At 32.5% G+C, this 72089-nt stretch overlaps 7 protein-coding genes across 7 annotated transcripts; 3 read left to right on the forward strand and 4 right to left on the reverse strand.

The window, feature by feature from the left end:
• On the forward strand, nt 4371–7535 carry LOC105166716 (S-type anion channel SLAH2). Its single transcript, XM_011086170.2, has 6 exons — nt 4371–4556; nt 4804–4996; nt 5122–5622; nt 5697–6467; nt 6698–6729; nt 6810–7535. Exons 2-6 carry the CDS (start codon nt 4820–4822, stop codon nt 7207–7209), a joined length of 1881 nt encoding a protein of 626 aa, XP_011084472.1. The 5' UTR covers nt 4371–4556; nt 4804–4819; the 3' UTR covers nt 7210–7535.
• Nucleotides 10363–11539, reverse strand: LOC105166717 (acidic endochitinase SE2-like). Its single transcript, XM_011086173.2, has one exon. It carries the CDS (start codon nt 11484–11486, stop codon nt 10557–10559), a length of 930 nt encoding a protein of 309 aa, XP_011084475.1. The 5' UTR covers nt 11487–11539; the 3' UTR covers nt 10363–10556.
• LOC105166719 (acidic endochitinase SE2) lies at nt 30327–31561 on the reverse strand. Its single transcript, XM_011086174.2, has one exon. It carries the CDS (start codon nt 31509–31511, stop codon nt 30633–30635), a length of 879 nt encoding a protein of 292 aa, XP_011084476.1. The 5' UTR covers nt 31512–31561; the 3' UTR covers nt 30327–30632.
• On the forward strand, nt 35103–38194 carry LOC105166720 (probable inactive receptor kinase At4g23740). Its single transcript, XM_011086175.2, is given in 4 exon segments — nt 35103–35545; nt 35896–36208; nt 36210–37182; nt 37368–38194. Coding segments are annotated over 3 exon segments (1896 nt in total). The 5' UTR covers nt 35103–35545; nt 35896–35953; the 3' UTR covers nt 38036–38194.
• Nucleotides 38352–40684, forward strand: LOC105166915 (probably inactive receptor-like protein kinase At5g41680). Its single transcript, XM_011086435.2, has 2 exons — nt 38352–39708; nt 39798–40684. The coding sequence occupies exons 1-2, from the start codon at nt 39189–39191 to the stop codon at nt 40631–40633; spliced, it is 1356 nt and encodes a 451-aa protein (XP_011084737.1). The 5' UTR covers nt 38352–39188; the 3' UTR covers nt 40634–40684.
• On the reverse strand, nt 40999–43720 carry LOC105166721 (myosin heavy chain IB). The gene is made up of 4 exons (XM_011086176.2): nt 43299–43720; nt 42125–42443; nt 41465–41523; nt 40999–41335 (listed from the first exon to the last, which is right to left on the reverse strand). Exons 1-4 carry the CDS (start codon nt 43573–43575, stop codon nt 41304–41306), a joined length of 687 nt encoding a protein of 228 aa, XP_011084478.1. The 5' UTR covers nt 43576–43720; the 3' UTR covers nt 40999–41303.
• On the reverse strand, nt 56731–58521 carry LOC105166722 (ethylene-responsive transcription factor CRF4-like). The gene has a single exon (XM_011086179.2). The coding sequence runs from the start codon at nt 57988–57990 to the stop codon at nt 56872–56874; it is 1119 nt and encodes a 372-aa protein (XP_011084481.1). The 5' UTR covers nt 57991–58521; the 3' UTR covers nt 56731–56871.

A 72089-nucleotide genomic window follows, 5' to 3' on the forward strand; every position in this document is an offset into this window, starting at 1 on the left:
GCATTATCCGAATTTAAATAAGTTCAATTTTCACTGAATCAAGTGTTATAAGGTGGTTATTGGGAACTTAGAGCAACGAGTCTGACATTTTGAATAAGATTTGAATTTATGACATGTTGGATCAAATATTATAAGTTGGCTATCGTCAACCATAATGTGACAAACTTTACGTTCCTAATAAAGTTGAAACTCATTGTAAGTCGGATCAAACATTATAAGCTAGTTATCGCAACTTAGAGCGCCTAATCTGACGTTTTGAATAAGGTTCAAATTCATGACATGTTGGATCAAATGTCATAAATTGACTATCGTCAATTCTATAATGATAAATTTTACGTTTTCAATAAAATTGTAACTCATCACATCCAAATTGAAAATCAGCAACTTAATCACTAGGCCATTGTGCTATTAATTGTATGGTTTTGATAAAGACTTGTCAATGCTTGTAGGTTCATGTGCTACCCCCCTAACCTTTTTGTTCATAGAAATTGAGTGGGTGTTTAGCTTTAGGGAATAAGTTAGAGTTGTTGGTCTACTTTCCCCTAAAGTTGGTCTAACTCATGCTTATGAATAGCTATTTGTATGTGGAAATTCCTATTTATGGAAGGAATATTCATTTCCCACCACCTAATAGTGATTTCTCATTGTTTTTTTCCCACCAAAATGCCCCTCTTATAACACAGGTAAGTTAATTAACAAATTTGAGGTCATGAAGTTGAGTTTCGTCAAATGTGTGAGTATTTGACTCATTTACTATGAGTTGTTGCAATTTATTTTATTATTCATTATTGTATAATGTATTGATTGACCTGATGATCGCTCAATTTTTTGAAATGTTCATATAATTATATAATTACCGCTTCAATAAAAAATAGAAAATAACAGTCCGACCAAATCACTGCACAATATTGCTTTCAATTTCCTAAGGTCTCATTTACTTTGTGATATGAGCTGTTTTGGGTGATAGAATTAAAAAATAAATAAAAAAAAAAAGTCAGGTATTAACTATGCTTGTTTCCTGGAATTTTAGGCCCATCAGATGTGGCCCATATGTTTGGGCTTATGGATTGTAAGTTCTCTTGTGGGTTATAAATTCAAGATTCCAAATGGCATTTTATCACTTGTGCTTTTGAAAAAAGATTATCAACATAAAATATTATAAATGAAAAGTATCATCTAAGCAGACAGGGAAAAGGTTATCACTACAACTATTTTTTTTTTTTTAATTTTAAATTGCAAAGCTAAGTAATGTTGAAAACTTATTTGTCAAGAATTGCAATTTCTTTTTCAAGTGTTTTTGTATTGTAATATTTTGAAATTTTAATATTCATTTATAGGAAATAATAAAACAAAGTACATTCTTTCATGAAAACCTCAAATAAAAAACTCAAGATAGATTCTGTAAATGCACTTGTGACAGCATATTTTTCAAGCTATATCTCATATTACAATTTTGAATTGCATTTGCTATTTTTTACCTATATACGTCATATATATAATAGGAAAAAATGTAATTTTTTAGTCCTCTAATTTATGAGGTGGTATTTTAGTCCTGTACGAATTAGTTTCTACAATTTAGTCCTGTAATTTTAAAATTTTGACAATTTTTATCATTGCTCGATCAATTTGACTGAAAAATTACATGTAATTTGCACATGTCTCAATTAAATTTGCAAGTAAATTGCAATTTTCGGTCAAGTAAAGGATTAAAGTTGCAAAAATTATAAAGTTACATATCGATTCGTATAGGATTAAATATGTTACCCTTTAAGTTACACGACTAAAATTATAATTTTTCTATTATAAATACTGTTGACTACAGAGTATACGCTACATATATAAAATTTTTATTCTAATATATAGATAATTTAAACTTTATGTACATTATAATGTATATAGAAAAACTACAATATAAGTTATGACATGAGCTTATCATACAAGATCTTGTATGTTTTATGGTATATTATAAAAAAAATAACTTTGGCTTAGATTTCTACTCTTCTGGCAAACAATTAAAGTTCATTAATATTCAAGGCTGAAAAAGGTAAAGAATTAAATTTCATTAATATTCAAGGCTGAAAAAGGTAAAGATGGCAATATATTGCCGACAAGGCCTAACTCAATTCGCGAAGTTAAAATCCCACATAACTCTAAGAGTGTGTGTTCGAACCCTACAATTGTGTGAGAGAATATAATTTTACTTTAATAATAAGTGTTGATTAAATATAATTATTTAATATTAATAAATAATTTAAAAGCAATTTATTTCCTTATCATATGTGAAATGAACAAATAAATTCCTTTGAAAAAAATTTAGCAAATTACCTCGTATTTCACAAAATAAAGCAAATTATCCCTCTATCAATTACCCCTCTGTCATATTGTTGGCTTTCACTAAAAATAAAACAACATTGTCAACTTTTTTAGTTTACTAGTAAAATATCCCAATTTCATTTAATCCACAGCCAAATTAAAAAGATAAAATCTTGATCATGTCGTCTCATGCAAAGTTCATGTTCTTATATATTAGGTCTAAAACTAGTAAGCACCACAATGTAGTAACAATCCCACTGATGTTTTCTTCTTTCTTCCACTTTTACTCTCTCCCGCATGCTTGTACATGGAAACAATGCTGTAATGCACTTGAATTTGCGCAAACCCATCAAGGAAAATAGAGAAAAAAAATTCTTGCTTGAGTAAAGATGCAGCTTCTTGGATACTACTAATTATCAAGAAAACAGCTGAATCCCCATGGGGTGTTGGTGGGCTTGCTTTATCTTCACATTTGGTGCAGATCTTGTTATTGTGTTGCCTCAAAGAACAAGACCCTCCTTGGTTTTAGGCTTAATCTAGTGACTAAAGTTTTGATTTTTCACGGATTTTCTGGATTTCTTGATGGCCCGGAAAGGGAAAAGTGAGAAGTAAGTAAGGCGGCGATTTTAGTGAATATTTTCATTTCAAGAAAATTTTAGTTTCATCGTGGACCATCTCACCGTCGCTGGTAGGTGGTAGAATTTAATGAATATTAAGTTCTGTTTATATGTATACAACTTAGATATGTGCTTTGAAATGCCAGTTTTGATGTATTTGCATTAGTTGACTCTTTCCAAGCTCTGCTGTTTGTGGGACTTTCTTGGTTGTCTCTCTACGGATACATTTTCACACACAAACACGCACATGTGTGTGTATATATGTAAATGTGTCTGTATGTGTGTTTCTGATAGATAGCATGTTTGACTGAATGATGTGGTTGTTTGATGATGATACTGATATGGCTCTGTTTTAAAGGGGGGGCCCAAGAATGGACAGTGGGAAGATGCTTTGATCCCTCCATTTCTATTTCCATGAGGTAATAACTCTCAAAAACCACTTAATCTTGATAGAGTTTGAGTTTGATTTCTTCACAGGAAGATTTGCTTGGTTCGATTGTGAGGTAGCTTTCAATGTGGTTTGACAAATACTTAGATGATAATGTTGTGTTAGTCATTGTACTTGTGCTAATCTCTACCTAAATATTTTCTATTCGAAGCTAAAAAATATCAGGGTTATAACTTCGTCGACTCGATGTTTTTTATTGGCATCTTGTGAACTGTGTTAAATTGTTTGATATCATTATCTTTGATAATTAGCTAAATGCATAGTACTTAATCATTTGTTTGACCTGGAAAACTCTGGTTAAGGAAAAAAAATTGTTTGGAAAACTCTGGAGACTTACTTGTTGCCGCGAATCTGCACCGTTCGCTCTTTGACAGCCAAAAAAAGAATAGAAAACTTACGAAACATTGGGCTGCAGCCGTCTGTCTATATAAAAATATCCATGTCAAAGGTGAGTTAGTAATTTGTTTGCTGCAGAAAAATCATTTTCTTGAAACATTGCGCAGGCAGAGTAAGTCTCTTCCTTCTATATATATGCAAAAATGTGCGTCGTTTTACTTTTTCACCAAATTCTTGATTATTCTCTTAGTTTCAGTGTTGCTTTTCGTTCTTTGCTAAACGACAGTTCGCGTTGAATACTTGCGGTGATAAAGTTAGAGCCGTAGAGGTCCTTTTCTCTTTTGTTGTCATCGTTGAATCTTACTGCTTGATTAATCTTGAATTCTTGAGCAGTTGTTTTCATCCTTGATTAATTAGACGTTGTCATTATCCTGGTTATTAGTTGTCTATTACAATTGGTCAAACCTATAAAAAGAGAACTAATGTGAAGACTTAGGTGTTCCATGCTGTAGCTGCTGGGCTACCTAACATTAGTTTTTATTAAATCAGCCACACCTTTATCTTTCCTTGTTTGGCGTCGTTTTCGTGTTGAATTTGTGTCGTTGTCGTTGAGGGCAGCTGTTTTGTGCACATTTACACGACTGACGTATTGGTTCCTATAATATATATATAGGAATAAATGTGTCCCAGAATTAGACTCTGAACTGTGGTTTCTTTCATCTGGTTGGCATATCAAGAAGATCCCTTTCAGTGCATTGATCCATATTTCTTGATTGTTCTTACCATAAAGATCTGAATTGCTTCCAACAATCAGGAATTAGTGAAGAAGTCGGAGTTCTGAGGTAAGCTTCAAGATTTTGCACTTAAGAAAGACTTCGCTTATTCTTCTGTTTGTTAAGACGTACAGTTTGTTGTCAGTATATCCCGAGGTTCTTGAGATGAATGCATCGTAATTGAAGAGAATTTCCTCGGCAAACACATAGCTTATTCCAACCAAATTATTAATAGCTTTGGATCATATTTGGAAACTGTTCTATTCTCTAGTCAAATATTGTAGAATCCTATCTGATAAAATTGTAACGCTGGTAGGTACGACTGAATAGTTATGGAGAGCAGCAAAGAAAATAATTCCCCAAGGGAAGACTCCTCTGAAGAACTCCCGTCATTGATCAGAGCTATCACTGCACATGAGGTGGCTGGTTTCGATAGTCTTAAAGATCGCGATGATTCGAAGGGTCGACTTCAATCAACTGGCTTTCATCCTCTGAGTGCCTCAGTTTTCGTAAGTTGCACCTTGTTCCGCTACTCATCAATGCTGATAAAAGTTAATTCCTCTTAGCATTGTTTCACGTGTCTACTTAGTACGTGATGAAATAGCTTAGGATGTTTTTATCATGATCGTGTCAGGGAATTGAAGCTGCTGAGACGGAAGATCAAAGCGGTCTTTCTAAGTCACAAAGGATGCATTCTGTGTCCATCAGCATGCCGCCTTCTCCTATTGAAGCTCATATACAGAACACCAAGAGAGTTCTCTTCAGGGACACTGAGACAATTTTGGGCAATTCTGTTCCAAATTCTGCTGCTTCATATACAAACTTTGGTGCTCAGACGAAACAGGCCCGCTTTTATTCTCAACCGATGCCGAAAGGTTCTGTACTGAACGAGGCCATTTCTAGTGAAAAATCTGCCAATCTTCCTCCGAGGAATCCCAGGATTGAAAAGCTGAGAGATAATAGATATGATTCTTTCAAGACGTGGTCAGGAAAACTTGAGAGACAAATATCAAATTTGCGTGGTAAGCGTCAGCCTGAGCAAGGTTCCCATGCTCAGCAACCTGCACAAATGGAAAGTGTACCTGTTGACCGATACTTTGATGCTTTGGAGGGACCAGAACTGGATACACTACGGGTACATGCTTATTTCCCACTAGGTCTAGCACTAGAAACTCTGCTGTTAGCTTAACTGACAACAATTTTCTGCAGGCTTCAGAAGAAATACTTCTTCCGGATGACAAGCAATGGCCGTTCCTTCTACGCTTTCCTGTCTCATCCTTTGGTATCTGTCTTGGTGTTAGCAGCCAAGCCATCATGTGGAAAACACTGGCTTCCTCCGAATCTACAAAGTTCCTCCACGTGAGCCCGGATATAAATCTCGTCCTTTGGTTCATATCCGTTGCTTTAGTGGTGATCGTGGCTGCAGTCTATGCTCTCAAAGTTATATTCTACTTTGAAGCCGTTCGTCGTGAATATTACCACCCAATACGTGTTAACTTCTTCTTTGCTCCTTGGATCGCCCTTCTGTTCTTAGCACTCGGGATTCCACCATCGTTTTCTAATACTCTGCATGCATCCCTATGGTACATTCTCATGACCCCGATTTTTTTTCTAGAGCTTAAGATATACGGTCAGTGGATGTCAGGAGGACAACGGAGACTTTCAAAGGTGGCAAACCCGTCAAACCATCTGTCGATAGTCGGCAACTTTGTTGGTGCCTTGCTTGGTGCATCTATGGGGCTAAAAGAAGGGCCAGTTTTCTTCTTTGCTGTTGGATTGGCTCATTACACCGTCCTATTTGTAACTCTCTACCAGAGACTTCCAACGAACGAGACGCTTCCTAAGGAGCTCCACCCGGTTTTCTTCCTGTTTGTAGCTGCACCTAGTGTTGCCTCAATGGCATGGGCTCGGATTCAAGGGACATTCGACTATGGATCCCGTATTGCTTACTTCATCGCCCTGTTCCTTTATTTCTCACTGGTTGGTTCTCGAACTAATGATATAAGCTCCAAACAAGAACATGTCATAACGAGTAGTAATAATTTTTACCAACTTCATAAATTGTTTTTGCATTTTGTAATGTATTTATTATGCATCGTCCAATAATATCTTGACATACGGTGTCTAATGTGGATTGATATATTGTGGGTACTGCAACTTTGAACTATGTCCGGACAAGAATAACTCACTTTGCACTATCTTCTTTACAGGCCGTCCGTGTTAATTTCTTCCGAGGTTTCAGGTACATTTTTGCACTTACATTATCAACACTATCTATATTCGAATTTTTTTTCATAGTTTCCTCATTATTACTACCTATAGGTTCTCACTGGCATGGTGGGCTTACACTTTCCCAATGACCGGAGCTGCCATTGCCACGATCAGATACTCGAGCGTCGTAACGAACTTAGTCACCAAAATCCTGACTGTCATCCTCTGCCTCGTTTCTACACTTACCGTGACAGCACTGCTTGTAACTACTATCATCCATGCCTTTATCCTCCGAGACCTTTTCCCAAATGACATTTCGATTGCTATAAGTGATAGGAGTGACAGGAGACCTAAAACGACCCGACGATGGTATCATCGGAGATCAGGCAGCTCGGAAAGCAACGTGGAACACTACCTCAAGTTTTCAAATTCAGATGGCAAAGACATCGAGGCTTCTGTTTGTCCTCCGAGTTGCAATAACCAAGAGTTGTCCGCTTCTAGTGCAAAATAATTGAAAATTTTTATTCAGATCAGATTTTGCCACAACCATCCACTGTGATTAATTTGATTTTAACAAATCTGATCTGAATTAGAATTTTTCTATATAATTTTACCCCACTCATGTCAAAGGAGGAACTCACTATAGATTTTGAGGTCCAATGAAGTTGATGTGGTGAAGGGAGACTGAGGATTGATTGAGGCTGTAAAAATTTTTTGGAAGTTGAGTGTTGATATTATAGAGGTTTCTCATATGAATAATCTCTTTTCCAAGATGAATATGGATGTATAGTGTTAGTACAATATGAAATGTCACAACCTAATACATTTTACTCTAAATACCTTTGTTGTCTCTATCGATGCAAAACATTTGAGTCGAGTAGACAATATTGTTTTAACTATTTTTTTATTTATGTATAAATCGAATACGTAAACAATAAAAGATATGTATCATGTCATGTCAAAGTAGGTCTTATTTCAATATTAATATGAGTAAATGATCTCATTTGATGTTTTCACGTTTGGTGCGTTTTTCCACCATGAAAAGAAACCCAAAAGAATAAATTACAAATTAGTAAAAAAATAAATAAATAAATTGGGAGCAATGAGCACCATTCCCTTGTTAAAATAAAGGGATAATTGTCGTCATTTCATTAGATTTGGTGTAATTACAAATAGACTTATGTTAAAACAAATATTTCAACTTGATTGGGCTTCCACATCAATAATTAGAAATCCGTTTTGTCTGGTCCAATTAGAATTTCAGCCCAGCCTCCTTTCCTTGTTATATTCTTCTGCTTTCCTCAAGGGCTGGACGACGACCACGGTAATCTTTGTGTTCTTTGCGGTAGCCGAAAATAGCTCACCTAAAAAGAAGCAAAATTGAGGATTAATGCATTTTTGGTATTTAAATATAGTCATTAATGTGATTTGATTCTCAAACAATTTAAGGTTGCAATTTTAATTATTAATCTTTAATTTTTTTGGCACTTTTGGCCGTTTCATTAACTTTTCCCTTTAAATTCAACAGAAATCTCATTTATAGTGGAAAAAAATAGCTATTTTCCTCCCATTTTGTGGTGTTTTTCAAGTTGTAATTCAATGTATTTATTTTTTATACTTTTCATCAAACTTCAAAAGAAAATAAATTAAAAAAAATAGATTTAAGCAATTTAATTAAATTTATATTAATTATCTAAATAGTTTTATTTTATAATTATGTATATATTAATATACAAATATATAATGTAGGATGCCTAGCGTACTTCTTAACCACGTCAAACAATGATATGGCTCATTTTATTGGCCAAATAAGTAATTAACTGACACATCAGTAATTTCTGTTCAATTGACCGAAAAAGTGACACCAAAACCCTAAATTGGACCTAATTGAAGCATTTTTCAATATAATGCATAAAATGTGATAATTATCATAGTTAGTAGACTAAAATTGAACGAGAGCCAAATTAATAGACTAAATTGTTTTTTCCCGAATAATAATAATAATAGCTAAGTCAGACATTTGATATTGTATAGTTGGAAATTTTTATGTTTATGATAAATAATTAATTAAAAATTGCAAGAATATTGAATAAATTTGTAAGAATATTTCACAACCAGGAAATGGCAGATTTTATAAAATCTTAATTATAAGCAATAGCCAAAAAATTTCATTTATGATAAATGCGCATTCACAGTTTGCCCGTTTTTTGGTGAAATCTTAGGCACATATGGTTCTCTATTTCTTTTTTTTTACTAATTACAATTCTATTTCTTGAGATTTGGTGTAATTACACGTAAACTCTCTATTATTTAAAAAATTATTTTTAGTATTTCTGAGATTTGTTTTTATCTAGTAAATAAATAACTCCACTAGTCAAAATTTATTGATATTAATAAATAAAATATAAATGAAAAAAAATGATAGTTTCGCTCGATTTTCCTACTATTTACATAATTTAGATTTAAATTCTTCGTAATCCAGTTTTTATTATTTTTTTCGGGCCTGTACGTATATATATATTTCTATTTTTAATATTTTACTGAGCCGCTATTACCTACTAAAATGTGAAGTGGATCAAAATTGTTTATCATCGTAAAGATAGCATGCACCTTAAGGGAAAATTACAATTTTCATCCCCTAAGTTAGGGGTTGATAATTTTGACATATACAAATTAATTTTATAATTTAGTTATGTAATTTTAAATTTTGATATTTTTAATTATTTTTTGCTGAAAGCTACGTGCCAGCACATGACCTTTACTATTGGGGTTTTCCAGCTAGATGGGAATAAAATTGACAATTTTTTAAAAATATAGGACTAAATTATAAAAATTAATTCATGTAGAATCACAATTGATGCCCTCCCTAAGTTACAAGATAAAAATTATAACCTTTTTCCTAAATAACTAGTATTTTTTGCTGAAAAATCACTACTTTTTACTCCTTATAGAAAAAATAAAATTAATAATATCTATAATTAAAAAAAATAGAGCCTTAAAAAAATTAGAGCCATAAAAGTATAATTTTCAAGCAAACGTGCCCCTAACATGGGGTGCGTTGAGGGCAGTGCTGAACAAATAAATTAATAGAACTCGTATTTTTTGCTGAAAATTTCACTAGTTTTACTCTTCATCGAGAAAATAAATTAATAATATCTTTTAATTGAAAAATTAGAGCCTTACAAATATATATTTCAGGCTTGGTAAATTAACATGCCCCCAACAAGGGGTTTGACAAGGATAGTGTTGAACAAGTACTATAAAAATATCATTTTTACTAAAAGTTCACCTATTTTTTACTCCCTTTAGAGAAAATAAATTAATAAAGTTTTGGTACTACACGAATTCATTTTGCCAATTTAATTCTGTAACGATGAAAGTTGGCAATTTGGTCCTTTTTGGTCAGAGAAACGCATGTGCCAGCTATATAATCTTTATAATTGGAGCTTTCCTGTCAATAGAATTAAAATTACCAAATTTTTAAAGTTACATGATTAAATTACGAAAATCAATTCATGCAAGCTCCACCGGATAAAAAATTGCAATTTTCCCCGCACCTTAATGTATCTCTCTTCTTCTAATTTCTCATGCAATTGGAGGTGAGCTAATAAAAAAAGAAGGCTCATAATAACGGAAACATCAAATAACATAAGCAAGTTCATATGTGAAATGACAGGAAAATATAATAAAGATCTGCTCGCTCCGCAACGAGCTTAACCTTTTCTTTATTTTATTGGTCAATTTATTTATTTATTCATGCCATGACAGCATACATGCGCGCATCGGATTATTCCACAGTAGTCCCTCATAGGGAAAGCCAGGAGTAATTGGGCAATGCCAGAACGCCAACCGTGTCACTCAGACCATGGAGATCAACAAGTCTTCATGGTGCAGTTTGTTGCCACACACTGCTGGCTGTATAGTTGCACTGAAGGTAGTATCATAGAACCTGCTCCACAGCATGACCCCTCCATAATTTGGGGAATTCCTAATCACCGGCAGGACTTGACTCACAATCACATCAGGCGGAGCGTATCCGGCCCCAGCACCTGTTGCCGCTGGCAAGCCCAAGAAAAGTTGATTACCCTCCGGGAGGTATACACTCCAATCGTTCCATGCATCTATAAGACCGGCGATGCCGCTTCTGTAATCACACGGGGGATTGTTGTAAAACTGTACCCAGACGTAGTCGAAAAGCCCAGTTTTGATAGCGGTGTCCAGGTTGCGATCGGGGATAGGACACTGTGGAGCTGCAGATAAATACACCTTTTTCTCCGGTGTGCTGTAGCTTGCCAGGGCCCTAGCGAGGTCGTCCCAATAGAGGGTGGAACGTGGATATTCAATATCAAAGTCTATGCCGTCCAAAGCGACGGCCCCCAGGGGCCCGGTGGAGCTCTTGCCGCTTAAGAAAGTATCGTATAGATAAGCAGCAACTTGATTTGCATCTTCAGTAGAACAGAGGCCGTACGTGCCGGCAGAGCCACCGAGTGATAGCAGCATTTTGATGCCTAGATTCTGACAGGCCTGGATTTCTGTGATTAGTCCCCTACAGGTGCCTGACGGGGGATCGCAATGGCCAGCCAAGTTCATTCTAGGGGTTATGCCGCAGCCAAAGTCGATTAAGAAGGCGACGTTGATGAACTGGTAGTAGCCGGACTGACAGGCCTGGAGGAGGGTTCCTTCGTTGCCATTTTGGCCCCAGTAGGTGGAAATTCCACAGGCTTCTGAGGGCCTGAACAGGGAGAAGGCGACGAGGATGGAGAGAATGAGTAGGGTTTTTGTAGCCATTTTGTCAATTGAGACTTGATAGGCCGGATACGTGTTCGCTGTGGATTTGAAAGGGAGGTGTGCATCCCATTTTATAGCTGGGGATCATAAGAAGGGACCACAAACAGCTCATTTCCGGACACAGGGAGCCCTCTGAAACTCCATCCAATGTTTTGAGACGAAGAACCAAGGAAATTCGATCAACCATCAACAAAATACGACAAACCAAAATCAATCACGTGAATAATATATATGGATGTGATTGCAACTCTTCGGGCAGTGGCCCCAATTCTATGAACTCTCACTAGTACGATATGCGAAATTATTGATGAATTGAGGAATTGTTAACATCACGATGTTGTTGTACTAATGTAATTCAATGTGTCTATTATGATATTGTAAATAAATATATTACCTCTTATGAAAAAAAATAACAATTTACCCCTTCCGTTAATTAAAATAAAGCAATATACTCCTATCTAGGGATAAATTGTTTTATTTAAAAAAACATAGAGGGCAAATTGCTGCATTTTAAAAAATACAAGGAGGTAAATTATTATTTTCTTTTTCATAAGGGGATACTTTGCTCAAGAGAAATTCAAATTACCCCCTGAAATATTAAAAAAGGGTACAAAGCAAATCCTGAAAAAAAAAAAGTTGCAAAGAGCCTCCCCAACCTTTTAATAAAAAGGCATATTACCCCCTCCGCTGAGCATTATAGTTCACTTGCCCATTTTGTAATTGATTTAGCTATTTTGGTCGGTAACTGATCACTTTTATCCCTTATTACTAAAAAAACTGCACATATTTTCACAGAAACCACAGACACGACAAGAAAATTGTCCAATAGCAACAAAAAGAAAAAAATTTAATTAGATAATTAACAAGTAAAACACTCATTGCTAATCTACATTATTTAGTCGAACGAACTTATTTGCTATGAATTTAGCAAGAAAAATTAACTTGTTATGGATTTAGCAACAAACTGTTTGAAAATATATTAAATAATGTAAATTAGTAATGAAAATTTTACTTGCTAATTAATTCGATACTGATTTTAACATCAATTTTTTTCGTAGCTATTGATCATTTTTCTTATGGTGGAATCCACAGAAGAAACCCTCCAAAACAAGAGAAAAGTGTGCTGTAATATAAAAAAAAAGAAAGTGATAATGTTTGAGTTTGAGTTTATTTAGTTGAGGTTGTCTATTCTAAGTAGATATTATCTGTTTGTTTAGTGTTTGGAATAAGTGGTGAATCGGAAGTCCTACCATTCTATTTTTGAGTGGTCCATTTTGAAATTTTTATGAGAATTATAAAAAATTGGTCCATATTTACAATTTTTTAAGCTACAAATGATACTGCATTCGGTGGCATAATTTCAAATTTCCGGACATATCTCTACCATTATTATGGCACTGAGTGCAGTGTCCAAAGGACCATTTTATTAACGTAGTACTTGTCCTAAAACAAATTGACATGTGTTGAATTTCACATAAAAAGAAATACAGCCTAGATGGTAGGACCATTGATTTGATATTTTGATTTAAAGGACAGATAATCTGCACATGATGAATTTCTCACATAAAAATAAATCTATTATTCTCTAATTATGTCTAATTATTGAAATATTAAAAAAGTAATATATGGGACTTTATATGAAATACATGAGTAACAAAGTGTTGACATCAGTACAATTTATGTATTTCTTTTTTTTTTTTTTACTGACATCAACATTTTCCATCCAAACTTTAATAGAAGAGGATCATTTGTAAACAGAGAATTCCTAAACAGGATCTAAATATAATTTTAAATGAACTTAATATAAACAGTTGAATACATAACTGTAAATAAAAAACTCCATTGTCAACAAAAAAAGGGGGACAAAGATTAAAAAGAAAAAATCATAATAAATAAAATTAAATTAAAAAAATTTAAACATATGGTACCCAAAATACGATTTTAAAGGAAAGGGAGAAAATACTAATTTAAGTCACTTTATATGATTTCACGTACATTCTATTCTGAGAAGATGTTATCAGTTTGTTTATGGAAGACGCGGTGAAGCGGTCTCAAGTCCTATTCTTGGTTGCATTAAGACATGTGCAATTTTTGAAGTGGTCCATTTTGACAATAATTATCGGTATATATACGTGTCACAATTAAATGTGTTTGTATAATTAATTTATATTTAAAAAATTATTATTATTTTAGAAATATATATTAATTAATTGAATAAAAAAATACTAAAAAATTATAAAATAGTTGTGGAAAATTATTGTTAGAGAAGGAAAAGGAATGAGAAGGTTGAGAATAGAGAAAATAGAATTTAGAGAAAAAAATTTAGATTAATAAAATAATTAACAAAAATTCACAGACCAATGAGTCGAAAATGCCAAAAGAGTGCTCTTCAATTATATAAAGGTATAAATAAACAAGAAGCGGTCCTGTATTCATAATTTTTGAGGCCCCAGATGATGTTGATTTCGGTGCATAAGTTCTATATTTATACGCATCTTGCTATTATTGTGGCACCGAGCGCAACGTCAAAATTAAAGGACTATTCTTGTAATGTAGTGTCTGTCATGAAACAGATTGGCACGTGTTGAAATCTTCATAAAAACAGACATAGAATGTGGGGACCGTAGGACCATTCTTGTGATGTACTTTTTATACCGACAGACAGATTACACAATAAATTTTTCATATAAAAACAACGTGGTATATTGGACCGCTAAGATTGTATTCAATACGGGGCCAATACAATTAGAATAAATTGGCCTTTCTGTAAGCTTAAGGGCTCTATCGACTTGAATAAAAATTTATTCTTATGTGTAGATTCTCGATTTGATTATAAAAATATATATATCTTTTAATTTTATATTTTTTGATGGAGTTGTAGTGACGGACTTTATTTAAAATAATAATGATAATTCAAACAAAACAATAATTTATAACAATCAGGAATTTTTATAGTCGATGTGAACGTGTGTCAATATAAAAAGTAGTTATCAATATTAAAAATAGTAAATTTTGGTTCAACATGAGGACGATGATTTCAACTTCACAATTTGGACGTGAATTATATATGATAATGGTTGGAAAGGATTTAAATATATGTGAATAAGTAATGAATTAAAGACATTCTAGTCTCAGTTTTAACTACTTATTACATATAAGTCATAAATATATATATTTTTATGATTAAGGAATAATTGCATTTGAATTAATAAGGGTGAATTACAACAAGCTCCTATGGAATTTGTATAATTACGATTGGCCCTCTTATTTCGAAAATCATAAATATTTTCTTGATGTTTGATAAAATTATGTAATTTTTTTATGAAAGTCTGGATGTCAATTTTGGCCTTATTGTATTTTATTAAAAAAAAATTAAAACATATATAAAAAATTGGAAGAGATGTAGTCATAAAAAATGAGACAAATTTAAAAAAATAAGTAAAATTATATATAATTTAAAATCCATAAGAGTATTTTTGTCATCTCTCCACTAAAAAATAGACAAAAAAAAAACCTAACGAATAGTACTAACAGATTAGGCTAGTTGTTGGACGATTCTTAAAATCAAGAGGTATTGATAATTTTCCAAACACCAAGAAGATATTTATAATTATGTCAAATTTTAATAAACCTCATTGTAATTTACTCTTCGGATGACGTACAAAAATAATTTATTCCTTAAAAGAAAAACTTATTTATAAATTAGATTATATATGCTATATTAATTAGTGGTTAGGAATTAATAAAGGAACTACATATGTAAATGTGAATAATGATGTAATTAACCAAGTAAAAGCATGCTGAATTTGAGTTTCTTTATTTGAGGTTGTTGATTATGAGAATATATTATGAGTTTAGGTTTTGGGGTATGTGGTGAAGAGTTATCAATCATTACAGTATGGCCTTTTAAGACAGTACGTGTTCTAACACATATGAATACGTGGGGACTATGGGACCACTCTTATGACGTACTTCTCGTAATGCCGCTGAGGTTGTATTTGAAAATCAGTTGGCTTTTTCTGTAAGATCAAAAAGCTCTATCGATTTAGATACAAATTTATTTAGATTTATATGGAATTGTAGAGACGGACCCCTCAGTTTAATAATATAATAATAATAGTTCAAACCAAAACGACATTTTATAATAATTAGAAACCGTTACAATCGTACTCAACAAAATTAATTTACTATATCAATGGTCGACAAAAATTATATTTTTAGCCCCACAAACAATAAATTTCTTATATCTAATTATATATATATATATAACTCACGTGGTATAGATACAATGCGTAAGGACCATTATTTTACCAGGACCATTCTTAGTTTTATTTTAATTTGCTGATTTTACGAAGAGATAATGTGTTCATTGATTGGGCGTAGCATACGCGGAGAAGTGGGAACAAGTCCGAGAAAGTGTGGTGGAGGAAAATTCTAATGCATATCGAATTTGGTCGAATCTGAATCAATTACATGACAAGTGTAATACACTTGTCATCTGATTGGTGTACAATTCACGAAAAGTGACCAATCACATGGCAAATATATTTCACTCACTTTATGATTGATTTGACTCGACCAAACCTAATTTGAGTAAAAATTTTTCATATATTCTGTATTTATAACTTAGTTGCTAGAGATGTCATTTAATTTCTAAGATAAGGGCAATCCAAGGAAGCGGACCCAAATAGCGATTGGTCATATGTAGGACAATCTCATACGATCACGTGATGAATTTTTTTTCCATCTATATCAATATAAAAATAAAAGATATTTTTTATTTACATACGACCATTCGTAAGAATATTACACCAATTTTTTTATTATAGTACTAATACTCTTAAATTGAATTCCATTTCTTTCTTCTTTCTTTTAATTTTTTAAACTATGATGTGTTAGTTTGTATTTTATTTAAATATACTTTAAAATATTGAAATATCATTTAGTATATATTTAAAGAAAAAATGCCACGACAACTAATAAAATAATGAATATAATGCATAGGGACCGCTCATACAGTAACTCAAATGATGTGATTGGTCAAGTAGAATAGATTCCAAAAATCATCTCTATTTAAATAATGATGGGGATCGGACAAGAACAGAAGGAGGATATGAGCATTTCACACTCGGGTCGCCACAGTGGATCTGATACGACCCGCCAACCAGACACATACAAGATTATGATCATGACACGTGGATTTATATTTGTATGAATATTTTAAATCATAAATACTGTAAAATTGTTTTGGGTTAAGCTAAGTAATTTTTAGCTGAGAGAATACTCAACATCTTTCTCTTTGATCTCACACTTGAATTTAAATACTGAAAGATTTTAATTCAAAATATTTCAATAAGTCAAATGATTTGTCTGTTTTCTCAAATCCCAAACATTTCTGAATTTAGTGGTGTATAATTCAATTAATTGAATCGAGTCAAACTGATAATTCAATTAATCAAAAATTGCGACACGTAGAAATGGCGCATTGAATATTGAATTGAATTAGCCGGTTCAGTTCGATCCGGAACCAACTAACCAAATTTTTTAAAAAAAAATCCAGTAATATATTTGTAATATGATAATATATATTTATTTAATAGATATATATCATTAATAAAATTGTAATATTATATATATTATAATATAGTTTATATATTTATAAAATTATAATATAAAATATATATTTAAAATTATAATAATCCGATTGGTTGAATACACCGAATCACAAAACTGAAACCGGCAAAATTCATCGATGTTTTTTAGAAAATATCCGAATATCGAATCGAATTTTCATTTTGATATTCGATTAGATCATTTTTTAATTGGTTTATCAAATTTTAAACACCCCTATTTGAATTGTATTACCCTTGATATCACCATGACTCTGATTTAACTATACAAATGTATTATAGTCCAGTAATTTTAAGCAGTAATCAAAATACATTATTGTTTAATGGATTGTAACAACAAAATGAAAAAACAAATGCAATTTAGCCTTGTAACTTGCAGATATTATTTTTTTAAGGTAAATTACAACGACCTCCCTTAGAGTTTGACATAATTACAAATATCCCCTCGTTATTTGAAAATTTTCAAATATCCCCCATAATTTTAATGATCGTCTAACAATTAGCCCAATTCATTAGGTTTTTTCCATTTTTTATGGTGAACTGATCAAAATAGTGGATTAAAAATTATAATTTATTTTTTTTATCTTTTATGGAATAAGTGGATTTTTTTTTATAATTTTTAAAATTTTTCCATCCATCCTTCGATTTTTTTATAAGTTTTTATTTTTTTAAAATAAAAAAAATACAGCAAGGGAAATAGTGATAATTTCATACATCCATCCAAGGATTACATAATTTCATCAAACATCAGGGGGTATTTGTAATTTTTTAAATAATGAGGGAATATTTATAATTACGCATACGAATTTATTTTTATAACTTAGTCCTATAACTTTAAATTTTTGGTAATTTTAGCACTTTTCATTTGTTCGTACGCTTAGATTCTTCATTTGATTATAAAAAAAACATTGTGGCGCTCGTTAGACGTGCAGTATCCGAGGAACCATTCTTTTGATGTAGTATTTATTATACGATAAATTGACACGTTCTAAACTTTACATAAAACAAACGTCGTACGTAGGGACCATAAAATCATTCTTGTGATGTACTTATCATAACGACAGACAATAAGCACATATAAATTTCTCACATATATATATAATATAAAATCGACGTGGTACATATATAATGTGTATGACCATAATTTTATAAGGACCATTCATAGTTTATTTTAATTTGCTGATTTTGCGAAGAGATATAAAGTGTTCATTGATTGGGTGTATCATATGCGGTGAAGTGGGAACGAAAGTGTGGTCTATATTTATAGTCTTGTTGCTTCTTCCCTATAGCTATTGCTCATATGTGGGACAAATTCATATATATGACCATGTCATAAATTTTTTATCTATTCCAATTTAAAAAAGAATAATTTTCACTCATAGACGATAGTTTATAATATCAATTAATTTATTGTATTGGTAATACTTTTAAATTTATTTTTTTTATTTTTTTAAAAATATAATATATTGATTTATATATTTTATTCTTACTTATAATATATTTTAAAATATAAAAAATTATTTAAACTATAACTTAGGGTTATTTTTTTTTTCACTTTTGATTCTATTGATTACGGAATTCTCACTTTTATTCTTATAACTTGTAAAAAAGAATACTTTTGATTTCACGACACATTTCCATTATATATTTTAAAGAAAAATGCAACGTGGCCGTTAAACATCTATAACGAAAAATACATTATATTTTGATGGGTTGTAACGGTGAAATTGCTCTTTGAAAAATAGTTATAGTTGAAATATGATTTTATAAGGACAATTGATTTTATAATTGCGTCGTATCAAGAATTACTATACTAGTTGCCTTTTCAGTATTTAATTCTTGTAGTTAATTTTAGTGGTATTTGTTTTGTAGAAGCTGTGACTAGCAATAATGATAAAACAATTATGTATAAAGGTTTTTATTTTTTTTTTTTGAAATAAGAGTTATGAATTATTATTAATTAAAATAAATTGATTACAGTTATTCATATCGAATATCAATATCTAACAAAAACCATCACGACAATCATATTCTGATCAATAATATAAAATAAATTAAATCCAATCAATAACTACTATTATAGTAGAACCAACACACCTACTATTCAGTAAAACTAACACACCTACTATTGAGTAATCATAATCCAATTAAGAAAATTAAAATATGTCATTTTTAATTTTGTTTTGGTGATTGGAGAAGAGAATAGTTTTTGAGTAATAACAGTAAATAAATTCCAAAAATTAGAGTTTTAAAATTAGTGTAACGCGGTGAAACGCCACCCTACTCCAATCAACATACTGTTGTCGCTATATTCATTGATGTGCGACTCTTGGAGGAATTGGTCCAGCTTTCTGTGTCCTTGTCATTATGATGATTTGATATCAACACGTGGTGATTTTTGTGCGTAGGGACCAATAATTTACGTAGTAGGTTGGGTGGCAAGATACGACAAGAATAAAATTAATTTCAATTTTTTTTTTTAATTTTTGAATTCACTAACTTCTACATTTCCCCCATTATTAACAAGTGGTAAAAAATATTTTTTAAATAATTATTTATTTTTAATTAATGTTTTTCTCATTATCCTACTCTAAATATTCTCTTTCAAAATAATTAATAAATACTGCAATACATGTGCCACTTTCACGATCAAATTTAAATTTTTTGGCGAATCTATTTTTAAATCGAAAAATTAAAAAAGATAAATAACTAATTTACAATCTTAACAAAATCAAGAACTAAAATACAAAAAAAAAATATAATTACAAAACTAAAAATACATTTAATTTTGTTATAGTCGCTACGTCATTTAATTTAATAACGTGCGAATATACGAAAATTGGTCCAACTTTGACAGGTCTTATTGTGTCTTTGTCATTAGGACCAAATCATTTAATTTTATTATAGTCGCTACGTCATTTAATTGGATGATGTGCGAGTATAGGAGAATTGGTCCAGCTTTGGCGGATCTTATTGGGACCAAATGATTCCAACACGTGCTGAATCTTTTTCTATAAAATAAGTATAAAACAAAAAATAGTACATACTACATAGAGACCAATACTAAACATAGTAGATTCGGTGGCAATATACGACAAGGATAATATTAATTTAATATTTTATAATAATAAAATTTTAATTTAGTGATAGAAAGTGCTTCTCCTTCATTTTTGTTTTGTTGTATATTTATTTTTATTATAGTGAAGAATTTTTCTGATATCCCTCTAATCCTACCTCTTTATATACACAATAATGATATCGGTTTTAATAATATTTTTGGACTTAATTTATGAAAATATTAGTATTCCCATTACCTACTTTTCTTACTGATTTTTCTATTTAACCAGATAACTTAATGTAAACAAAACTCTGTTTTATAAATTAAGAATTTTTAATTTCGTAAGATATTTCTTTTTAGTTACACTTTTATGTTACAAAGAAAAAAGAAAACGAATTGATCTTTTTTAACACTATAATTATCATGGTTTAAAATTATAATAGATCAATACTATTAAACACAATTAAATAAAATAAACGATAAAACTTGAATCTTTTTACCACGTTATTCAGTATTTTGATATAATTTTTAGCTATGGATGAAAATTTTTCTCGAGTTTTTAGCTATGACTAATATTTTAAATTTACTTGCAGAAATAACGATTAATTATAGCCGTTGTTACTTTATATTTATCATAATTTTTTTTATCATAATAATTAAGCATAGCGAAAAATTACATATATATATATATATTTTATGAAATGGTGTGTGTATTAGTGTGTATCAGAGATAAAATGTTGAATCTCTTTCACTTTCTGCTAGGTGTAATGTGTGTCTGTGAAGTAGAGAGTTCAAGAGAATCATTGTGGCATATATACTAGGAATATGCTCATATTTTTTTCTTATATTATTGAAAATAATAATGCCCAAATGCTTTAATAATGCATTATATTGCAAGTGTCATCACATTTCCGGGTAAAATCAATCCCTTTATATTATACATCAATCACAACACAAATATAATTTATTTGTAATGTATTTAATTACATTTGGCGAAACTCGATTTGGGATCGATGTGTATATATAAGTTCTCCATAATTCAAATTATATCAAATTTTGTCAAGATATGGGCAATCCGATTAATTGGTCCGATTTAATTATATCATAAAAACGAATAAAAGATGAAATGGCCGACTTTTGGAATTTTTTGTAGTTTCATTTGGGACTACATTCGATGTTTTGTATATTGAATGTTTTAGATTAATTTAAACACGCAATTTTGATATCATATGTAACACACCAAGTGCAATGATATGAAAGGACCATTCTTGTAATGAATGTCTTTGTCATAGTACAAATTCACGAGCATGTGTTCTTGTAATTAATGTCTTCGTCATAGGACAAATTCACGAGCATGTAATAAATTTTTTATGCAAATGGTGTAATACTTCATGGTATTAAGTCATAGAGCGTCAACTTTGCTGATTAAATTAAATTTTATTAGCATATGGAAAGTAGAAAAAGATGGCATTTTGATAAGCTCAAGGATTACATTAATTCGCGTACAAATTTATTTATATAACATGATTCTTGAATTTAATTATGAGGTCAATTATATATACTTCACTTTAAATTTAACATAATCATAAACACCTTCTTAGTTTTTAAAGGTTATCTAACAACTAGCTCATTCCGTTAGTCTCTATTATAAATCCAATTCTTTTCTACTATGAACTGATTAAAATGCCCATGTGGATTATAAATTATAATTTATTCATTTTTTTAAAAAAAATAATTTTTTTACAGACTAAATAGAGATATTTTTTTACAATTATTTAGAACTTTTCGTTCACCTCGTCCTATTTTATTTTATTTTTATAATTTTTTATTTTTTTTAAAAATAGAAAATAATATAATTAAGACAAAGTTGACAATTTCAGGCTCCAGTTGAAAATTAAATAATTTCATTAAATATCAGAAGGGTATTAAAAAATTTTCAAACCATAATGAAATATTCATAGTTATGTCAAATTTTAGGAGAGCTCATTATGATTTACCGTTTACATTTAATGACGTTGCATTAACGAATTCATCATTTGAACAAAAGTAATAGTAGTATTATGTGGCGTATGTATAAAAATTACTTTTATATCCTTGTAAATGAATAAATATTATGATATATACATCGCTGAAAAAATATCAAGATTTATTACTTATATATATACCCTATTCAGAGATTCCCGTAAAAAAATCCGTCCGAGAAAGTGTGGTGTCCATTTATTTCTTATGCTTTAATCATCGGATGAAAGATAAGGGCAATTGGGGAAGAGCATCCACTTTCGACTCTTCTTCTCCTTTTGCTTGTAAGTACTATGTCCACGTTGGATAGGTAGAAATTGAAAGTGTAGTGTTGTATGGTATGATGTTAAAATTTTAAATAATTATAATTTTTCGATTAAAAAAGAGTTATATCAATATACTCGTTGTCTTCATTGTTTTTGATAAAAGAATCTAACCCCTTAATGTTTGAGCACCAATGCTTTTAGAATCGGATTGGACGGATCAGTTCTATAAAATAAAGGTAGAATTTTTTTTGGTACCACAAATATAGCAAGTGACGCTTTTAGTCTCCTAAATTCAAAATCACGTCTTAGTAATCCCAAAAAATATGATTTTAAAATGACCTTTTTAGCCTCAATACCACAATGCACGTGATTTTTTAGAGTTTTATAAAACTGAAAGCGACATCTATCATAGTTGTAATATCAAAATAAATTCTTCACTTATTTTATAAATTAAAAAAATATTTTGCCCAACATAAATTCTGTACCAATATTGCCCCCTTGTCTTTGGAGTGCATATACTGATGAGATTGCCTGAATATGATTCAAGGCATTCAACTTCTTATATGGATGGCAGACAACACATGGATTGCCTTAATTGTGCTTTGGGCTTTACCCAACTTCTATGATAAGTCAGTCAAGACCAATTGTCTACTGCGGGGAGTACTCCTCGATCAACATGTGATAAGTAATTTTTAAGTTTAATTACTTTTTAATTTTTTTAAATATTTTTGTAAGAGTCTCAGCTTAGCCGGCCGTCTCAACGGATGGAGCTGTTTACCGATTGATACAAAAAAAAAAAAAAAAAAAAAAAAACAGTCGCTCTTGGAGAGGCTCGTGTGTGTAGGAGATTGTGGTAAGTACGAATTTAAGTTACTTTTCAAAATATATACATTTTTAACTATTTCTTTCTTTCTTCTTTTTTTTTTTTTTTTCAAGAGCCCAATCAAAAAATATTAGAGGATCGTGCCACATAATGCCTTTGGATGCTGCCTCATTGGCCGATAGTAGACCATAGCTATAGGAGGATGAGCTATTGGTCGAGGCTGTCGAGGGGAGGAATTGTGGTCGAGCATTCAGCACGGGATTGGAGGCGTACACTTTCGAGGCCGCTGGTTCGTGGACATCCGTCGCCCTGCCTAAATCATGATAGAGCTCAAGCAAATCATCATTATTTGATGTCTCCCTCCATTCTTCCCGGACATGTCGCTAACGCCCCCAACGACAACATCCCAATTGACAGATCAACATAACAATCTGCTAGGGATGCTGCATGAATTGATTTTTTTATTTAATTTAATTCTGTAATTTTATAATTTTGATTATTTTAATCCCTTTTCAATCAATTTATCAAAAAACTGCATGTGACTTGCATATATACTCAATTAAAATAGGGATTCCAACCATTATAATGAAGCGGCAACCATTAAATAGGGGATTGCAGCCATTCCGATCATTAAATTGGCCTACACCAATTGTAATTTGAAGGAAAGAATTTATAGAAAAGGATTAAAAATGATAAAATTATAAAATTACATAACTAACCTACAAAAATCAATTGGTGTAAGGATAAAAGTACCATTTCATAAGTTGTAAGATTAAAATTATATTTTTTTTCCCATGTAAAAATAGTTTCCACACTGGTCCCTAAGTACTATATTGGCTTCATTTTTATGTTTGAACAAAAATTTCACGTGTTTCATAATAATCGTCCTCATGAGAAGTAGATAAGTGGCAAAACTGGACACTTCCTTGTACCCATATCCAAATAAATGATTAAATACATACCACACTTCACCTATCTACTACATTTTTTACTCTTTATTTTTTTTTAAAAATAAATTCATTACACTTTCATCATTTTGTTCTGATGATTACAAGAAGTGCAAACCAGTATAATTAAATAATAGTAAGCGACAATAATTTTGATTTTATGACGATGTAACTTTTAAAATTTATTAATCACTACGTGATATTAACTCTTAAATAAGGAAAAATTTAAAAATCTATCCTAAACACATTTGATATGTCCAAAGTGTACTGAAGACAGAATTTTTGGGAAAGCGTTAGTCTTTATAAATGAATTGTTTATCTTTAGAAATTGATTTTTAAGGTATTTACATGAGGTTGAGAGTATTTGTGATGTGGTAGGAGGTATGTACTTATGGTGAAAAATGGTGGATTTTCATTATTAAAAAATTATTTATTACACCTCTCAAATATTTTATTCTTTTTTTTTATGGGTATGTGACAATTATTATTATTTAATTTTGGTTCGACCACTTTCTCAAAAGCTCATATCTTGAAATGATATGATAAATACTATTTAATTATAGCTGTGCAGTGATTATTAACCATTGATTTTGCAAAATATCAAAATATTAGCTACATCTAAAAATTATAGTGAATGTTGATTAATTGTAGTCAGAATTTAGATTTTCGCATCAATTTTATTTGACCATTATAGATATATAGTATTAATTTATTATGATCTTTAAGCAATAATAATTTATAATGCAAGGAATAAATAATCTATTTTAGTGAATTTTGTTCTATTGGGATTTAGTTGGCACATTAAGAAAAGTGGCACATTAATTGACAAAATCTGTCCAAAATTACAAATTTGGCAGGGATTCGACCTGTGTGCTTAATATGCTAGTTTTTTTTAATTAGGGTTTATTATCAAACTAAAATCTATCAGGACTAAAATGATATATATATATATATATGCATTTATATCGCACATAGCATTTTAATTTCTCCAACCCAAAAACAAGTTTACAGATAGCTCTCAAGAGTAGTACTTGGTAATAACATGACCACATTAACTTATAACTAAATTTGTGTAAATTTAAGCTAAATTTGGTAATAACATGACCACATATATATAACTTATAACCCCTTGCAGGTTTCTATTCTGAGCTGAAAGGCTGAATCTTAAAAATAATTAGGATTAAATGCATTTTTTTTTATCTCATTTGGTACTATAATTTAAATTATTTGACGTTTTCATCCTTTAATTTTATAAAATATTATTTTGGTCGTGCATCTATTTAATTTTTGTCATTTTGTTAGCCAAAATTTGCCTCCACGGTGAGAAGGGTGAACTCCAAATAAAAAAGAACTGAAATTGCAAAAATTAAAAAGATAAGGATCAAAATACTACTTTAAAAAGTTAAAGAACAAAAATGCTGCTAGAAATATGCCAATATGAAGAAAGGCTCCACTTTTAAAATTCGGCAAGAAGAATGAATTTTTTTGAAAAAAGAACTAAAATTAAAAAAAATTAAAAAAAATTAAAAAGATGCATAATCAAAATACTACCTTAGAAAGTTTAAAAAATGAGAACACCAAATTACTTAACTTACGGAACGAAAAATACATTTAAGCCAAATAATTTAGATGACATACATGTACTTTTGAAAAATTATAATTTTAATCCTGAAATTTAGAGATTGGCATTTTGTTTCTGCATGAATTAATTTTTACAATTTATTCATCCATCTTTAGATTTTTTTCAATTTAATGTGGTATCCTAAATGGTTTTCACAATTTAGAGCATAATGGCCAAGAGGAACAGATAAAGTTTTTCCAGGCCACAACCCCAACAAGAGTTGGTAACATATGATCACGTGATTCATTAGGGCGCATGTCGATTTCATTTCCCCCGAAAATTTTAAATCCATCTCAAGAAGTTGGGTGGACGGACGCGTGGTCCCCCGATCTTCATCGCCTATAAAATCACACGAACCTCTCTTCTCAAAATCAACAAGATATCCAATACTCTAGAAATCATCAATTCAGTTTAAAAGTTGAGAAAAAATGGCAGCAGCCTATTCTCACTCTAAAAGAACTCGGCTGCTGTGGACAGTCTCCCTCCTCATTGCCTTTTCACCATTGATCAGGTCCTCAGAAGCCTGTGGGATTTCGGTCTACTGGGGCCAAAACCTCGTCCAAGAAGGGAGCCTTAGTGAATTATGTGAGACCGGCTACTACAGCTACGTAAATCTTGCATACTTATCCACCTTCGGCTGCGGCCGAAAGCTTGCTCTGAACTTCACTGATCACTGCGATGCCGCCTCAGGCGGCTGTAAGAGTCTAAGCACAGAAATTCAGGCCTGCCAGAATAGAGGTGTCAAAGTGCTGCTATCAATTGGCGGCAATGACACCAGGTACAACCAACTCTGTTCTGCTCAGGACGCAAGGAACGTGGCACGTGATCTGTATACCAATTTCTTAAACGGTTCGACCGACGGGCTCTTGGGGGATGTTTCTTTGGACGGCATAGACTTGGATATTGAATATCCAGGCTCCGTGAACTATTGGGATTTTTTCGTCGAGGCCCTGGCAAGCTACCGCTCACCAGAGAAAAATATTTATTTATCTGCAAGCGCATCGTGCGCTTATCCAGATAAAGATATTGGTAAAGCTATCGACACCGGATTGTTGAACCACGTTTCCGTAAGGTTTTACGAAGACAATCCCCAGTGTTACTGCAGCGCAGGCATTGAACGTATTCTAGCTACATGGAACGGGTGGAGTTCATCACTCCCGGATGGTACTCAGCTTTTCTATGGCGTGTCGCCAAATTCTGCCGCCAGACAGTGCGATATTGATGTGTTCATAAATCAGATTCTGCCAGTGATAAAGTCTTCTCCAAATTATGGAGGGGTCATGCTATTGAACGCAGATAATAAGATTTCAACTTTACATCCAGCAGTGTGTAACAGTCACACCTGTGGGATTTCAGTGTATTGGGGCCAAAGCCTCAATGAAGAAGGAAGCCTTGGCGAGTTATGTGAGACCGGTTACTACCACTACGTAAACCTTGCGTACTTATCCACCTTCGGCTGCGGCCGAAAGCTTCGTCTGAACTTGACTGATCATTGCGATGCCGACTCAGGTGGCTGTAAGAGTCTAAGCACAGAAATTCAGGCCTGCCAGAACAGAGGCGTCAAAGTACTGCTATCACTTGGCGGCAATGACACCAATTACAACCAGCTCTGTTCTGCTCAGGACGCAAGGAACGTGGCACGTGATGTATATGAAAATTTCTTAAACGGTTCGGCCGACGGGCCCTTGGGGGATGTTTCTTTGGACGGCATAGACTTGGATATCGAATATCCAGGCTCCGTGAACTATTGGGAATTTCTCGTCGAGGCCCTGGCAAACTACCGCACACCAGAGAAAAATGTTTATTTATCTGCAAGCGCATCGTGTTCTTATCCAGATAAAGATCTTGGTAAAGCTATCAATACCGGATTTTTGAACCACGTTGCTGTAAGGTTTTACGACGACAATCCCCAATGTTATTGCAGCAAAGGCTCTGACCACGTTATAGATACATGGAACAGGTGGAGTTCAGCAATCCCGGAAGGTAACCAGCTTTCCTTCGGCTTGTTGCCACATTCAAATGCCGGTAGCCAATGCACGCCTGAAGTGTTCACGACTGAGATTCTGCCGGTGATTAGTTCTTCCCCAAATTATGGAGGAGTCATGCTGCGGGCCCTGTATAAAAACATTTCAACTTTATATCCGGCAGCTGCGTGTAGCAATGACGCCTTGCACCGTAAACAATCATTAATATCCGTGTTGTGAGCAACATGGATGGCTTTTCTAGCATTGGCTAATCAATCCTGTCTTTCTTATGTCAGGAGTAGTATGAAATAATCCAATGGATGTACCCACGCCGTAATGGTATGAATGAATAAAATCGAAAAAGTTCAGCTCGTTTCGAGACGGGTTGGATTCTTCTTCGACTGTACTTTCCTCGTCCATATTGATAACTTGCTTGCTGGTGTTACATATTGTTTTCCATTGGAACAAGCATTTCCGAAAAATTGCAATTTTATTTTTGTAAGTGTGTCGGTGAAAATTTTAATCTTATACTACTACATTTTGATAACTTATCATGTAATTTTAAAAATTTCGCATATTAAAAAAGATAACTGTAATTCGCTGAAATCAGTTGTATTTTAGATGGCCGTAATTAGCCGTAATTTTAATGGCCAGAATTTGCTGAAAATTTTAGTCTTATACGGTCTATTTTGATAACTTGTCCTGTAATTTTAAAAGTTTTCCACATCAAGAAAAATAAAAGTAGCCGTAATTAGCAAATTTAGGCCATTTTTATCCTCGATAACTAGAGTGTTCTTTGCTTCTTGAAGTATACATATCCTGCTGCCAAAAGATCTTCGTTGTAGTTGCATAGTTGAGAAACAGCTAATTGATGAGTTATTAATTTACGCAGTTATTTGGAGAAGTGGAACAATGATCAAGGAAAGCATGTAATAACATTTTTATAGTTTGGTGTCAATTAGGGTCGAAATCGTTCAAAATTTTATTGTAGCAAAAAAGATTATTTTCAAGATAAAGGTTCGTATATGAGGAAGTTGTCATCTTCTTTTTGCCTTTTCTTTTTATCTATTTTTTTTATATGGACAAAATGATGAAAACACGATGAATATTTTACACATAAAAAAAAAAACAGGAAATAAATTTAAAATAGATATAGTACATGTTGGAAATGGCAATTGGTCCTGAAAAATCGGGCGAAGCCATCTTATTTGGGATGGGTTTGGTATTGATTTTGACGAGTTTGGGGCTATTTGGTTGAGATCCGGCTGGGTTTGGAGCGGGGTACGAGTTTTGTATCGAACCGATCCCAAATCATATATATATATATAGTATTTATTATTATTCATATATAATGCGTTATGAATAAAAAAATATTAGTATTATATATAAATTCTTAAACAATTTTGCATATATCCAACTCTATATAAGAAATAAAAAATAAAAAATTAGTTGATGAGAAAATTAGTAATTTTGTGTCTTATACAATTAATTTAGATTGAAATTTGTGTTAAGACATTTAAATTTAATCTGATATTATTTTTTTAAAAAATAAAATATTAGTTGAATGTATTGTTTATATTATATAATTCATCGGGTTTGAACTATACAAAGAAAAATTCAGTGGTTTCAAAATTTCCTGATTTCTAAATATGAAAAATAATTGATGTGAATATTTTGTACTAATGTGAATATTTTGTCTTGCTCCAATAGGGTTTGTCTTGTTTCTTTTCCAAAGAAATGAAAGTGTTGATTCATATATAGATACTTTTGCATAAAGCAAAACAAATATCTAAGTTTGATCAGAGTTGAACAAATTATATGAATATTAATGTAATTTATTTGTCGTGTGATTGATATACAAATTAAGAAAAGTGACCAATATATTGCAAGTGTATCATATTTTCCATTCGATCAGACTTTAAGTAAAAATTTTCTCTAACTTACATTGTGCCACCACGACACAAAACTTTCTCGTGTAAATGCATCTAAATGAAAAAATTTAAGTAGTATGATACCAATTTTCATAGGCAGGCTATTGAGCTGATGAATTGAGATTCAAATCCCTACAAATATTAATTTATACCCTACTCCTAAAAGAGGCATTGCCAATTTAATGCATCATTTGCTAAAACCAATCTCTAGCTGTATTTTTATTAGTGGATTAGCATTTCAGCCCTGAAAATTCTTATACAAATTAAGTGTGGTTAAATTAAATTACTTATAGAGTAAGTATGATGAATAATTATTTTTTTGAATTGCATTAATGATACATAAGATAATTAATGCATTTGCTATATAATTAATTTAAATTCAATTTGAGTTAAAATTTTTCAATCAGCCACGTCAAGACCAGCTCATCAAAATACGCAAGTGGGTACATCATTGAGACTCATTCAACTGTTTCGTACTACAGTCACTACTCTCTTTATCATTGAAGCACTTTTCAACTCTAATTACCATACCAAGAAAACACATACACACAAAAAAAACCACCATCAAAATAACTTCGCACTGGAATAATGATATTAAATTTCATTTAAACAATATATTAAATTATCACCTCACAATGTGTCCCATCTATAATTATCATATAATCAACCCCTAACTAAATGGAGAAAAATAAAACATGACATAATATGAAGGGCCAATTATAAGTAATTTGAGCTTCAATATTTATTTATTTAGTGGCGTAAATGCTCCATCAGATTTATTAATTGATAGCACTCCTTAGCATAACAAAATCAGGATTAAGCTAATGCCAGAAAAGCCAACATTATTCAAGATTCTGAGGATTAGTTGTTCTTCATGCGGGCTTAATTTAGATGCTGCTAAGGATAGCTGAACTGTAGCCCTGATCAAAGAACCTGTTCCACAGCATAACCCCTCCATACTTTGGAGATGTCTTGATCACCGGAAGAACTTGAGAAATCAGCACATCCGGCGGCATGTATCCGCCGCCTGCCGCAGCTTCAGCTGCCGGCAACCCCAAGAAAACCTGTCCGCCGGGTACTGAAGCCCACTGGTTCCATCGGGCTAGAAGATTGTCGGGGCTCCCACGGTAGTCACACTGCTCATTGTTGTAAAACTGTACCCAAATATAATCGAAAAGTCCTGTTTGGATAGCAGTATCCAAATGGGCATCTGGGATAGGACACTGCGGGGCTGCAGATAAGTACACCTTCCTCTGTGAGCTGTACCCCGACAGGGCCCGAGCAAGGTCGTCCCAGTACTGGCCAGAGCCCGATTCGATGTCAAAATCTATGCCGTCCAGAACAGCGTCCCCCAGGGGCCTGGAGGACGAACTGCCCCCCAAGAACGTGTTCCATAGATAATCAGCCACTTGCCTGGCGTCATCAGGGGAGGAGAGGGAGTAGCTCCCTGTGGCACCGCCGAGTGATAGCAATATTTTGATGCCTCGACTCTGACACGTCCGGATATCGTTGCTGATGCCGGTGCAGGTGCCTGAGGGGGGATCGCAATGGCCCGCCAAGTTCAGGACAGGAGTTTGGCCGCTGCCGAAGGTGGTTAGGAATGCTATGTTAATGAACTGGTAGTTCCCGGAGTTGCATGCGTCGGCGAGGGTCCCTTCGGCTCCGTTTTGGCCCCAGTAGGTGGCGATTCCGGCGGCCTGTGAGGAACTGAATAATGTAAAAGCAATCAAGACTGAGAATAGGAGGAGGTGAGAACGGGCTGCCATTTTGGTTTCTTGATTGATGCTAACGTTGTTGCTGGTTCTTGGGAAGAGATTTTAAGCGTGAATTTATAGGGGTTAGAGGTGAGAAGGAAGCAGAAGGAATTGTGGAAAAAACGAAGAATGGGATGATATGCATGCGTGGTCTTGAGGGCAAGCCATCGCCGGTGTTGGAAAATCAGATGGGTTAAGTCTGCTACTCAAGTCAAGTCAAGTCTTGGAAACATAGTGTTTAATAATTATTCATTTATTTGCATGGAAATTTCCAAGTTCATGAGGGAGTAGACAGTTTGGCAGTTGGTAGGATTTCCAAGTCCTTTGTTTTCATTTAAAATTTGAGCATCTGTATATGTTTGCTCAGTTTTTATAAAATAACTTGAAATGAGAATAAACTATAGGATAAGTGTAGGAATGATTATTTGTGGGACTTTGATAATCAATTAATTAGGTTAATGATAGTCAATAAAACATGAGATTACCAATGATACACGTTAACTATCATATTTTTACGTTACAGGACCATCTACCAATTTGACCAACATAAACAATTTGACTGCATTAATACGGCCCCAAAATTTTAACTTTAATCTTATATGTTAGGGTTCAACCATAAATCCATTGGGAAATCCATGAAAGTTGCCATGTCCAGCTTTTGCATTCGATTGTCGGAAAAAATATCCTTTTTCCAAAAAATCACCAATTGCGCTGCAAATTTGTGGTAGATTTATGCTGGAATAACTATAAAGTTATAAATTTGAGTACTAAAATTGTCAGTGTCTTATTTGCAAGATAACGGTCATCACCCACCTTAACATATAGGATTAAAATTACCATGTCGGCAGGTAAAACCTTTCTTACCTGTTACTTGACTAATTCTTGTTTTTCATTCTGTGAAGGAAATATCCAATTTTCGTTACTATTTATTGGGACATGCTTTCAAAATCATAAGTTGCTTAGGAAGGTCTTATTCATTCACATATTATTCCGACGCAGCCCTCACAAAAATTGAAACGGACAACATTTTGGTAGAAATTCGTTCTTACAAACTGACGCGACATGCATTGACCTGTTACTTGACTAATTCAGAAATTGTGTCCACCGTTGATGAAGTCAATTATTCCGGATTAGCCACAGACAGCTGTTGGAAGAGGCATCAGAAGTCGAGTGGTGAATGAGTACAAGTAATTAGAAGGCTGCTAACCATTAATTTAATTTAATTAATCTAAGTGTTGAATAGTAGTGAATGGATGGATCGATTTTAGTTAGACATCCATCACAATCATATCATACTGTTGTGGATAATTAACACCACCAAAATCCCACGTATTTCAATTCAAATTCACTTGAAATTGGAACACTACACTCTAGAAGACGCTTGCCAATTTATTTAAAAGAAAAACATTTTTTTAAGGTGTATTTGAGTCGTTATAAATATTTAAAAAAATTTCAAATTAAATGTTTGGTATAATTAGTTTGTAAATATTAATGCGTCGGAGTTTAATATTATTTTAAGTTGAGTATCTATAGAGAGTGTTTGCAAATGCTTCAAAAAAGCTTCTCAACTTCTAACTCTCTAAAAATACTTTTAAAGTGTTTGGGATGTCAGTTTCTACTTTTGAAATGGTTAAGAAATGCATTTTTAGACCAAAAGCTAGAAGCATCTAGGGGTGCTTTTAGTTTTTTTTGATTTTTTTTATAAATAAATCTAAAATTTTATTTTTACTACTTTACTCTTATTATAATATCTTCATTCAATTTTACTATTTTTAATTTATTTTCAGAATTGTATATTTAAAGTGGATATCGGAGTTTTTAAATAATTAAATTTACAGTTTCATACACTTAATATTTTAAGTTTTTTATATTTTATACAATAATATTATTATTTGATTAATTAATAAAACAATTATTATTTGTATATTCTTTGCAATCACGTAAATTTAATTATTGTGTATGAATGAACAATTTTATTACTTAGTGGAGCATTATTAAATTAAATATATTTTTTAATATTTTTAAAAACATAAATATGAAATACTAATAGAAATAATATTTATGATTTTTTGTAAAAGTAATTATTAGTGACAAGCAACAAGTGAAATAATAAAAATAAAATAATATTTTTTACCACATAAGGACAAAACAGTCTTTCGTCAATTAAGTGTATTTAAGAAGTGATTTTTCTCCGAATAAAATCCAATTTAGCTTCATCTATTTTAACTTTTTTACAAACACTACTCACTTTTGATTTTACTACAACTTTCAACTTTTTCTACAAAAATTATTTTTTAAAAGCAGAAATTTTTGCAAACACTCCCATAATTATTTTGCAAGTACTATCATTATGATATTCAGATTTATCATGTGAGATAATTAGACTACTAGCTATATATTCCAATTAGATAATTATTTTAGCAATTAATTTTGCCTATTTATGTATATATATCTCCAAATCTTAATTAATTTTACACACATAAGACTGCTTAATTCTTGATATGAGTTCAAACTTAATATTATTTATAATAATTAAAAATGATAATTTTATTTTTTTATATTGTTTCCAAAATCATTTAGGATTTAGAATTGTATGAGTTATAGTTCTTCAAACAAGAAATTTTTTTTTTTTAAAAAAAAAATATGATAATAGACTTAGGAACTTATATCTTCTCTCCATCAAGATAATTAAAATAAATCTAAAGTTAAACATTAATAATACTCAAAATATGAATAAAGGCCCATTGGGCTTTCTTAGAAATAATACTTTAAAGAATTTGGTCCTTTTTAAACGGCCCAATCACACTGGGCTTTTGCAAATTAAGAAAAAAAATATTTAAAGAAAAACAGTGCAAAAATCAATAATAAGTGTGTCCTTTTTCTTGTTTGTTTTGATAATCAAACAACAACATAATAATCCTTTTAAACGTAATAATCAAAGTAGTCTCTCATATTCAAAAATATTCAATTTTTCAAATTATAATTTTCATCCAAAAAAATTAGTCCCTCATCAACTCCCACCAGAACATTTGCTAAGAAATTCTTGTAATTTAAGACATTACATTTGATACTCTTGCTATTTGTTTATATCTAATAAATAAATCTCTCTATTAGTCCAAATTTAGTGATTTGCTAATATTAGCAAGAAAATTAAATGAAAGTTCATATTTACCCCAAATTGACTTATTACTGCTATATTGCAGGTCAAACAAATATATTCTAGTCAAACTATCCTTATAAGAGTGGCTATATATAGTAATAAGTCAACTATGGATACATATGAACTTTTATTCTTTTGTTTGCTAATATCAGCAAATTTATTGAATTTTGACTGACGAATAGATCATTTTATAGACAAAAATAAATGTTAGGGGTAATAAATGTAATTTCCATACTACATCTATTCTACATATAATTGCATCAAATATTAGAAGATGATAGTATAATTATTGCTAATGTATATTTGGCATGTGAGCAATTATTATTACGAGGGTAATCAGTTTGATTTTATCAAACTCGAATTGGATACAATTTTACGATGTTACTACATATGGAGCTATGCACAATAGTTTCTGGTATTTACACTCTGCCCCCTCAAATTATAAAATGTACACATTTTGCCCACTCTTTTTTCAGTCAAAAGAACACCCTGTTTTTACCTACACTTCTACGCTTACAACATGAAGAGGCCATTAAAAATTAAATCAACACTAATTTAAAACCTTTCTTTTATTCTCTTCTCTTGAATGCTGTAGTCCTTACGCTGCCAGCATGTGCAGTTCCCACTCTTCCCGCGCGATTACAGCACTGAACAAGAAGAATACAACTCTGCACTCATCTCTTTCAATCATTTATTGCTCTGTCCCCAAATCATTTTCGCCCCATCAACCAAGAATATGACCCTTTTCTTCATCACCACCATTTGAATTCTCATGTACTTGTCTGTCCTGAATCTCTTCTATAATTTCATCTCTGCAGCAGCTGCTTTTCTTGCATTCTGAATTTGTCAGAGGTTTAATGTTCTTTGTTTTAACCTGTAGTTTAAGGTGAGTGTTTATTTTTCAGCTTAACTTTGATGGGTTTGAATTTATTTAGCTGCAATAAATTCTTTATTACATGATATGAAATGGGTGAGATTTGAAAAAGCCCACAAAATTTTGGGTACTGTTTTGTCTCAAGGCTACTAGAAGAAAGAAGGGGACAAAGATTTGTCTTATGTTACCCTTTTGTCTTTTTTCTACTGAAACCTGACTGTTGGATGTGGTTAGTTGACCTAACGTTGTTAGAGTATTCAAGAAAACGGCTACAAAGTATTGATGTGGCTATTGATTGTTCACTAATGTGTGTGGATGCCGTTTCTTTCTTTAATTCTTGGTTCTTTGTGGGAATGTTGCAGGAATGGCAGAGATTAAGGATACTATTCGAGGGCTTTCATGTTTTGACTAAGGGAAAAAATGGACATCAAGCTTTTCTTCTCAGTGATCTTAGTGTGTGCTACTCTGTGCTTTCATACAACAGCTGAACCTGTTGAAGATAAACGGGCTTTGCTCGATTTCATCGACAATATTTACCACTCAAGAAAGCTGAATTGGGATGAGAAGACTTCTGCTTGCAATAACTGGACTGGGATCACTTGCAATCATGATAATTCAAGAGTTATAGCAGTTAGATTGCCCGCGCTTGGATTCAGAGGCAGCATTCCTGAGAACATTCCTGCAAATTAGCCGGTTATCTGCGCTGCAAATTTTAAGTCTGAGATCCAATGGTCTTGGTGGTGTGTTTCCATCTGATCTTCTGAAGCTTGGGGACTTAATGGTCCTTTATCTTCAGAACAACAATTTTCAGGGGCCATTGCCTTTGGATTTGTCGGTCTGGAAGAATCTGTCTGTGTTGAATTTGTCGAACAATGGCTTCAATGGGAGCATACCTTCTTCAGTTTCAAATTTGACTCATTTGACAGCTTTGAATCTTGCTAATAACTCACTTTCTGGTGACATTCCTGATATTGATATCCCTAGCCTTCAATGGTTGGATTTGTCTAACAATAACCTTAGTGGATTCTTGCCTCAGTCTCTTCTTAGGTTTCCTAGTTCATCTTTCTCCGGTAACAATGTTTCGTCTGAGAAACCATTGCCTCCGGTTCCTCCACCCACGGCTGCACCTAAGAAGCACTCCTCAAAGTTTAGTGAATCTGCGATTCTTGCAATCGTCATTGGCAGCTGTGCAGTGGCATTCGTCTCTATTGCCTTGCTCTTGATTGCTACCAACTGGAAGAAAAACGAAGAAGGTATGTCCAAGACCAATGTCTCATCCCAGAAGAAAGAAAAATCTATCAAGAGGACAGATTCTCAGCATAGGGATGAGAAAACGAGGCTAGTGTTTTTCGAGGGCTGTAGTCTTGCGTTTGATCTTGAAGATCTGTTGCGGGCTTCTGCCGAGGTGCTTGGGAAGGGCACGTTTGGTACTACTTATAAGGCAGCATTGGAGGATGCAACAACAGTTGCAGTGAAGAGATTGAGGGAAGTTATTGCTGGGCGGAAGGAGTTCGAACAGCAGATGGAGGTTGTTGGGAGCATCAGGCATGAGAATGTGGCTCCATTGAGGGCTTACTATTACTCTAAGGATGAAAAGCTGATGGTGTATGATTACTACAGTCAGGGGAGTGTCTCTGCATTGTTACATGGTATATTATAACTTCAAACATCATTATACTTCTGTTCAACCTCAAAAGATCTAAGGGATGATTATATGAATACTTCCTGAGTTTTGGTAATATTATAGAAAAACCTCTCGATTTGGGAGAATTACAATGTCACTCTTGCATTCATGTTCTCAACGCGAGATCTAATGTGTTCTTCACTTTTGCAGCAAAAAGAGGTGAGAACCGGATTCCGTTAGACTGGGAAATGCGACTAAGGATCGCAACCGGTGCAGCCAGGGGTATCGCGCACATCCACTCACACAGTGGAGGGAAGCTCGTCCATGGCAACCTAAAAGCCTCAAACATTTTCCTCAACTCCAAGCAATACGGCTGCGTCTCCGACCTTGGCTTAGCAACATTGATGAATCCAATTGCACCACGTTTAACACGGACACCAGGGTACCGCGCGCCAGAAGTTACAGATACTAGGAAACCATCACAGGCATCTGACATCTATAGCTTTGGGGTGGTTATACTTGAACTTCTCACTGGAAAATCCCCTGTCCACGCTTCTGGACGGGAAGAGGTCATCCACCTGGTCCGTTGGGTTCAATCTGTGGTTCGTGAGGAATGGACGGGTGAAGTGTTCGACGTTGAGCTATTAAGGTACCCTAACATAGAGGAAGAAATGGTGGCAATGCTGCAAATAGGCATGAGCTGTGTAGCAAGAATGCCGGGGCAGAGGCCGAAAATCGGAGATGTGGTGAAGATGCTGGAGGAGATAAGAAGTGTTAGTGCAGGAAACAGCCAGTCTGCTGGAACAAGAACACCAGGCTCAACTCCTACTCTGACTCCATATGTGGCTGAGGCTGGATCCTCATTGGGTCAGAATTAGTTGCTGGTCATATGATTTATTATTTGGATTATTTATGTATTCTTGATTCGCTTTGACAAGTTTGTGTTTGCGAAATTGTTAAAACAACCTGGTTCATGCAAACTCAGAAGTCAGGTTTATTTACTTTAGCGAAATTCATTGATTGTGGTTCATGGCCAATCCTTATCCAACCATATATTCGATAATGCTAAGGAGCAGAAAAGATAAATTTAAAAGACAGAAATAATTACACTGCTCTCTCTTGAAATTTAGTGTAATTATACATAGACCTGCTATGATTTAAAAAATTACATTTAATACTCCGAAAGTCTAACAAACAGATAATTTCGTTAGTTAAAATTCACCGCATTTGCTCATATCAATAAAAGAAATCTATATTTAATCACAATTAACTTGTCACTAAATTAATTACTTGTCAAATAAATTTTTTTCTAAATTGTCAAATGGCCTGGGCCGGACAATAAAATGCATGGACTGGCCTGGCAGAAACTGAGCTAGGACTAGCCCGTGAACAGTCAGGGCCGAGGCCGGTCCGCAGACCGAAGAATTCTTACCATTCATTGACTATTGAAGCTTAGCTCAAGATTTTATGAATATGAGCTGCATTTCTTAGGACAGAGTCAGTTGAAGGCTACAAGCTTGTTAGGTTAAGACGAACAGGCTTCCACAATCGGCCAAGTGCTACTTCCGTACTTCAAGTTTCCAAATCTTGAGGTTGAAACATCTGCTGGAAATTCACATTATTTTTCTAACAATTCTAGAACCAACATTCAATCAGACAAACGTGTACGAAGAAATATATAGGTTATGATAAGATTTAAAAGAAACTACTGAGAAACGACGGAGTCTTCTTCCATCAACTTGTAATAAATAAACAACTGCATCATTTTCTCTCTTTCTTCTAATAAGAAAAAGGCCAAAGACTTCCCAGATTCCCCTGGATATTTCGCGTTTGATTTGCCAGACTCTAACCACATTAATTCCCAGGAAACTTCTCTTATTTTACCTCAGAGCCAGAACTTCCAAGAAAACCAGTTGGCATTTCTCACGAGAGAGGTCTTTTTATCAACATGGTTGTACTAAGACTTCCTGCTCCAATTACTACAAGCTATTCCAGGTTTCCTTAACGGGTTCCAGGCTGGGCTCAGACACAATGTCTAGGATTTACGACAACTGGGAGAGGCTGGTGGGAACCGTACTAAGTAGGGAGAAGCTCAGGCAACTTGCACTAGAGCACTCAAGGAGCCCAACTGTCAGTTCAACATCGTCTAGTTTCAGTTTCAGTTCGAGTTCTCCCCTAGATGAAACGTACTGGAGGTTGCAGACAAAGGAGAAATTCATAGAGAAACCTTTTGGAAGACTCGTACCTGTAGCAGACACGTTAGATTTTGCAGTTGGTCTAGAAGATGTGTTGGGGCCTTCTTCCAAGTTTATTGGGAAGGGAACTTTTGGAAGTACTTATAAGGTAGCTATGGATAACGGAGTTGTGGCTGTCGTGAAGAGATTGAGAGGAGTGGTAGTCCCGGGACGAGTATTTGAGGAGCAGATGAAGGCTATTGGGAGCATCAGGCACCAAAATGTGGCTTCACTAAGGGCATACTACTTCTCCATGTACGAAAAACTCATAGTATACGACTATTTTGGTCAAGGAAGCGTGTTGACAATGCTACAAGGTAAGTCCTGTCCCCTTCCTTTTAACTCATCTGTTAAAACAGAACCTAATTCAGCCTTCATAGAATGAAAAATTCTTTCCAAAATCCAGGAAGCGGAGGTGAAAATTCCAATCCACTAGACTGGGAAACCACACTAAGAGTAGCAATAGGTGCAGCAAGAGGGATCACTCATCTTCATGAAAAATTTGGAGAAAAGATAGTCCACGGGAACATTAAAGCGTCCAATGTTTTTCTAAACTCTGAAGGGTATGGGTGCATATCTGAATTTGGGTTGCCTTACATGATGAGAGCATCAGTAGTCAGAAAAACAGCTGGAAATTACGACCCAGTAATCAAGTTTTCACGTCAAGTGTCCCAAGCATCTGATGTCTACAGTTTTGGGGTTCTCCTACTAGAACTGCTCACCAGAAAGTCTCACAGATACTACACTGATGGTTCCCAGTTTGACTTAGTCCAGTGGGTTCATTATGTTGTGAGCAAGGAACAGCCTGTGGTGATTTCTGAGGAAGAACTCACAAAGTATCCTAATGTGGAGGAACAGATGGTGAAGATGCTAAGAATAGGGATGAGTTGCTTGCATGCAGTCCCAGAGCACAGACCTAAGATGTTTGAAGTAGTTAACCTGTTAGAGGATATACAAAAAGCCAACATACCAATAGCCATACCACCTAATGCAACTGAGGATAGACTAAGATTGGGGGAGATCACACAATTTGAGTATTCAAAACTAAAAGAGTTTCTGTCATTTAAACTAACCTCCAGCGAAGTTGAGACCACACATACCCTAAAGGATGACAAGCCTGAAGAAAGGACTAGGAATAGGGATAGTAGTAGAGACAAGATATCACCAGAGTCACATGCTGTTCATCAGACCTTCGAAGGTGCTGTGCGTCAAGGATATGTTAATGAAATAGAAAAGTATTAAATACCAATGTTAATCTGTTGGCCTGAAACATAAAGAATGGGGCATTGGATGTATTGCACACAAAAACACACTTCATGAGCGGAAGAGAGAGTGCATTGCAACAACAGTAGTTAAACAGATGTAGTGTGTGATATGTTATCGGGTTCTCTTTCGATATCTTTTAGTAATTAATTTTAGATTATTTTTTCAATTAGATTGTCCCAAGATCTATCACATACTCTATATTTTCCTGACAGGTAGAACAATTGATATTTATAAATAAGAGTCGTGTAACACAGAAACCCACATCTATAAATTAATAAAACAGTTATGGTACTGACATACATTCTGCAATGTGTATATGCATATAACATATAAAACGCAACTTTAAAGAAAACCAGTTAAAGCAGTACTCTTGATTAACATGATAATCAACCATATTTACTTCTCTCAGGTACAAATGAAATGAATTGTATGTATTTTCCTTTCTGTTTTGATCTAATATATACCACACACATGATCTACATTTCCTTCCGTGTCAGAGAGCAGTGGAAACATTCAGCTCAGAGACAACGAATAAACAGAAAACACCTTTGTATCATGAAAAATGCAGTCTCAGGTGATCTCAGTTCATAATTCTGCAGCAACGTACATGCTTGCCCACATGTATGAGATTAACCAACTCGGCAACTCATTTCTGCACAATTCTTGTTCTGACGCCACCTAATATAGTGTAAAGAAAAGATAAAGCACTTGTTACAATCATAAACCCCTGCTAACAGCTAAGCGTCACAAAAGCAAAATGCACATGAAGTAACATGAAACAAAATTTTCAGTGGAATGCAAACAAACCTTCCACTTCCTCAAATTGAACTTCCTTCACTACTTCAGCAGCTGCATTGTATTCAAAACTGCAGGTATTAAAATCAACTCCAATTAGACAAGGTGCAAACATAAAAGCAGCCAGAAGCTCTGTCCATCTATTCATTGTTTTTTTGTATATTGGAATTTTAACTTTTAATACCTATCTGCTCTATAGCACATCCTCACTCTTGGACATGATTGGGCACACACAAATATTACAGAAACTTAATTTGTCCATGACTAAAATCAAGTTATAGAAGCACTCTGGCAATGCAAGAAAACTTATACTGATGGGTTTTACCCCTAAGAGTAGCATAGTATTTGAACCTCATAATTGAAGTCCAGGAATTACAACATAAAAGAAGCAAGATGAGCATATTTCGGAAGGAGGAAGTATTTTGTGCTAAAAATAAAGAGGGTTTTCCTCACAGTTGGAGAAGCAAAACTAAAGAGGAAAATGAGTAGAGAAATCCTTAACATCTTTCAAATATGGGGAAGTTTATGTGTCTTAAGATGACATCCACATCAGGAGAGGTCTATATAAATGATTCCAAGTATGCAAATTATAAATACTTGTTCTATGCACATAACATGAAAGAACAATCTGAAATTAAAATGGGATAAAAGAGGACAAAATAATCAGATCACCTGTTAGATAGGGAAACCTCAAGTTCATAGTCCGATGCACTTTTTGTTGCTGCTGCTAGGACAGTAACAATTTCTGTCTTTCTAGTGCTAGCGATGAGCAAGTCATATTCTGTGGGGATAATAATAGCAAGGAAATTATCACTTAGTTCACTTAAACAAAGTTTCTCAACAGCTGCTAGAGCTATCCTTCTTTTGAGTGAATCGGTATCTGGGTCCAGAATGTAGATGGCAAAATCAGTAATTAGAAGTATACGCCGTTTCATCTTGCCGGAACCAGTGAACTTCAGAACTTTATCCGCAAAGAGAACTTTTCTGTCACCTGTGATGAAAAGTAAAGGGCATAACACTATTGGCAAGTACATCAATGCAACATGCGAAATTTGAACCCAGTCCACCTGCACAGTCACAAATCGCCGAAAAACAAAGCCGCAGATATGGCAGGATTATTTTACAAACAGTAATGAACAACAAATCTCTATCTTAAGAATCAAAGTAGTAAACAGAAAAGATCAGATAAACAGAGTCATTTAATTTCCATCAGAACAGACTGAATGCATTTAAAGAGTAAGCATGGCAAGATCAAACAAGTGCCCTTTTGAGCAGAGTGACCACTCAAAACAGTGAGTTCCACATGTCTGTAAAAAACATCTTCCATTTTGAGTGTTCAAATCTCTTCGTAGAATCAGCTGGGCACTACAAAGAACTATTAAACAGGTAAATTATGCTCTCCATTTGTTTTTTTCATTAATTCGTAACAAACCAAATGAAAATATACCACAAACCTCCAATCTCAATTATTAGATATTACCCAACAACACCATGGTGAGCTTTCCATGCGTCGTTAAATTTTACAACAAGCGGTTATCTTTTGGTTCCACCTAAATACTAGGAATCCCAATGAAGAAATATTTCTTGTTCCAAGCTACGCTCTTGACAATAATGTCAAAATGCTCCATCTGACGCCACAAATCTTGAAATGAGATAAATTTTAACCATCCTAACATAGTCTTCCCAACTAATAAATAACCGACTTATTCCTCTTGAAAATTCTGATCAAAGCAAAATCAAAATTACAAATATCGAACCCAAACAAACGGAAAGAAAATCAGATTGAACTCAAGCATCCACCAATTATCAACCAACCCAAAGATCCACAAATCCCAAATAAGCGAACCTTGTTTCTCGAGAATTTTCATAACAAAAGGCCTGGATTGAACATCGAGGTAATCACCGATATAATCCCGATTGCGAGAGGCCCTCCGGCGAACTTTGACTCCCATAAACGGCTCCTGATCCTCCGTCACATTGCTATTAGAAGGCCGCAGTTTCAAGCTGCCGCGTCCGTCATCACCGCCGTCATCCAGGGTTTCATCGTCCACGTCACTGTACCGCGTCGGGGGGTCGGCAGATTCCTCGATCTTCACCCGGCGGCTCGGCTGGTATCGCAACATTTGCAAAAACTGGGAGAGATAAGCAGCAAAGCCACTACGATCGGCAGGGGTGAGGAACTGCGCACCAGCTGGCCGGTGAGCTCTTGGGCTGTAAACGCTGATTTGACACAGGAATAATAATTTAAGGGAAATATAGGGGAAATTATGCTATTATTGCTAAATTATGTTAAATTCTACATACACTGTCTTTTTTTCATTACTTTTTATATTTTTTCTAAATTTAAATAAGTGTATCATTTATTTTATTTTTTTTTGTTTTTCTAAAAGTAATGCTCGTAAAAATGGATTGACTCAAGCGGTCCAAAAGAAAGAGAGAAATTGCAAATTCCTATAGGAATGCAATGCTTAAGGTGCCCCCAAGAGGACCAACTCGGATAAGGGCCCAAGATGCCATCAAAACAACCTAGTCCAAGTATAGCTTCGAGGGAGTTCGGCAAGAGACCAGTCCAAAAAATAAATTGGCCAAAAGAAATCTAATTGATCAAAATCCCAAAGGGCGCAGATCCAATAAGGTCTCACATGCCCGTAAGGAAACTTAAAAACTTGAAATCTTCTGGCCGAAGTCAAAGCCCATATCTCATAGCATCCACAAATGGCCTAGATGGCATCACATCAATGTAGGATCTGGAAGCACACCTCATATAATTAGATAAGGACCAGTAACCCTTTTAGGGAGACGTGGCTCCTCTAGTCAAAAGTAACCTATAAACCCTAAAAGTTTGGATTCTGGCTCGAAGAAGACATCTCCTCAACCACCTTTTCAAAAATTCGGGAATGCATCCTTATCTCTTGAAGGTAACATTTGCGGCAGACTCCAACAACCCCCCTAAGAATTGTAGAGTTCTAACTGTCAGGAGATAACCCTCCACCAAATTCGAGAAAATCCTCCAACCATCCTCCTTCACCGAATCCGTGGTGATTCAGTCTATCCTAGCTACTTTGAGATCTTACTTCACCAAATCTGTGAAAATCCTCAACCAAATTTGTTGAAAATTTGGTCTTGTCCAACCGATTGATGGTTGTCCATAAATACAAAGCTTCTCTAGCAGGAAAAGACAACTTGAGCCTACATACTACAACTTTCACCTTCATTCCACTTTAGTTGAAATGAACACTATAATTTCATATTTAAAATTTTAGTTTAATACCAATCTCTTTTTGTATGTGAAAAATGAAGAATAACACTACCAATTCACTCATTTATGCTCTTTTAATTTCTAGCACTTTATTTCACTACTTTCCACTCCTAGTGGACCCCAATGCTATTTCTTACTCACATTATTGCCGTTGTCTGTGAGAAACAAAAAATTAAGAGGTGAGAACATAGAAGCTACCAATATCGAAGGGGCAAAATGTTTTTTAGTCCCATAAAATAAAGATAGAATTTTTTTGGGTACCACAACTATGGCAAATGATGCTTTTAGTCACATAAAATATAATTCACGTTTTTTAGCCCCAAAAAATGTGATTTTCAACCTTTTAAGTCCCAAAATTATAATGTCTTTTTAATCCTAAAATCAGAACATACGTGACTTATTTGGGACCAAAAATACGTAATTATGAGTTTCATGAGATTAAAAGCGACACCTGCCAAAAGTTGTGGTACCAAAATAAATTTTTCTATTGTTTTATGGGACTAAAAAAATATTTTTGCCCAACATCGGAGCTAACACCCTATTGGGGAACCTTGCAACAGGACGTCCCTTTCTGGGAAAAAGTAAGAAAACCCGCCCCTGCAATGCAACTGGAGGGTGCACATTGATATGCTTTAATAGGAACTCCTAGATCTGTAGAAGCGTGTCTTAGGGGTTCCCCTAGTGGAGCAGAAAGGTACCCCTTCAAGGAAGAAATCTTGGCAGACGAACTCTTCCTCAATTAGAAGGAACCCAATCTCTTAGAGTACGATTGAACCACGGATCCTCAGAAGTAATTCTCGTATTTCGAGAATGTTGTCCTTCTCCACCATTGTACCGTTGAAATAAAATTCATGTGTTCATAACCACATTCACTCGGTCGGCTCAATAGGGATTCAACCAATTGCCTACGAAATCAATCCGATCTTTTGGAGAGTTTTGCTCTCTCTTTCTTCGCCAATTTGCTAGCAGAAAACGACATCGATAAACAACAATGAGACTTTTTTATCCTACAACAAAAAGAATGAGAATTGATAAAGTATCTCCAATGTTTTAACTTAGCGGTTCTAGAGATTCCTTCTACTACTTTTGATATACTAACTTGTGCTTTTACGCAGGTCAAGATAGGGATTTTTTTCAAGTCCTTAATTAAGAAGTCTCTTCCTAACTTTTACAATCTTCTAGCCCGAATTGAAAAATACATTTAACATAGATAAGTCTAGGAATTATAAGCATGAAGTCCTTGGTGAAAAATGCTAGGAACGAGAAGATGAGGCCAAGCTCCACAAAGAGCTTGATGTATAAGCCCTGCCTCCAAGCAAGCACCCTAATCCCTCCTCAAGGGAGACATAAAAAGACATTGTCTCCCACACAAGCACATAAGCACTCTTCTGTGGAGGCACAAAAGCCCTTCTCCACAGAGGCATCCAAGCGCTTATTCGGGTAGACATCTAGGGTCGTTCTCCTGAAAAGCACATAAACTATGTTCCATGTAGGCACCTAAGCCCTCCTCCGTAGAAACACATAAAACCTGCTTTGGGCAGATACTTTATTACTCATCCTGCGAGGCCCCTAAGTCCCACTCCAAGCAAGCAAACTCAAATAAACCTTCTTCCGAGCAGGCACACAAATCTTGCTTCACATAAGCACAAAATCCCTGTTCATAATAGACAATCTCTATTATTAACATTTCTTGCAGAAAAATAAAACCTTACACCTGAGTAAGTACAAAAGGTACCCCCATTAAACCCTCCTCCATGGAGACACATAAATCCTACTCTAGTAATCACCTTCAGAAAAGCCCTACTCCATACAGGCACGAAAGAAGCTTTTTTTTTTCCCCTCCAAGCATGCTTATATTACTAATATTCTCTTACATGAATGCTAAAAAATAGCTCCCTCTTTGGTCAGTCTCTTCTCTTTAAGACATCTATTTTAATAAATATCAAAAGTTTTCAGTTATTAGAATGTGGGCCTAAATGATGTCAATAAAAAATAAGTCAACCCAAAGAGGCCTAAACAATCCAAATTGAAGAAAGAGATCACAAATCCCTAGAAGAATGCAAAGCTTAAAGTGCCCCTAATAAGCCAACCCAAGTAGAGTTCCCAAGAAGTCCAACAGGAGGTACCTCCAGAAATAAATTGACCAAAAGAATTTCAAACAGCCCAAATCCCAAGAGGGCAAATCCAAATTGTCTTCCAGGCCCATAAGAAAGTTTAGAAACTTGAAATCCCCTAACTAAAGTTAAGACCATATCACATGACGTCTGCGGGGTGACTTAGGTGGCATCCATATAGGATATTTGGAGATACACCTTACAAATCAGATAAGAACCAACAGTCCCCTCGAGGACATGTGGTGTCTCTAGTCCAAAGTAACCTAAACTTTATAAACTTGACATCCGGCTAGGAGAAGGCATCTCCTCAACCTTCTCCCCAAAAGTCCGACAAGACATCCTTATCTCTAGAAGATATCCTCATCCTCAACAGACTGCAACCGCTCCCGAGAATTGCGGCACTCCAACCTCTAAGAGATAGCCCTCCACCGAATCCCGTGGGTATCCTCCAATTGCTGGGAAATTGGATTCAACCTTATCTAACTACTTTGAAATCTTACTCTACCAAATGAGTGAGATCCTTCACCAAATCAGCGAGGAATTTGGTCTTCTCCAACCGATTGGTGGTTGCTTATAAATAGAGAGCTCCTCCAATGAAAAAGGACAATTTGAGCCTATATACTACAACTTTCGCCTTCATACTACCACTTTATATGAAAGAAATATGTAATTTTATACTTAAAATTTTACTTTAAATCAATCTCTCTTTTGAACATAAAAAAAAGAAGAACACCCTCAATTCACTCACTTATGCTCTTTTATTTCCCAAAACGTTGTTTCACTACTTTCTATTCCTAGTGGGTCGGAACACTATCTTTTGCTTGTATAAAAAAGAATTAAAGATTTTATTACTATAAATTAATTAGTAACATAGTTTAATTGTTTTAATGTCTGATAATATATTTTCATTATTAATTCTTAAGATATTAAAACTTAAATTATTTTCTATTACATAGTTTTATATTTAAAATTTTGAACTGTTATAATTTTTTATTTATTGACTATTGTAAAAAAAAGTAATTATCCCGCGCAGGATACTGACTATTTGTGAAATAAATAACAACCTAATACGTTGAGAGATTATTATTTTACAGTAAAAGTTGTGTAATTCTTACTTTCTTTAATGCATGAAAATAGCACTTCATATAAAAATAAACCTTTTCATTAGTTTGCGAATTTGTGGATAATTTACTACACATAAGTCACAATTTCTATATGGATTTTTGCTATTTTTATTTTTAGCCCATTATATTAATTTCTTTTTTACATTTTTTAAAACAATGTTAAAAAGATAATATTAAATTCATTAATTTTAAGATAAATTTCTATAAGACTATATTTGGCTAAAGGATTTGAAGTTATGAATCCCAAATTTCTAATAACAAATTCTTTTGATTTGTTTTTGATAATTCTAAATTCTAAATTTTTTAAATTTTTTAATATTAAATTTGAACTATTATTTTTTGAAAATTTATGGATTTGGAGTTGAGCGGGTTATTTAGAAAAAAAAATTCAAATGATTTCATATTAGAATAAAGGTAAATTACAATGACCTTTCATGAGGTTTGTTATAATTATGAATACTCTTTTATTATTTAAAAAATTATAAATGCCCCCTGAATAGGAGTATGAAATTGTCAACTTTGCCCTCCTTGTATTTTTTTATTTCTAAAAAAATAAAATTTATAAAAAAAATCAAACGGAGTGGATGAAAAAATTTTAAAAATTATATATTTAGTGTATAAAAAATCAAAAATAAATAAAATTATAATTTTTAATCCATAAGGGCATTTTGGTCAGTTTAACACAAAAAATAGATGGAACATAACGGATTTGGCTAATTGTTAGATGACCGTTAAAATCAGGGAGATATTGATAATTTTTCAAACAATAAGAGAATATTCATAATTATGTCAAACCTCAGAAGACGTTGTTGTAATTTGCCCTTAGTATAACTTCAAATCATCAATATTTAACAAAAACATAATTCAAATTTAAAGTTGTAGGATTTGAAATTCTTTAAGGCAGTATTTATTTATTTGAATAATTCAAAATTTAAAGAATTTCAAATCCTCCGTCAAGGTGGTGCTCCATGGACCTATAAAAAAAGATTACGTTTATGCTATATGTACCGATCAGAGTCTATATAACTAATTCATTGTCGAAAAAAAAAAAAAGTAAAATTTAATCAAGTGAAAATTAACAAAGACAAAAATTATATGATTCTATTAGAAAGAAATAAAAATGAAAAGGGAAGTGGGCCCATCATTGATCATCCTCTTCGTTGATTTAATTTTTTGTGATATCATTGATTCTTAATCATGATTGGTAATGATTATTTTTTATCAGCAGCCCATACACATTACAACTTCTGCACGATTCATATCCTTTTCCAACTTTGATTGGTTATGCGTACAGGAAATGAGACTCTTTAAAGTCGTGCTTTTGTCTTCTGATTTCGTTGCCAAAGTTTGCTTTCTCTTCTTTTTATTTTTTATTTTCTTATCAAAGAAAGTGCTACTTGAGTTATTAACCTAATTTGACCCCGCATAAAATTTTGGATGAAAATTAAAATATAATATATATCCTTCATGTTATAAACTTACATTGCAGTTAAAAATTATTTGTTATATCCTATTATCGATTATCATCATTTGTTATAATATATTGGTTGAGGTTGAATTTTGTCTCCCACAAAATGATTAGATTTGTCCACACGATTTTGAGTTTGTAAACAAGAATTACGAAACTAGAAATATATAAATACGTACGAATGTAGATAATCCCCTAATTATTCTCTCCGGATGTTGATCCAATGGCTAACACTTGTTCTTAATTGAACGTGTAATCTTCTCTAAATTTGTAGAAGAAAATCACTTGGGCTATCTTGAAATAACTTCAAGGTCTTGAGGGCTTGTTGCCAAGGAAGACAGAATTTTCGCGGTTCAAGAGCTTCGTATTGGTAGAAAGTTTTAAAAGTTACTTTTGTTGTGGATTTTGATGTGTGTACATAGTGATGTGTATGTGGGGAAGATTTTCTTTTTATAGGCATGAGCAGTGTTCAAGTATTTTGGGCTTACTTCTATTGGGCTTTATACCACAAAATTTAACATAAATCAATCTTCAACGAGCCATATTTGAATATATTTTGGCGCGAATTAGTCAATAAAAGAAAAAAAATTATATTTATATTGGATTTATCTATAAAAATGCATAAGGTCCAGATTTAGTTCTGGTTTATCAGGTTTTATTATTATGAGAATAAGTAAAGCCCAAATTAGTTATGGATTATGACTAAATTATTAGTCAATTTATTTTGGGCTTATGGTTAATAATTTTATTTTAAAATTAAGATGTCAACATGAGTTCTTGCGAATGTATTTAAAGGGACTAATCGAATGTCATGACCTGTGTGTTGACTCCCACACAATTAAATCTTAAGTTTTGACGAAAATAGATTATCCATAAGAACACTGACCGACGCACATAGGGCAAATGCAGTTGTGCCAGCTCTGCTTTCTCATTTATCTAACCCAAACAAAAAAATTATATTATTGATTTGATTTAAATCATTTTAATAAATAAAAAATAAATCATGCGTCACCATTAATAATAAAAAGATAAATATTCAATTAATTATTTTTTTAGAAAAGGAAAGATTACAGCGGAGGCCCAAAAGTTTTCAGTGAAAAATTAAAAAGTATGTATTTTTCATTTATTTTTTAATTAAAATTGATATTTTTTCCGACATAATCCATTTATCAAAATTAAAATATCATGGTAGTGTCTGTTGGTTGACCAACTCAAATGGGCCCTACAGATCAGGCCTAAAGCCCAGAAAAAAACCAGGAGTCCAGATCTACTGAACCAAAGCCACGTGGGCTATTATTTACCCTGTGATATTTTTTATTATGGTAGGTATGAGTACAGAGGAACAGCAAGCCCATACACGACTCACGTTCCGTGTTCCACGCTATTGATTATACCACAAAAGTGAAACCACGCTTTTCTGCAATTTTACATGGAATGGGGTCACAAGCGTGGCCGAAATTTGACTTCAAGAAAGAGCGCTTTTTGGGAACGTAGTGTGAAACTTGACTTTCAAGTGTAAACTATGGGACTAATTCTCCTAATATATAATTTTGTTGGGGTTAAAGCAAGAGTCAGATATTTCTAAAAACTGCAACTGTGTGATGGGATTTGAGGGGTGTAAATGCAATTTAAGCTCTTTTTCTTTTTTTTTATATATTTTTAATTTTTCAAACAACGATAAAAAAGTGTCAAAATGTACAATCTATCAACTAATCTAAATACATTTTTAATTTTACATGAAAACTTATACAAATTAAAAAAATACTTATTTTCACTAAAAACTAAAAATAAAAACACAACCAAACATAGCCTTAGGCTATAATCACTTGTGTTTTCGTCTCGTCTCATCTCATCCCATCACAGGAAGGAGACGAGCAAAAGATTTGTATCCTAATATTTGTAAAATGTTGTAATTTTAACTTTTAATTATTAAGCTAAGACATCATCACTCAAAACATAAAAATTGTGATTACTTGTGCTTTTTTATGTTGCCTCGTCTCATTTCATATGAGTGGGGAGACGAGCAAAAGCAACGGGGATAGTGCCGGCCGTGTTGTCGCATTTTGATTAAACCCACGCTTTGTAATTGCAGGAAGAAGTCGGCTCTGACCAATTAGCGCTTTCACCTGTCCCTTTCATTTCTGCTATCCATGTGTTCTCTTCTGGGAGCCTGATGCACCCTACAATTCTCATTGCACCTCACTCTTACACCCTTTTGCTCCGATACATATACATGCATATATACTAACAGCCGTGCACACTCGATATCCGTGCTGAAGAAATTAAATAAAGTATATTCTTTTATTATAGTAGCATCGCAAAATAAAATAAAAACAGCACATATATAGTATTTTAAAAAAATAGAAAATATAGAAATTACATGTTGATAATGACTATTTCCCACATGAAATTACATTTATACACTTACGAGAATAGATGAGTTAAGAAGAATAAGGGCATTTTTGTAAATCTACTTAATGCTCACCAAGCTAATTCTTCTGAACCCCTCGCATTTAATAAATATTACGGATATGTATGTTTATTTGAATAAGCAGGAAAAGGGCATTTTAGGTATTTTAATAGCGATGAAGTGTGTGCCCAAAGTCATCACACATAGCCACTCATCTTAATGCAGGAGTTGCAGTATATTTGGTGCAAGGGAGTGCCCCAGTATACTGTTTTATTCTTCTTTTGGAAAGTTTGTCTAATTCAAGTAAACGGCCAAAATTAATTGCTAGTGCGACATGAGTTGACCGTAAAAAATCGGGTCACGTCAGCACAATATAAATTTTGTAAAATTTTTTAATGTCTTTAAATTGAATATTATTAATTAATATTTATAGAATTTGATAAGATCATCAAAAAATCTGAATAAAAATTTATATTTACTTCCGACTAATTCATTACTGACCAAACTACTCTTATAAGAGTAAAAATGTACCTTTTCATATGCATTAGTGTGTGGATATGTATAAGGATTATTTGGTTAGAAAATAATTATTTGACCTGCAATAAGGTGATTGGATGTAAAAATGAATTTTCAGTTAAAAAAAATCTGAAATCAACAAACTAAAGGATGGATCTCTTTGTTGGTGGAAAACAAACGTCAAGGTATTAGATGTTATTTTTCAAGCCACGTGAGGTTTGCATGTTATTTACACCAAATCTCAGGGAAGGAACGTGTAATTGCCCCTTATCAATAACGATTATATATAATTAACTAGCAACTATTATTACAATGGATCAACAACTACTATTAAAGTAAACCAATACCTACACATTACTAAAATTTGAACTCATAATCTTATGATCATGAAGTCTCAATTTCATCAATTATATTAGGCAATCGTTATTTTAATTTTAACTTCTTGAAAAAACAAACTAACTATTTAACAGAGATGTGTGGAGGATAAAAAGTGTGGCTTTCACATCTCATAAAGACTTTGAAATACACACCATATGAGTGATCAAAACACACACAAGGGACCACAAATAATCATTGTTAATGTGTTCTTAAGCATTTCAACCAACACAATACAAAAGGAAAATGATTGGACCAACAACATAAATAAATATATATATATATGTTTAAAAAAACAACAATATATAAATATATATATATAATAAAACAAATATCCATCTCAAGGAAATTACAAAAACCCAAAATTAATTTAGCCTAATAACTAAGAGGCATGCATATTTATATTGAAAAATAAACTATTAAAGTAAATTACAATGAACTCTTGTAAAATTTATCATAATTTTAAATATTTTATTATTATTTAAATAATTATAAATATTTTTTAATGCATATGTCGCATTGCTATTTTTTTTTTTAATTTTACTTAATATTATTTTTACAGGTAATCTTAATCATACTTATTTATAGAAAATTGTTGTCATAAATGAATTACTGTGTATGGCAAGAACTGAATTTTCTATTTTAAATATTATTTTATTTTTAATAAAATATGTGATGTTAATTTTATATATATGGCGTAATATTAAAAAAATAAAAAAGATAATAAAATTAGATATAGAAAATTGAATGGAAGAAAAGAGGTAAAAGGTCACGTGAAGAAGAGAACATCATCATGACTACAACTGTGAAACACAAAGTAAAAATGAGCAGTGAAACAGTGTTGTTGGAGCAGATCATAATAAATAATAGTGAACAACATCACAACTTTGAACTAATCATTACATTATCATTTCCACAATCTTTTTGTCTACCCTTTTTCCTGTAATAAATATATACACACACAAACAAAAAAAAAGAAATTACACTAAACTATTAATTAGATATAGTGCAAAAATAATTCAATTTTTAAAATTAAATTTTTTTATTAGCTTTTGTATTAATATTTTTCATCTTTTATCAATTTACGTAACGCTTCAACGGTCAAGAAGAATCAGCAATTATGCAAAATATATAGAAAATATAAATATACTTTTTTTTTACATTGATGAATTTATATCAAAATGTCAAATAAAAATGAGTATTAGTAATGAATGAAAATTGTGATGTTTGTTTCGTTTTTTAAGTTCTGTAATTCAAAGTTTTTCAATTTTAAATTTTTGATAGCATGCCAAGTCAAGATAATTACTGCACTCCTCTTCAAACAATGAGCGCAAAATACAAAAGGTAATAAATTATAAATTACTATACAAGTAAATCAAAACCGAACTTGAATCCCAAATCTTTACCCAATGAAATAAGTCTTTCCACGCCCCAAGATCGACAATTACACAAAGGTGAACTTTTTTCACAAATTCCGTACGAATCATAACTCAATCTCATAATATTCCAGTCAACTATTATTGACGGCTAACCCCTAACCCCACATACCAGAAAAAAAATAGTACTTGTGAAAAAAAAAAATTTCTTTAGAGTTAATTCTAAATGTAGAGTTATAGAGTGTTTGTGCGGAATTATAAATTTTTCACCAAACAATTATAAGATATTTGAAAACATATGAAATACTTAAAAAGAAATTAAAGATTTTCTTAATAGTTAAAAATATTTTATAAAATATACAAACTTATGAAATTATAAAAATTTTTTGAGTAAGTTTTGCCAAACACCCTCTTAAATCATTTTTTCAACCCAAATACTGAACATTTCGAATCTCGAATTCGCAATCACAAAATTATGAGTTAGACCTTCAATTTATTTATATAAAATACAAATATATATATCTTTCTATTATTAATTGAAAAGGAGACTCTTACAATACATATCCTAGTTGCCAAACATGAATTATCTAAAAAATCCTTAACTATAAGTTTTCCAAAAATAATCATATATTTTATTAATTAATTTAATTCATAATTTCTTTATTCATACACATTTAAAATCAATTTTATTAAATTTTATCAGCTTGAATCCTTTTTTATTTTTTATTTAATTAAATAAATATAATAAAAAATTAAATTTAGTTGAGGGAGGGGGGAGGGGGGGTTTAAAGGAGAAGTTTGAGAGAAATTAGGATGGAAAAGTCAAATATTTCAAATCAATACAGTTAAATAACTAACTGTGCAAAAATAGGTGTGGAGACATCATGATTGAATGGGGGGTTGGATGCTTTCTGCCTGCATGGATGACGGAACGTGTGGGCTGAGCTGCGCGTGGGTATCACTACTCAGATTCATCTTCTCAATCTAAATTAATTAATTAATATTATTATTATTATTATTATTAATAACAATTATACTTTACAAGAATTTGATTTAATTTAATTTAATTTGGATGCATTAATCATCATTATTATTTGACTCTATATTTATTATTATTATTATGTTGGAGTGAAATATAAGTAAGTGTCATATGGCTTTGAGCCCATAGGTATCATCAACCCCTTCATCAATTTTATTTTAATTAAAGTATTTATTTTATTTTATTTTATTTTCCAAAAAGTTGGGAGATTTTTTTTTTTTTTAAATAATGAGCAAATGAAGTCACTTTTGAACATATGGAAATGAATAATTACACAGTGGGCTATGAGGTTTTAAGTAATTATAGAAATTTTATGTGGAGTTAATTAATTATATTAAATATATCAAGATATTGAAAATATTGTTAGATTTAGTTAAGTTATTTTATTTTGAGGTTCTCACAAATGATGTAATTAAAAATTAATTTTTTGGCTAATAAATATTCACTCAGCAGTTAAAGCCGAGGTCTTAAAATTTTAGGTCTATGATGTTATAAATTCGAATCTCATTAGATGTGCAAGTATTTAGTTCAGTTGCATGAGGTTCTTATTCTTTATTCATTACATTAATTTATTTTTTTATGATTGTACGTGATAAAGATGGGGTGTTCGACTAAAGTTATTTAAAATATCGTATAAATTCATATAGTTTTATAAAATATTTTTAGGATTTATAAAATTTCAATCTTATTTAGAAAAATTAAAATTTTAAAGTATTTGAATAAAATAAAATTATAAAATTTATAAAATTTATAAAATTTTAACAATGAAATTTATAATTAATTTGAAAGAGTTTGTTAAAATATTAAAAAAAAATAAGCCTACTGTTTTTGAACAAGCTTATAAACGCATAAAATTTTCTTTTTCTATAAAAAAAACCTTTGTAGCATTTTAAAACATATTTTAAACGGGTTACAAGCTTGTTTAGATCTAAAAAACCTAAAAATATTGATATAAAATTAAAAAAATTTCTTCTTTTCGTCTCATCAGACTTCTCACGACTTTCAAACAATGTGAAACTGAAACCACCAACCCCACCGGCCATCACACCACCCCAACACCTGTCAAGAACCTCGACCACCCAAACATCAGTTGTCCTCGATAAAAAATTAAAGCATATTTATCCGCATTCACTGCTCCAAAAATCGGAAAATATTAACTCCATCGATATGAATGCGGATAAAATCAAATTAAATTTTTGCTGTACGTCAATAATTGTGAACCATTCTCGATAATTTTTGCCAACCCTGAATGCCTAAGTCCATCATAATTTGAATTATTGCTACCTCGCTAGCAATTGCTTTTGATACTGCATAAAATACCAAAAGTGGTCATTGTTGGCTCAATGATTGAATCAATTTGAACAATAGGGTGAGGTGGTCACTTAATTTCACTATAGCAAGCAGCTAAACACGACTATGGTCAAATTGAAGCGTAAATCGCGCCTACCCGTGTGGCAATGGGACCAAAGGAATGACACTTTGGCGTCAGATGATCCACACGTTTCTTGTGGAATTTTTTCCTTGACTAGAATTTGGAAAATAATAAACATGTGATGCTACATTTGAGGAGATGACTACATACTCATACAAAATTGAATTTATTCACTCTAAAAATTATTTTATTCTATTTAAATAAAAATACAAGCCGATAGTCGGTACACAAAATTTGCCGTTAATTGGCAAACCAACTATGTAACACTTTTGACTCTTTTTTTTTTTTTTTTTCCCTCTAGGAATACTATAGGACTAATAGAGGATCAACACTAGCTACATCGTTTATGTCTTGAAAATAGTTGTCGACTTCAAGAAAACCAAGATCTTGAAACGTATCCTTAAAATCTCCGAATTCGGCCTCTTGGAAGCTGTTTTTGAGGATTGGGAACTCGTCTAATGACATTGAGAAATCATCGTAGTTGGAAGAAGTCGGGATGTCTTCAAACAACATTTGGTCTTGCGATTGAACATTGAAGAAATCATCCAAAAATGGAATGTCCATAGGCAAGAAGTCGTTTGAGTAATCGGGTACCATGCTCGTCTCCCCTTGACACTCCTCCACTTCATGAACCGGCAAATCAGCCGGACTGGCATCACAAGCCGGCCGGTTCGGAGCATCCTCCAAACCAGTACACGGTTCGCCTTCATTTCCCAATTCTTGCACCGGACCCGACCCGCTCGGTTCAGCGTCTTCACCGGGACGGAGACTGCTCCTGAACCGGAGAACAGAAGTTGGCGAAGACAGATTATGCGACTCGTCCCCGGAATCATAGCCGGAAACCGACGCCGGGTTGGTCTCCGCCGATGAATCCTTCGTTGGAGGAACGGTGAAGTTTGTTAAAGCGTCCGGTCCGCGAAGCTTTATCGCCGCATTATCATAAACCATAGCTGCCTCTTCTGCAGTATCATAAGTACCCAACCAGAGCCTGACCCTTCTCGAAGGGTCTCTGATTTCTGCAGCCCATTTACCCCAGGGCCGCTGCCGCACGCCACGGAACTTCCGAGAGCCGCCCTGTGAGGCGGCCGGAGCCGGCGCCTCCTTCACCTTCATGGGCTTGGGCTTAGCCTGGAGAGTCTCTACAGTTCTGGTCCTGCCATTGGCGCCATTGATGGAATCAGTCGTTGTTTCCATTCTGATCTCGCTGATGTATTTCTTGACACGTTGTCTTGGAAAGAGCTCGTCGTCGTCATCGCTGGAGGAATCCGTGGCGTCAGGGTCGGTAACGGAGATTCTAACAGTTCTTGGGGCAATGAAATTCTGATTATTCTTGGATTGCTTCTTAAGGCTGTGTTTGGAGGGTTTGATGAGTTTCTTGGTGATTTTCTTGTGCTCGGTGTATTTGACTGGACACAACATCTCCATTGATACAGACACGCGGAGATTTGATCTTTAACATACAACAGGAAAAGGGGGACTGCTTTGAGGAGGAGGCAAACAGACCGCAACGCTTCAAGCAGAAGCTTCAAAAACACAGAGAGAATCAGTCTGACAAATGAAAAGAAACAAGAAAACCTCAAAAGATGGGATTTCAAAGGCTAAAACAAGAGAGAGAAAGAAGAGAGAGAGGGGGGCTTTTCATGAGAAAAGTGCATCAACGGGTGAAAAGAAAGAGGTGGTTCTGCAAGAGTTGCAGGAAGAGCATGGGATTTAAAAGGAAGGGTGTTGCTATATCTGCATCGAGGATTATAAGGTAAAGAAATCAGTGAAAATCTCTGGATTCCTGGGTGGGTTTGAGAGAGAGACTCCTAGTTGGGTTTAAAAGGTTTGAGGAAATTGGGAAGAAAAAAGAGTGGGTGAGGGGAAGGAGTCCTTGGAGGGACAGAGTTTTAAGGTTCTGTTTGGAGACTCACAACAACACTGAAATCGCTGTCTTATAGGATCGCCGAAATTGGGAACCCCAAAATTCGGAGACCCGTTTTATTTTATTTTTTTAAAAGAAATGGGGTCTTTAATAATAGAAAGTAGTAAAATATCTAAGTGACGAAGTGGGAAAGTCATAGGTGGTAGACACCGGCCAGCTGGGCGGCGAGAGATTCCGGCCACCGGTGAGGGCCGCGACTCGCCGCGTATGGAGATTGTGGGCTACCGACACGTGGACATGTGGGGGCCAGTACGTGGGGGGGTTGGTCCAATGAATAAGCGTGAGGAGTCGCTGAGTCAGTAGGTCTCGAAGTACGTGTGGGGGGTCACGTGAGACCCAGGATGCCCGGCCCGGTTAAAATATGTCGGTCAAATTAAAAAGCCATTTGCAACAACTCACCTCTTTGACCATCAATTAACTTTTAACTACATTTTACCATCATTACTCACTTTTTTTACTATATTTTCTTTTTTCAATTTTTTGAGTTTTTACATTTCTAGAGATTTTTTATCTACCAGACGACAAATTTTCTGAAATTGTATTTATTTATAATAATATAAAAAAGTACTTTTCATTCACAAACAATCGTTTGTGATATAATTACATCAATTTTTTTTATCACGTCGATAACATCTTCAAGTTGGCTTTCTTCTCTCTCTCTTTTTTTCTTAAAATGTTATATATTTATTTGTAATTTATTTTTATTTATAATATATTTTAAAATACGCAATATTATTTTATATATGTACGAAAGTACAACGTGCCACGACAGCTAGTATTACTATTAATATAAATTCAACCCACCAACTTATTTATTTTAAACTCATTTTCGATAATAAAAAATAATAAAAGCGCTTTCTTTTTGAAATAATATTTATTTAGTTTTTGTAGAACAATAAAAGTTTATTCCTAATACATATTCATTAATAAATTAAGACTCAATGGAGATCTGAAATACAGAATATTTGTACGTATTTAACAATATTTGTACGTAAATAACAACTTATTTTTTTAAACTTTTATTCGGTACTTCAAAACTAATTGAATCTATTTATTTGAATGTTTAAAATAACTAAATATAAATAAATTGTACTTTGTTCCAACACTAAATTAAATAAAAGCATTATATTACCAAATTACATAAAAATAAAAAATAATAATAATAATAAGATTACTTGACAGTACACACAAAAAAAAATAAAAACAAAACGGTGTCGCAGGCGTTTTTACAGCGGGAAAATAATAACGTGGTGGACAGCCTTGGATTCGCCGCCATTTATAATTCCGGTTCTGTACGGCTCTGGGTTTTACCTCCATCTTTCGAGAAACCGCTCCCCACTTCGACAAACCGGGAGTGTTGATCACGCGCCCACATCACAGAGAATGACTTCAACACACGCGCGTGGAGGAGGCGGGGTAAAAAGTTTTCAAGTGTTTAACTGCACATGGTAACTGTGCAGAGGCCCATGAGGAGGAGGAGGAGGAGTTGTGATAATCCTCGTGAGCTGCACGTGATTAATACTCCCCACTATTATGTGATTCCTATTTTGGTTTATTTCCTTTTTATTTCATATTTATTTCCATAATTAAAAAAATGATTTTTTATTGCATTATTTCGCGGGGTTTGTTTTTTCCACATCCAATTATTTAAATTGTTTCCATATATATATATATAGTGTTTTTATTTATGATTAATGTATGTGTAGTCGAATTTTTTTTTGCTGAGCAATGGTGTTATTATACATATTAATTATTTTTTTAAGATAATATTATATATATAGTGAATAATTAATTTTTTCAACAATCTAAACTCTCCCGACTTCTTAAAAACGAAGTATTTTTCCAAGAGTATCCCGTCAGAATTAAATTAAGAAAAATATTATTTTTCTTGAATTAGTTTTCAGTAAAATATACATATTATAATTGAAAATAATTAAATTGAATTTTTAGGTCCAACGGTACAAAACTCTTTATAGTACATTAGTGCAAAATGTGAATGTCACACGAATGGCACTTTAGTATATTAATTAAAATTAAAGAATGAGAGTTATGGGAAAAAATGTAATTAAGCTTTTTAGGCACGATATAAAGTGGCCGGTTGTTTACATGCAGATCTAAAGGCCAAAATCACTTTCTGCCCTTTTGAGTCTGCATGCAATTTTAGTACTTCAATGGACCAAAGTTGTTTAAAGCTGAATACCTTGTAATAAAATTAAGGAAAAGTGGCAAAAAAAAGAGGATTAAAAAGTAAATAATATAATTATGTCATTTAAAATGAAAAATATATTTTCTTTACTATTTTTTGTAAATTAAGTATCTTATACGTAAATTAATTCCGAAAAGTAAAAAAATTAAAGATACAGACGATGTCTAGCTTTTTAATTTAATATATACCATATTTTCGAATCTCATTAAAGACGTATAAATCACTTACTTTATACGGGTGCATTTATGGCCTGACAGCGACGATAGTCGACTTGTACAGTTTTCAACAGAATTTCGGGCTTAGTTGTAAGTGCATTAATGATAAGATAGCAATGAGCATATTGGGTAATATCTTTATGAGTTTCGACGAAATGAATATTTTGTGACAGTCAGATGCCTTCAATTAGGCAATTAGCTACAATTTATGTATCATTTCCGCTTGAATGTTACAGGTGTGAATTTCATTAATGACATAGAGCTCTCCATTTTCTGTAGGTGCATAGTAAGCTAATTTACCGTAGACAATTAATATTATTTTATTCACTGTAAAACTTAGTTTAAGGCGTGTTGGGGATGAGAGTGAGATGAGCAAATCGATATAATATATTGGGGCCTGACAACACTGCCATAATAGTTTGTACCCACATCGACTGTAAGCCGTTCGACCACAGACTATCAGATATCGTCATGTGTTAATTCAACGTATCACAGCTTATGCGAGTACAAATTTATACAGACAGGATCAAATTTTTCTAGTAATATCAATGATTTGAGATTAAAATTCACAATACAATTGTAGCCGATCCACTGAAAAAATTGGGTCAATCGTGACAAACAAATTTCAATCACATTATAAAAGATAAAACAACTTTTAGATATGAGATCCATTTCAATATTTTTGTTGTGGCCAATCTTCTCAAATCCCAACTATATATGTACATATAAACACACTTTAGAACTTGAAACTTTTATCATATGAGAGCATTACAAGCTATATTTCCTGCAAAAAGTGAACAAGTGTACTAGATGTCCCTCATTTGCATGCTTGCATGTAAGAGAAAACAACTTAATTGGGAAAAATGAAAATTAAATAAAGGTGAATCACATGCCCATCACCATATTATCATGATGATGGATGTACAATTAAGTCACATGCATGCATGCATCCATGTTTAGAAAAAGAAATATAGAGTATATATGTATATGAAGGAAATGAGTGAGTCCCAACCCTTGTTTTCTTTGTGAATGTTTATCATGTCTTTTAGATGTTCTTGCCATCCTTTATGCACATTCTTGTTATATTGATTTTTATATAAGATTGTTCCGGGATTTTAAGACTGTATTTGGATTGAAAGATTTCATAATTAAAATTTTTAAATTTGTCTGGACTCATCAACTTTTCGTCTTGATTGACCAGACACGATCATTGTTTTTCGTTTTTTGACAATTGCACTTATGCAGATCAATGAGATTTATCCGAATCGTACCCTGATGTTATTTTTTTTTGTTTAAATATATATTTTTATTAAAATATTTAATTATCTATGCGTCTCAAGCTACAATTCTTTTTTATATATTTTCAAAAATAGTGTGCAACGAACGACTAATATATCTATATAGGTATATATATTTCATTTCTTATTAGTCTAAGTTGGAAATTGTCTGGTTGCTAATAGAATATATATATAAACCAAATTCAACATATTTAATAATAATATCAATTTCACCCAAACTCATCATTAATATTTATTTTTGCAAAGATCATTCTAGCCATCCTTTGAATATTCATTATTAATTATTAATTAAAACAAACAACCCCATTACTCCTCCTCACCACCCACCATGCACCGGAATACCCGCCGCCCCCATAATATTTTTACCTCCACAAATTCCAAAGGTGATTACATATTAAGTGCAATAATAATATTTCGAAATTAAGTTCAATAATAATAATAATAATAAACTGAGATTCCATTTAATTTAATTACAAACCCCATAAGTTAGAAACCCAGATTCTTATATGGATTTGTGAAGAAAAAATTATAAATAATAATTACTTATAATTAGTAGTAATCTTGGAGTTTGGCCTATATGTATAACGATATATCACTCATTGAGCCAAGTGCGATCGTAAAAACAATATACATAATAATGTCGAGCTCGACAAAAACAACGTACATCAACGTATAACCTAACGAATAATGTACGTCGACCCGTTTTTTGATAAAATTAATATAATTAGTCATAAAAATTTACAACGACAACGAGTGTCGATTTCTACGTATACTCTAATTAACGAATAATATACTTGATTTGTTATATGTATGTGGAGGTTAGCTATGAGCAGTTCTTACAACTTGGGAGAGAAGTCAAATGATTTCATCAAGTCCGAAGATGTTTAGGGAGTAATTAATTGTCATCAAGCCCTAGAAACCCTTGATTTGGGTGAAAACACCAGCTAATTATAGTCGTCATGTCTTACGCTGTGAAAACTATTATGTTATGTGTGATCGAAAGTGCTTATTCAAATCAAATTCGATTGAATCAAATCAAATCACAGAGCAAATATGATATATACTTGTCATATAATTTGTCATTATTTTTCTTAATTGTATACTAACTATACGAAAAGTATACGTTATTCTTGTCATGTATTTAATTCATGTACGACCAAGCCCGATCTGATTAGAATTTTCCGTTATGTGTGGGTTAATTTATGCAATTTATTTATTTTTGGTAAAGGCATTTGTGTACAACTTGCATGGTGGGTTTTATTTAAATCTAATGATTTTCTAATTTATCGAACAAGAAAAAAATAATACATTTGCTCGCTCCTAGAAATTTTATTTCATAAAATCTCGTCTAATAACTAATTAGTAACAAACAGTAAATTAAGATTCTATTCTAATATAAAATGAAAAAGACAATATACATGATGGGTCGATCCAATACTAAAATAAAAGTTCTTTTTTAGTTAAAAAAAATTAAATTTTACAAAATTAATTAAATGTTACGAAAAATCATATATATAAAAAAACCATATAAGTACAATCCAAATTAAATTGAATTTAATTAAAAGAAAAGTAAAATTGACGCATCCAAAAAGAATGAAGCAAATAATAATTATTTGCGTTAAACGAAATATAACTACAACCAAATCACGACTTTAATTCCTACCCTAAAAACGTTGTTTTGTGTTTTTTTTGCTTTTAAAGGAAAGGCCAAGATGTATGTAGTATCTTGGAAAATAATAAATGGCAAGGCTCGTGTTTTGATGCATGTGAATGAATGTATAATATGATGGCAGCATGAACCAATGAGTAAGTCAGAAAACACGCTTAATTCAGAAAAATGAAGAAACGTGTCACAAGGCGTCCTGATGAAGCAAGAGATGTTGGTCTTCTCCTCTCCCTCTTTAGCCTTAGGTTATGAACACTCAACATAGTATTAAATCATTGTCTATTTCCTTTTTCTATTTTCTTTAATTTAAAATTATTATGATAAAAAAATCATAATAAATAAATATGATCTATTATAGTAAAAAAAATCTGATGCGAAAATTTAAGTTTTGACTATAGTTAATCAACATTCACTTGACCTATAGTCAGAATATTTGTCACAGTTTTTAGATATATCAAATATTTTGACCTCGTTTGTAGAAATAACGAATATTAGCCATTGTCCATCAGCAATTAATTAATATTATAATTATTTTTTTTACTTTTAACTATAATAAAAATCATATTTCTTTTAACGCACTACACCGCACGTGTAATATTGAACATTTAAAAAATGAAATTTCGAGTAGTACTGATTAATTATCAAACTTGAAAAAGTTATTATGATGACAAAATAAAATACATCATTTCTTACATAATGAAATTTTTAATATTATCACTAATATATTGATTATCTTGAGAAATAATTTTAAAAATCTTTTTTTAACTCCTTTTTGTTAATGAGAGAAAAGTTTAAAACAATAAAAAATAAACATAAAAGCATGAAAATTTTTGTGCATGAATGGTTTTTGTTTGTTGAAAATAAATAAATAAATAAATGATTTAAAATACGGTATTGGTAACTGGACCGCGAGATCGTATTGTCTCGAGACTGGGAGGACAGTGGGACCCATTGCTTTGCTTCGGTGGGTCCTCACACTGACTTCACAATTTTCTCGAGCTACCGGTTACCGGCGGACTCCGCGCCCCCCGGCTTACCACTTGAAGCCACGTAGCATCCGCACGTGGTGCTGAGGTGGCAGCTTTCCACTGGGCTAGATATTTTGTACTCCGTACTTCCCACCCCACTCTTCCGTTATCTCCATACCACCCCTCATGTTTTAAATATATTTAAAAATACTGCAAAAATAATATATTTTTTGTAATGTTTTTATGAATTGAATTTATTAGTATTATTCAAAAATAAATTATGGTTTAATAGATATAATATTATAAATTAATATAACAAAAGAATAATAATAAGAGAAAATAGCATTTCCCGTCTCATATTTAGGGTCCGTAACTTTTTATCTTATTGGTTACAAGATTCTCAATAATGACCCCAAAAATTAAAAAAAAAAATCTAATTTTTGGTCTTTTTATTAGACCCCATTAGGATTTTGGATAACGGCGACGTGCTTTTTTGTCAAAATACTAATAGAATCTGTCGAAAAATGAATAATAATGATCATTTTTTATAACTTACGATACTATTAATTAGAATTTTATAATCAATGGGATCAAAAGCATATAACCCAAAAAAAAAAAAATGCAATTTTCCTAATAACAATAAAAACATGTGTTGCCCAATATCACACTTACTTAATGGGCTTTTTCTTAAAAAAAAAATGGATTTATTTAAAATTTAAAAAAATCATGATGAATAAGTTTTAAAATAAATATAATATTTATCTATAATATTATTAATGAATATAACAACAAAAAATAATAGACTCTTACGGTCTTGATTGTATTGCAAAAACATCGCAAATTCAAAATTATCATATAATTACAAACAATCGCTAAATTTTCAAAATATTTTGGATTTTCTTAATATTTCTTTTCTAATTTAGAATGTATTTAATTATTAAGTGAGAGAGAATATGTGGGGGATTTGGTACTTGGTGTCTGGAGCTAAGTGCTGCTAACATGAAATTATTTTTATATTTTATTTAAATAAAATAAAAGGAACATTAGTTGCATTTTATTGTGTACGTACGTACCTTAAATTAAGGAGAAAAGAAGCGATGAATGTCTTTTAGTGGAGTTTCTCTTGTCTTTGTTATCTGTATTTGTTCGGACACAAAAAGGTGTTGAGGTTTTAGTACTTTTTGTTATTACTCTTTACTCTTCAATTTTTGGTTGTCAATTTTGATCATTTTTGTCCCTTTTAGGTTTTTATTTTTTCTTGCACAAAATTTTAACTGGAATGGGGTTTGATTAAGATGGTATTTGATAAGCTTAGTTAAAATATTTATAAGTTTGATGTTTTGATTTTATTTAAAAAAAATAAGTCAGGTTATTGTACTTATAAAATATTAGTAACAACAATTTTATAATCCATGCGCTCAAACTTAAAGGAGTTTGCTAAGAATTATAAAGTAGGAATAATCCTGACTTATGGTCTATTTATACAAGATATATATGTCTTTTTAAAAATTACACAAACACCCACTGAAAACGTCGACATCATTTACCACTCCTGTTTTTTTAAAATATTATACACACACCCTCATAAATTACCACTGTTGTTTTACTGTCAAAGGTGATTTCTGTAATTACACAAAAGATATGAGTTGTTTGTGCAAGTAGTCCATAGATCATGGGGTGTAAATATAATTACCCTTACTTAATAAGTTTGAAACTTCTTATAAGCTCCTACCATCGTATTTTTGGATCGTATAAGCATCATTTTCAAAAAAATCTTACAAATCACTCATACATCTTATAGTATGTCTTTAAAAGTTTACAAGGTCAACCAAACGCTTTCTAAATCAAAGTCCATCACATGACAAGTATATCGTACTTACCATGTAATAATGTACAGTTTAAGGAGCGCGATTGATCTTACAATAAGTACAACAACACTTATAATATAATTGAATTTCGTGTAATTAATTTATTTTTCATCTTATTGGTATGTTCTCTAAGTTAAATAAAATGCCGATAAATGTTTACTCAGTTTCCAAATATATTATCATTTATTTATAACATATTAACTTATATTAATTTATTCTTGAAAATATTTCAAACAAACATGAAATTTAACTAACCATGACTATATTGCATTCCCATTATTCTCACATGAAAGTACATTAAACATAAATAATTTCTCCTTTTTTTTAAAAAAAAAAGAAAAACTATAATGTGCTCCCCAACAATATATGTTGGAACAATAATTAGAAAAATAATTAAAGAAGCAACCTCAACACCCCACCTGTTCGCCGCTTCCATCCGGCGGCTGCTCAACCACCACACCGCCACCACTCACTCCTCAAGTGGGACTCAACTTGTCATTCTCAATCTTGTCCTCACTCAAGACAAATTCTACAAGTACATCAAACCACTGACCAAACAGCCTTTTTCTTTATATATATATATATATATAATAATAATAAATTATAACAAATTTTTTTAAATTTTGACATAATTATAAATATTTTTTTATTTAAAAAATTTATCAATATCTTCTGAATATTAATGACCGCGTAATAATTAGCTCAATCAGTTAGTTTCCATTAAGTTTTTATTTATTTTTTTAGAGAACTGATCAAAATTTCCTTATATAATAATTCTATTCATTTATCGAAATTTTCTAAAAAAAATTATGGATTAAATGGATATTTTTTAATTTATAAAATTCATCTACCTCGTTTGAATTTTTTATAATTCTTTATTTTTTAAAAAGTTCAGTAAAAACAAAATGAACAACTCTATAGCTAATAAATAATAAATAATCTTTCACGCTTTAAAATATATTATAAATAAGAGTAAAAATATATAAATCCAGATATCATATTAATAAAAAAGAAAGAAATAATAAAAATAATAATTTATCAATTAATATAAATTTTAAAAAGTTGAACAAATTAATTATTTTATTATGAATAACACTTTTTACTTCAAAAAAATAGTATGACGATGTATTATTAACCATTATTTGTGAGCATGGATAGATTTTTCTTTTATATTAGTATAAACATAATATCTTTTATTTTATATTTTATATTAGGTTTAAAATTAAAGTGGAGCTGATTTTGAGGGTCGTGCACCCCGTCTCCACTCGTGGGCACGACCCTTTTGTCGAAATTAAATTAATTGAAATATTTATGATTTTTATCAGATTCTTGCACAGACGTGAACTCGACACTTGTAATTTCTAACCATAGATAAATATGAAAAACTTACACGACATGGGTCCCCATCTACATTAGACAACGTCGGCCTAAATGGGTCCACATAGACTGGGTTCAAATCACTTTAATTTAATTAATGACGTTTTAATTTAATTATTAAGGTTAAGATTGAAGTCTTATAAATAAATTTAAAATTACAGATTTTGAGTCTCACCATATATTTAAATATTTATTTCACTTTACTCGAATTATTATAATTTATTTATCAAATATTTTTAAAAAAAAACCTCAATTTAATGAATGGGGAAACAAGAAACATAGTTAATTGTTTTAGGATTCCTAGGTATTGGTCCTAAGAATATTTTGGGATGTCCTAAGAATTTTTTATTTTGGGATAGTTAGTACTTTGGTGACAAGAAAATGGCCCCTCCATGCTCATAAAGGGGTTACTAGGTTGTATTTTTCTTTTTTTTTTTTTTCTCTAGAATTTTAATAAGATCATACCTTCTGAAAAAGTCTATTCTAAAAAAATAATATATTGAAATATATAATAATGTTTTATTTCTACTGTTACATAAAACCATATACTGATCAGAAGATATCAGTATGCATTTTTTTTATTGAAGTACTGTATTTAAAATGTATATAACTAATAAATAATTATGATATATGTTAATCTTTTTATAATACTTGAAAATTGGGAAAATAAGATATTTTTAAATAAAATATTAAAAGTTTCCAAGTTGTATCGTATATACAATAATTTAGCCTATTATTATTATTTTTTTTTTCAAGAGAAAAAATTACTTTTGGAAATTCAAGTCAAACCCACAATGGCATTTTAATTTGATAAAAGTCAAATTTAATCATAGTTTAATTAAATATAACTTTTTGTGTTCATCATCATTGTTGGGCTATTAATGGATTTGGGTAGGCCTAAAGACGTACCTAGGCAAGTTAATTGACCATAAATCGTTTCAATTAGGAAGAACGATGGTACAAGAAAATTCTTATCCAAATGGGTCTGGTCGGACTTGAATTAGTTATACACTTATCAATATATGATCAATTACATGACAAGTGTATTTCACGTCCTATTTGATTAAATCGGGCCGACTAGACCTAATTTGGATAGTAGTTCTCTGTGGCACCACTTACAATACGTCTACTCCAATATATGGTCGTGTACTTTAGGCTGACTTCAAGAAGGAATTGATTTAACGACTTCCTCACATCTTTGGAGCTAAGATAAAAAAAAAAAAAAATTAAGAAAAAGGAAAAATATGTTAATTAAAGAAAATCCAAGTTGAGTAACATTAATTACACAACAGCCCCAAGATTAACAAAAATTAGATGTACGTGCCTTCTAAAAATAGTAATAAATCTATGTCCATTACTTTCAATTATTATAATCTGGTCCCTATAATAATATATCTTAATCATCACAACCCCAATTTCGAAGGGTCATTAGTTATGAAGGATTAACCCATTAACAATGTGATTATGTGAGATAATCAAAACCAATCACATGCATCCATCGATCTGAAGGCTTTTGAGAGCCGATCGACGAACAATTATAATTATATATATTAATTGCTAATCACGATTATATAAAAAAAAATCAAAATTAGTCTGGAATTCTGCAGGTGCCAGTGACTCTTGATTGTGTTGAATAGCTTGCTCGCAGATTCGTCATGTCATTAATGATGCTTGTAATTTGACTTTGGCTGCATATTTTTAGTCATGCATCAATGTGTCGTGATGGTTTGATGAGTATTTAACTGATAGGAAGTGATCATGAACCTATATTGATACCTTCAAAATTCTAATATATATGAACTTATCGCGAGCATATGATTATTTTTTGCGTTAACGCGAGATCATATAATTAGGAAAAATATATAAATCGTCATCTTTTATGGTTCAGGTACAACTTTCGTTGTCCTATCATTTTTTACTATTTTAAATACTTTCCTTAAGACCTATCAAATTAAAGTACTGAAAGACTGTTACTGGGACTTTTTCAGTATGATATCTAATGATTCTTGTCTTGTAGGCTTCATTACAAGAAGATTTGAAGCATACTTTGCATATTTAAGGTGGTATAATCAGAATCCTACACTAATCCTAAAAATAGTAACAGCAAAATGAATTTAGAAATACGTCTTTGGATTTCTGAGAGGATTTAAGTAATTTGAGGAGAATGATGGAAATAGTTGAGTTTGTGTTTAAATGTTCAAGTTCTAAATTAGATTAAACAACTCAGAAGTTAGATTTTAAATAGGACGAAATAGTGGAATTTGGTGACTATTAACAACTATTCATGGTATTTTTAATCCATCATATTATAGGTGTAGAATTTACGGATACCTAGTTTTGGAAGTAGCAACTTAGAACATTAAGTTTTAACTAATTTTTGTACAATTTAAGAACTCGGCCACCGAAGTCTCAAAATGATAGGAAAATGATAATGTGGCCTTTTTTAGGGTTTTAAGATTCGAATTTTTGTTGACTAGATCCCAAAAAATCAAATTCTTGCTACACAAGAGGCTTATGTGTATAAAACTCTCCACATATGATTACAACTCGAGGGGAAAAACAAAATTTATCGCCATATCAGAAAATTCATAGCAATTCGGTAAAGGGTTCCCACCTTTTTTTTTTCTTTTTTTCTTTTTAAGCTATATGAAGGGTTTTATCCACGTAAGTCTTTTTTGTCAAGATGCGCAGTTGGTTGGACTGCGCTAACCCAACCAGGACTTGATTGAACCAAGTCCGTTTGGGATTTGATTGGTCCTGGGCTAGTGCCAAGAATCAATACCTAGGAACAGTCGGGCCCAGGACTACCTGGTCCTTGGTCGGGCCTGAGCTGGGCTTAATGGGCTTTTTTTTAAAAGTTTATTATGTATATTATTAACTATTATGTTTTTATATATAAATTTTAGTGTAATTTTATTTATTATTTATTTATTTTTAAAGATAATTATAAATATAATTAATTATTTATAAAAGAAACTTCAATATCATAAAAAAAATTAAACAAGTAAATTCGGGCTTGACGCAGGCCTAGTCTGGGCTTGGTCCTTCAACTAGGCCAATCCATAAGCTGGGTCCGATTTTAAAAATAGATCTAATTGGGGCCTGCTTAGAGATCCAGGACCACCCTAAGACCGACCATAAATAGTAATGAATTGGTCTTAGTCCAAGCTTTTTCATGGTGGTTCGTGCCAATTTTGGACCGATCCGACCCACAGTGCACCTTAAATTTTATGGATGTTATAAGCAATTACTTCAATAAGTTGATAACTAATAAAGTGGTCTTATGTTTATGTAATGTGAGCTTCCTACATGACAAAGTCTGATGTTATTACATATGATATTGATTAATGATTTTTCAGAACAAAGTGATCATCACCAGTCTTAGAGTTGTGAAGACAAGAATGTGGGAATGTGAAAGTACCAAAGATGTAAGATCAAATCTGATAGTACACTTGAAAAGGATTTATGATCCGGCGCCCTGATTAGTGGGATTACTTTACGTACTAGTAGTGTGATTGGCTCAAGTGTGGGTATAAAATATTTGTTTTTATTTTTCCAAAAGTTTTTGTTATTTTTTAGAAAAAGATTAGAAAAAAAGTGAGAGGAAGGGAAAAATTTAGAAGCCTAACGAGCCTTAGGATTTGGGCCTATGCTTACATAAAAGTCCAAGGACTGGTTTATATGGACCCAAGTTAGAACATATTCAAATTGTCACTCATGGATTAAGAGGGTGTTTGCAGAAACTTCTAATTATAGAAAAATGAAAACTGTAATGAAATTTGTTTGGGAAAAAAACAAAATTGTTGGAGAATCCCAAAAAAAGAATGAGGATAAATGTCCAAACACGACTTTAGATATTTACAGAAATGCCGTGAAGCTGCAAAAGCTGGTTCTTTGGTGTTTTTAGATTATGGCTAAAGTATTTCAGCTTAAGTTTAGAGGTGCAAAAGCATAAGCAATTTTTGCAAACACTTAACTTGAACTTACTTTTTTGAGAAAAGA

The sequence above is a fragment of the Sesamum indicum genome, linkage group LG7, assembly GCF_000512975.1.
Source record: "Sesamum indicum cultivar Zhongzhi No. 13 linkage group LG7, S_indicum_v1.0, whole genome shotgun sequence".
In the NCBI taxonomy this organism is placed as follows: domain Eukaryota; kingdom Viridiplantae; phylum Streptophyta; class Magnoliopsida; order Lamiales; family Pedaliaceae; genus Sesamum; species Sesamum indicum.

Coding starts and splice junctions, on each gene's coding strand:
- LOC105166716 (XM_011086170.2), top strand. CDS start 4,820: ATGGAGAGCAGCAAAGAAAATAATTCCCCAAGGGAAGACTCCTCTGAA. Junction 6,468..6,697: donor TGTTCCTTTATTTCTCACTG/GTTGGTTCTCGA, acceptor TCTTCTTTACAG/GCCGTCCGTGTTAATTTCTT. Junction 6,730..6,809: donor AATTTCTTCCGAGGTTTCAG/GTACATTTTTGC, acceptor TACTACCTATAG/GTTCTCACTGGCATGGTGGG.
- LOC105166717 (XM_011086173.2), bottom strand. CDS start 11,486: ATGGCTACAAAAACCCTACTCATTCTCTCCATCCTCGTCGCCTTCTCC.
- LOC105166719 (XM_011086174.2), bottom strand. CDS start 31,511: ATGGCAGCCCGTTCTCACCTCCTCCTATTCTCAGTCTTGATTGCTTTT.
- LOC105166915 (XM_011086435.2), top strand. CDS start 39,189: ATGTCTAGGATTTACGACAACTGGGAGAGGCTGGTGGGAACCGTACTA. Junction 39,709..39,797: donor CGTGTTGACAATGCTACAAG/GTAAGTCCTGTC, acceptor TCCAAAATCCAG/GAAGCGGAGGTGAAAATTCC.
- LOC105166721 (XM_011086176.2), bottom strand. CDS start 43,575: ATGTTGCGATACCAGCCGAGCCGCCGGGTGAAGATCGAGGAATCTGCC. Junction 42,444..43,298: donor GAAAATTCTCGAGAAACAAG/GTTCGCTTATTT, acceptor TTTTCATCACAG/GTGACAGAAAAGTTCTCTTT. Junction 41,524..42,124: donor GAGGTTTCCCTATCTAACAG/GTGATCTGATTA, acceptor TAATACCTGCAG/TTTTGAATACAATGCAGCTG.
- LOC105166722 (XM_011086179.2), bottom strand. CDS start 57,990: ATGGAGATGTTGTGTCCAGTCAAATACACCGAGCACAAGAAAATCACC.